A 66480-nucleotide genomic window follows, 5' to 3' on the forward strand; every position below is an offset into this window, starting at 1 on the left:
TCTGCAGGGGACGGTGGCGACACAATCCTCCCACCGGCAGCTTGTAAGCGAGCCCGAGGGTCCCAGAGGGCCACCGGGCCTCCCTCTTCCCGGCGCGGCCGCGGTTACCTGTCCTCACGGCCTGCATCTCCTGCACGTCCTCCTGCAGCTCCAGGCTGGCCTTGCGGAACACGCTGCTGCCCTGCTGGCCCATCTGCGCTGCCAGGAAGGGGCATTTGCTGGCAGCGCCCTGGCTCGGGGCCGGGTGTCCAGGGGGGAGCTGTGTGCCATCTGCAGCCGGCGGGGAGCCACCGGGAGCCAGCGGCGCCTCGGCCTTGGCAGTTTTGTCCTCTGTGGGGGGAACGGAAGAACTGAAGCCCCAGAACTGTTTGCTCACCTCACCAGCAAGCCACCTGCTCCTTCTCTGACGGCCCAGACAAACTTGGTGCCACTCTACCACCACCACCGCCACCGCCACCGCCACCGCCACCACCACCGCCGCCACCACCACCACCACCGCCACCTCACCAGCAAGTCACCTGCTCTTTCTCTGACGGCCCAGACAAACTTGGTGCCACTCTACCACCACCACCACCACCACCTCACCAGCAAGCCACCTGCTCCTTCTCTGACGGCCCAGACAAACTTGGTGCCACTCTACCACCACCACCACCACCACCTCACCAGCAAGCCACCTGCTCCTTCTCTGACGGCCCAGACAAACTTGGTGCCACTCTACCACCACCACCACCACCGCCACCACCACCGCCACCGCCAGGCACAAATCCACGGCCACCAGGTGCGGCTGGAGTGGCGGCCCTTCTGCCCCCGGGAAACGATTCCCTCCCACACTCGCTGCTCTCTGGGCTCAGACCCAAGGCTCTCGAGTTGGGCCGTTTCTAGTAAATCTGCCCCAAACACATGCAGCGTGCTTCTTGAGGTCACACTCTCAAAGTCCCTGGAAGTGTTCAAACAATTTTTTCTCTGCTAATATTTTCTTTAAAAAAAGTGTTTTTAGCCCTAACTGGTGTGGCTCAGTGGACAGAGTGTTGGCCTGCGGACTGAAAGGTCCCAGGTTTGGTTCCGGTCAAGGGCATGTACCTGGGTTGTGGGCACATCCCCAGTAGGGAATGTGCAGGAGGCAGCTGATTGATGATTCTCTCTCATTGATGTTTCTAACTATCCCTCTCCCTTCCTCTCCGGAAAAAATCAAGTATATATTTTTTTTTAAAAGTATTTTTATTTATTGATTTCAGAGAGGAAAGAAGAGGGAGAGAGAGAAACATCAATGATGAGAGAGTATCATTGATTGGCTTCCTCCTGCACACCCCCTACTGGGGACTGAGCCAACAACCAGGACACATGCCCTGACCGGGAATTGAGCCCTGACCTCCTGGTTCATAGATTGAGGCTCAACCACTGAACCACACTGGCCGGGCTTTGCTAATATTTTCCAAACAGATTCCTGCTGTTTCTTGATAGACACACAATTGATTTTCCTCTTAACAAAGGCGATCAGGCTACGAGTGAGGTCCTGAGGTCACTGCCTGCCAGAGCTCAAGTCCCGGCTGCGTCACAGCACACACCTCTACCTTCTCATCAAACTTCCCGACGTCACACCTGGGCTTCTGGTTACGACGACTCCCCTCTTCCCCTCAGCAAAGTCATCCGCCTTCCTTCTAGAAAAGTCTTTCTTCATCTCTGTGAAATATCCCTGTGAGTCACAGGCTAGCCTCTCTCACAGCCTCAGCAATGTGTCACAATACCCTTTTCACTGAAATCTTCCGTAAAGGAAAGTTTAAAAGGCTGCTTTGAAATTCGCTTCGCTCATTAGAGTCAGTGCAGGAAGCCTGGAAAACGAAGGGTTCTCATCAAACTGAACCTTTGGAGCCTGGTGGGTGTGGCTGGGTGGTTAGAGCGTCATCGCATTCAGGGCTCACACCCAGGCTGTGGGACTGATCCTTGGTCAGGGCATGTGTGGGAGGCAACTGATCGATGTCTTTCCCCGCCCTCTTTTCCTCCCTCCCTCCCTCCCTTCATCTCTCTGAAGCCAATTTAAAAACTTGATTAAAAAAAAAAAAGCAAAAGGCATAGTCACTAAGACATTTGGGTGTAATCTTGTCCCCTATGCACAGGTTTAAAAACGTTCTCCTCTTCAGTAGGTGCTTGTTTGCTCTGCTCTGCTCACTATGAACTTCTGCCTAAACTAGGAGTTTGTGGACGTCACTGTGATGGCTCAGGGCAGCCTATCCAGGGGGCAGGCCACAGGCCACATGCCCATTGCCCTCCTGCTGGGGACGGAGTGGCACCGAGGGCTCTGACAGCTTAGTGAAAAAATAACTCCTGAGCAGAGGCCAAGAGGAAAAGCAATCCTACAAAGGACGGAATCCTCCCCACTTAATGACACGCCCTCCACACGCCCACCCAGAACCCCGACAGCCTGGAGGCAGACTGGTGGGCATCAGAAATGCCCACCCCCTCCCGGCACAGCCGGGCCACACTGAGCCACCTCTGCCCGCTTCACCGAACACAGACATGTCTACATCGTGTACAAAGTAAAAACACGCGTGTTAGACAATCCTGCTTTAACAAACTAGGATTCCCCTCGCGTGTGGTTCCTGGAGCAGCTCACAGGCAGAAAGGGGACCGGCACTGGCAGGGGGCTGGGGCGGAGTTAGTGTTAATGGGACAGAGTTCCAGTTCTGCAAGATGGAAAGGCTCTGAAGACGGGGATTGCACAACAACGGGAATGCCCTCAGCGCCGCGGAACTGGGCACTTAAGATCGATGGATGATAAAAAAAACTTTCAACCTAAAATAATAATTTCTAAAATTTCCTAAAAACTGATCCAGATGCTACATTTTGTAACGTACATTTTACCACGACGACAAATAATATTTAAAAGCAAATTAGGAGAAAAAGAATCATAACTTCAGAAGCCAAAAAAAGCTTCCCCTCAATTTTGCTCTGAACCTAAAACAACTCTAAAAATAGTCTATTCACTTAAAAAAATGAAAAGCCAAAGGGCCAAATCTCTCATGACGGGATGCCCACTCTCCACGGAAATGCCCGAGACCTGCGCCCCCTCTGGAGACGGAAAACCCCCAGCGCCCACCTGGGAGGTTAGGGCGTCGCTGACGTGAGACAATCCCCCCGAGGAACTGAGCCCGGCACCCAGTGACCCCTGTGGACTGAACCCCACTGGGGGCTGACACTCACTCTGGCTGGCGGGCGGGGTTTCCTTGACCTGCTGGCAGTGCGCTGCTGACCCCGACAGGGCCCGGGGGGCCGGCGTGGCCCCCACTTCCATCATCTTGGGGCAGTTCTGGGCGTAGAACAGCAGCGACTTGCCCGCCTTCTGCAGGAAGGCCTGAGGCACACGGGACAGGAACGGGCAGCGGCGCACCACAGTCTCCATGGCGGTCCGTCCGGGAGGTGCACTGATCCTGCGGGGGGTTGAGTGACATGGACACTTGTTAATCGGGCAGACACCCCGGCAAGGTCACGGGGTTCGGGTGTCGCCATAACTCACAGCGAGGGGCCCGGGCGTGCTGAGAAGCCTCACTCCACGATGTCAGAACAGCGCGGAGACAGAGCCCACTAAGGAGGGGGGGCCCCTCTGCCCAGTCCCCCAAGGCAGCCCGGGCCCCAGCTCCACGGCGGCTCTCCCGAGTGGAGCAAACGCTGATGAACCCCAGGGGAGGGACAGGAGGGACGAGTGCGGAACAGGTTTGGGAGGCGGGCGGCTCCGGAGGAGGATGCAGAGCCCACGGGACACTTAGCACACACCCGGAGCAAGGAGGCCCGGGAAGGGGCCGTCCACCCGCCGGGGCAGCAAGGGCTCCTCCCGGCCTCCCAAGCCCTGGGCGGCCCCCAGCGGGGTCCTGGGCCCCGGGCGGGATGTCCGGGGAGCTGGGCACCGCGGACAGGGGCGCGCGGAGGGCGGCGGGCGGCGGGCGAGGGCGGCGGGCGGCGGGCGAGGGGGACGGGCGGCGGGCGAGGGCGGCGGGCGGCGGCGGGGCGCGGGGCCAGCGCGCGGTGCTGCCCCGGGGGCGGCGGCCAGTTGGCGGGAAGCCGGCGGCGGTCCTGGGCCAAAGGCCTGGGGCGCCCTGACCCCGGCGGCAGGTGAGGCGGTGGGGGAGGGGGCCGGGGCGGGGAGCGGGGCCGGGAGCGGGGCGGCGGGGAGCGGGGCGGCGCGGGGCCGGAGCGCGGACCGCACTCACCTGCGCCGGTCACGGTGCGGGCGGCGGGGCGGCGGGGCGGCGGGGCGGCGGCGCGGACAGCGGGCGGCGCGGGAGCGTGTCCTTGTCGGGCGGGGGCCGGCGCCGGCCTGATATAGGGCGGGAGCGAGCGCGCAGGCGCCGTGGGCCGCCCCGCGCAGGCGCGCTGCGCCCGGAGCCGGGCCGGGGCGGGGCGGGACCCGCGGGCGGGGCGCCGGCCCCCAGGATCCGGGTGGGCGGGGAGCAGCGGGGGAGGGCCCGGGGGCGGGAGGGTGGCTTCATCCCGCACACGCACACCTCACCCCCTACCCTACCCCGTGCGCTTCCCACCGCCCAGTCTGCGCTGCAGACCCACCTCCCCGGAGGGGCCGTGCGAGGGCAGAGAGGGCAGGGGGGGGGGGGGGGCGGGGCGGGAGACAAGGGTCTCTGGGGACAACTGGGACAGAGGAGGGAGGGGAAACGCGGGGTTCAGGACCAGAGTCTGGAGCAGAAAAAAGCCACGCCACCCAGCTGGCTTTCCAGATTGGCGGGAGGGCTTCCCGGAGGAGGTGGGGCTGGATTGCTCAAGGTTGCAGGGGTCCTTGGGGTGATGTGCAAAAGGGACCGGCTGGGGGGGCCTCGCAGTGGCAGGAGCAGAAGCGGAAGGAGGCCCCGCTGTGGCGCTTTCTGGGCCGAGATGAGGGAACTTAACCTGAAGCTGAGAAGGAACTGCACACTCCTCAGCCCTGAGACCTGGGGTAGGGGTGCGGAGTGGGGGTGGAAGCACAGGGCCTGACACATAATTAGGGTTTGACAAATACTAGGTTTTTAAAAATATATATTTTATTGATTTTTTTTTTCTTTACCAAGAGGGATAGAGAGTTAGAAACATTGATAAGAGAAAATCATCGATCAGCTGCCTCTTGCACACCTCCTACTGGGGATGTACCCGCAACCAAGGTACATGCCCTTGACGGGAATTGAACCCGGGACCCTCCAGTCTGCAGGCTGACACTCCATCCACTGAGCCAAACCAGTTTCGGCTCATATTAGTTATTTTTATTTTTCATTTGGGCTGTGCCAGGTCCCTTGCTGGCTACCCTGGGCACCAGCTGGGTGGCTCGGACTCCAGCCCAAAGCTGGCTCTGCGTCCTTTGAGTGTCCCGCAGACCACGCCTGCAGGAATGGCAGCCCAGCCACCTTGCTCCAAGCCCTACCCAGCTAAACTGAGGCGGGGCGGGGCTGGGCCTGTGCCAGCTCAGAGGGGCCCTCCACTCTCCAGAAAGGGCTCTGCAGGTTACTCAGTGCTCAGTGAGGCATTCACAAGAGGGCGAGAGCCAGAGCGACAGTGGCCACGCTGGGCCAGGTGCTCGTTTCCTCTCTCTGAGTCGCAGAGAAGGCCCCCAGGTCTGGAGTGACACTGGGACCAGTGCAGGGCCCAGGAAGAAGGCTTTGGCCTGGGAGTTCAAGGCCCAGCTCTGACCCCTCCTGCTGTGGGGCCCTGGGCAGTGCCCATCCGCTGGGGGGAGTCAAGGGGAAAGGTCAGCATTTGGGCTCAGGCCCAGCCAGTGTGGCTCAGTGGTTGAGCGTTGACCTATGGACAGGGGGTCAGAGTTCATTTCCCAGTCAAGGCAACTACTGGAGTTGCAAAGTTGACTCCCAGTGTGTGGCATGCAGGAGGCAGCCCATCAGTGATTTCTCTCTCATCATTGATATCTCTCTCTCTCTCTCTGAAATCAATACAAATATATTTTTAAGAAACAATTTAAAAAGATAAATTTGGACGCAGACCCAAGCACAGCTAGCAGTGAGTGCAGAATAAAGACGGTGTTGAATGCTTTGCCCACCTCTGGGCCTCACTTTCGCCATCTGGGCTGTGGGGTCATGACCCCTGTTCTGCCCCTGGGTCCCAGCCCCGGCTCTGGCCTGGGGCCACCACCACCCCTCCGGCTGGTTTCCTCGTCGTCAGGCTCTCCCAGCCCGGCACTGTGGCTGGCAGGAGGGTCAGGTGAAGTCCGATTTCACAGGCTCATTGTTTGAGCTTTAAACCAACCCTCCCGGAGTTTCCTGTTTGAGAGAGGGAGCAGTTGGGAAACAAAGGAATAGGATGTTGGAAACAAGTCCAGATGGAGGAGGAGGCTCTGTACCCAACACACTCTGAAGGAGGGGGATCCCCGCTGCCGGAAGCTTCCAGAAGGGTGTGCTGCCGGGAAGGGGGCTGTGTGGGGCTGGGAGGGGGTGGGTGAGGCCGGAGTGGGAAAGGCCCAGGCAGTCCCCATCCCCGGGGGGGCGGGGGGGTGACTCAGCCCCACAGCTGGCTGCAGGGGCCTCGGGGCCCGAAGGTCAAACTGGGGGTCCTGAAAGCCACAGAGCTTCCCGGGCCAGGGCTCACCCCCCCCCCCCACACACACACACACGGCACCGGGGGACAGCATACTCTCCGGCCACACCCCTTCGGTTCTGCCCCAGGAATCTGCGTTTTTGTTTTGTGTGTGTGTGTGTGTGTGTGTGTGTGTGTTTTAAATGTTTATTGATTTCAGAGAGGACGGGAGAGAGAGAGAGAAACATCCATGATGAGAGAGAATCATGGATCTGCTGCCTCCTGCACCCCCCACACTGGGGATGGAGCCCGCAGCCCGGGCCTGTGCCCTGACCGGGAATCGAACCGTGACCTCCTGGTTCACAGGTCGAGGCTCAGCCCTTGAGCCACAGTGGACTCTGTGTTTTAAGCAGGCCTCTCTCCTGCTAATGGGTGTGTGTGTGGTGGTGGTGGCGGGGTGTATCTTGGGGTTCCACTTGGCGAGCAGGACAGGCAAGCCGGGAGGGGATCCTGGCCAGGCCGCCTGGGCCTCTGGGATCGCAGGCAGCCACCCCGTGCCTCAAGCTTCAGTTTTTGCAAATGAGCCAGGGTGGTCCCTATTCCGGCAGAGTTGTGACCCCTCTGCCGGCTTCATTCAGGTATCTCTCACCTTCTCTCTCCTCCCTTTTCCCTTCCTTCCCTCGCCCCCCCCCCCCCCCACCCCTGCCTCCTCAGAGCCGCACTACAAACTCATCTATCACCCTGCCCTGGCGGGAGGGCCAAGCTGCTGGAGCAGTGCGAGGCCAGGCCCTTTCAGGGAGGACACTGAGCCGGCCCCCCTCCCCCCACCCCGGTCTGCGTCATCTGCCCCGTCCATGGGGCTCCTGCGCACAGCACCCCAGCCGGCGGGGAGGGGCAGATGTCCGCCCCCAGCCCGGATTCCATCCTCCCCTCAGGGACAGGAGTTATTTTTAGCCGGCCCGGCCCGGCCTGCAGGGTCAAGCAGCCGAGGGACCTTGGGCAAGCGCTGCTTTCCTCTGGGCCTCAGTTTCCACTTCTGTCTGCCACCTAAGAAACCCTGCACCTTCCCCTCGGAGACCCGGTGGACGTGGGGCCGCCCTGAAGACGGACAAACCTCCCTCCTAGGCTGGTGCTCCGTGTGGCTTTGGCCTTGGGCTAGCCCAGAGCCCCAGCTGCTACCAGACTGTGGTCATCAAGCAGGCAAAGCCTTCATTTCCTTCCTTTCTTTCTTTCTTTCTTTCTTTCTTTCTTTCTTTCTTTCTTTCTTTCTTTCTTTCCCTTCCTTTCTTTCCCTTCCTTCCTTTTTTTTTCTTTCTCTCTTATTGACTTCAGAGAAGAAGAGAGAGGGAGGGAGAGATTGGAATGTCAATGATAAGAGAGAATCATTCATCGGCTGCCTCCTGCACGCCTCCCTCTGATCCCGCGACCCCGGCCTGCGCCCTTGACGGAATGGAACCGGGACCTTCAGGCCGCAGGCCAGCACCATCCCCTGAGCCAAGTCGGTCAGGGTGCAAGGCCTGCATGTCTTCCCGGCCCTGGAGGCGGTGAGAGGCCTGCCCAGTGCCCCTTCTGCCCAGATGTGGGGGAGTGGGGACAGGGAGCGGGGACAGGAAGGGGTAGGGGGCGGGAGAGTGAGCAGGGCTCAGGGAGAACGGGAGAGAGCCAGCAGGGGTGACACCGCAGGGGCCGTGTGGCAGCCGGAGTCGCTCCGTTCAGAGGACTGGCCTGGCGCTGGGAGTACGCGCGCCCTCAGCTCGCGCGAAGCAGCGGCCAGGGTAACACATGGGACGAAAGCTCAGAGCGGTTACATGACTTACCCGAGGTCCCACAGCCAGCGCGTGGAGAGCATGGCCGGCCTTCGATGCCTTCTAGTCTAGTGTTCCCCTTACCCCCAGGGAGTGAGGAAGCCAGGAGAGGGGAGGCTGGGCTGCAGCCAGGGGTCAGGTCTCCGTGGAATCGGGGGTGGGTCCAGTGTGAGAAGGCAGAATCTTCTAAAAAAAGTAATTCTATAATAAAAGCCACTGCCTTACTGGATGCAGTTTTTGGTGTTTTTTTTTTATATGTATTTTATTGATTTCAGAGAGGAAGGGAGAGGGAGAGAGAAACATCAGTGATGAGAGAGAATCATGGATCGACTGCCTCCTGCACGCCCCCTACTGGGGATGGAGCCCGAAGCAACCTGGGCACATGCCCAGGAATTGAACCGTGACCTCCTAGTTCAGTGGTCGGCAAACCATGGCTCTCGAGCCACATGCGGCTCTTTGGCCCCTTGAGTGCGGCTCTTCCACAAAATACCACGGCCTCGGCGAGTCTATTTTGAAGAAGTGGCTTTAGAAGAAGTTTAAATTTTAAAAATGTGGCTCTCCAAAGAAATGTCAATCGTTCTACTGTTGATATTTGGCTCTGTGGACTAATGAGTTTGCCGACCACTGTCCTAGTTCATAGGCTGACACTCACCACTGAACCACACCGGCCGGGCCTGAATGCGGTTCTTATCTAGCTCTCACTGCTCCGAGGCAGCTCCGGAGGTTCTCCAAGGGGAGGCGGCTGTGTGGGTGCGTGACTAACATCTACCACCAGCAAAGGAGGTTTTCCTCGAGGAGGTGGTGGGCGACGTGCATTCAGCTGAAGGCCTCGAGCCAAACCGCCCCCAGGGAGGGACTCTGCCGACCGAGGTGCCAGCCCCCCAGCCCTGCAGCCTCCACAATCACGTGAGCCCGCCCCTAAAATAACTGGAAAAGTCGGTTCTGCCCGGCCGGCGCGGCTCAGGGGTTGAGCATCGGCCTAGGAACCAGGAGGTCAGGGTTCGATTCCCGGTCGGGGCCCAGGCCCGGGTTGTGGGCTCGATCCCCAGTGGGGACTTGCAGGAGGCAGCCGGCCCATGATTCTTTCCCATCATGGACGCTTCTATCTCTCTCTCCCTTCCTCTCTGAAATCATTAAAAACATATTAAATAAAGAAATCGGTGCAAAAAAAAAAAAAAGAAAGAAACCGGTTCTGTTTCTCCACAGAACCATGGGCTTGAGTGGGAGGCGGGAGGTGGGCGTGGGGACCCTGCGGCCTGGCTCTGAGTGTTAGCAGTGGCTGCTGACGCGGGTGCGGGTGGATGCGGGCACTGGGGTTCAAAGTGCCTGTCCGCGCTGATGCAGAGCCGGCGTGGGCACTCAAGCAGCCGGCCCTCCGCTCTCAGCGTCCTCTTGCCCGGCCACCCACCCCTGGCCCTTGTCCAGGCCCGCGGGCCCAGAAAGCCAAGGGGCCACGGGGCTCCTTCTCTCCAGGGTTCCCTCTGGGCCTGGAGGCCTGCAGCCGGGTGGGGGAGGGAGGCCAGACCGCGCTGGGGCCCCGCGGGGACCGGTTAACAGTTTCTTGTGCAAGACCGCGGCTTGTGACACGCCAGCGGCCCCGGCCCCGGCACCACGGCGGCCTTGAGAGCCCTTGTGACTGAAATCAGCCGCGGCTGATGGCTACATACCACCACCACCCCCCCCGGGGAGCGCTCACCACCCTCCCCCACCCGCCCTGCACACCCGGCAGGCTGACCCTGCAGCAGGAGGCCCTGGGCCAGGGGCCAGGGCAGCGGGGGGGCCTGGGGGCCTTGGGCTGAGGCCGGCCACAGCGGCCTGGCCTTCTGCCCACTTCTCAAGGAAAGCATCGCATCCTGATTTTTATGGGAGCACTTTGCATTCTCACTGTGTGTGTCTTTAATAAGGAAACCGTATTTGAATAGATATTTGTTTATGGTAAAAATGCAAATAGCATGTATGGCAGGGAAAGCAAAAGGTCCCCTGACCTGGCCCGTGTGGCTCAGCTGGTTGGGCGTCGTCCGTGCACCAAAAGGTGGCTGGTTCGATTCCCAGTCAGGGCACATGCCCAGGTCATGAGCTCGATCCCCAGTGGGGGGCGTGCAGGAGGCAGTCGATCAATGTTACGCTCTCACCTCCATGTTTCTCTCCTCTCTCTCTCTCCTTCCTTGTCTCTCTAAAAAATAAAGTATCCTATACATTAAAACCCTAATATGCAAATTGACTGAACGGCAGAACCACCGGTCGGTATGACACACACTGACCACCAGGGGGCAAACACTCACTGCAGGAGCTGCCCCCTGGTGGTCAGTGTGCTCCCTCAGGGGGAGTGCCAGAAGCCAGGCTGGCGAGCTCGGTGGCGGTGGCGGGAGCCTCTCCTGCCTCCGCTGCAGGTGACCAGTAAGGAGCGAGGGGTCCCGGACTGGGAGAGGGATGTCTGACTGCTGGCTTAGGCCCGATCCCCAAGCAGGCAGACGGACATCCCCTGAGGGGTCCGGACTGCAAGAGGGCGCAGGCTGGGCCGAGGGACCCCCACTCAAGTGCACTAATTTTGTGCACCAGGCTTCTAGTTCTTTAAATAAAATAAAGAAAGAAGTTCCTCTCATCTGGGTCTTTCCCAAGACAACAGGGCCCTTCCAGAAAGATCTCCCTCCTTCAGTCAGGAAGGGGGAGCTGACGCCCTCCAAGCCCTCGTGGGAGCCGCGGAGGCTGGGGTAGCTGGTGGGGACCCTGAGGGCAGCACAGGCAGCCGGCCGGCGGAGGAGCCCGGAGAGCCAGCCCAGACGGGGACCCCGTTCTGCGGTCTGGGATTGGGGGACAGCTCTGCAGCCTTGGGGCTCAGCCCCAGCCGAGGCCGACCCCGGGCTTCTGGCAGAGTGACTGCCAGACCCGGCCATGGGGGCCTGGGGTGGGGGGCGCGCAGCCCCGGCGCTTACCCAACCTCCCAGCCTCTGGCTCCCTGCAGCCGCGGGTTGTGACACCAGCTCAGCTTCCCCCCGGCTAACGGCCGCCGTCCCCCAGGCCCGTTCCTCTTTCCGGAGCCACACGCTCGGGGTCCGTTGGGACTCTGCCTTCGTGGCTCTGACCTGGGGGGCTGGTGGGTCAGCAGGGCTGCCGGCAGCTCACGGAGGAGCTCTGAGCGTTTGAGGAAGGAGGGGGCGAGGGCACAAAGGCGCAGGTGCGGGCGCCGTGAGGGAAAACGCGCAGGGGTGGATGCAGGCGGGGCGGGGGGAGGGGGATGTGGGGGGTTCTCAGGCCCCGCCGTGAGGCTGACTGTGGGCAGCTTATCGGCGTGGAAAGGGGAAGCAGACGGCTGGTCAGCACACAGCGCGCAGATGGGCCGGAATCGGAGCGAGGTCACTCACCAGGCGCCCGGCTGCTCGGGCACCCGTGGGAGCCTGCCCCAGGGCGGTCGGCGAGCGTCCACCTCCCAGGCACCCCGCCACCGCACCGCCTCCCTGTGCCAGCCTCTCCGGCGGCCGCACAGCCCCTCCACGCCTCCGTCTGTGCTCACCGGGCTGCCGGCTGTGACCCCGGCCTGGCCTGAGGACTGGGGGTGTCAGCACCCCACAGAGGCCCGGGCCACTGCGCTGGGGCGGGGCCTTCGGACAGACCCCAGGGCATGTGGCACGTCCCCCCCAGGCCCCAGATCCCTCCTCCCCGTCCTCGGTGCCTCCGGTGGGAGCCCACGGCAAGAGGACGGGGATGTGCTGTCTGGTGACGACATTCGGAACATAGTCCAGCCGCCGAGCCTCACAGACAGAAGCGGCTGGCAGCTCGATGGCACTCCAGGGTCAGACACAGGGCCGCACACCGGCTGTTCCGCATTCACACCTGGTCCCAGGCCCAGAGGCCCGGAGCCACTGCCGCCTCCTGTGCACAGCCCATGCCAGGCGACACTCGCTGCGGCCGGACAGGGACGGTCATGCTCGGAGTCACACCCACCTGCAGGGTCACCCCCAACCAGCTTCCCGGGATGGGGCCTCACAATCCCTCCCTCTGCCCCGCTCCCTGACACGGCCTGGGCTGTCCTGAGCGCCGACATCCCGCCCTCCGCCGCCTGCTCTGCGGCCATCCTGTCCCGGTGCCCGCTGACACTGCCCACTGGCCAGTGTGAAGCCGGAGCATTCCCCGGGCGTTGCGGTCACGCTGTGTGACTAACAGTCCCTGCTTCTCTCCGGGCTCAGTTTCCCCACCTGTTTAATGGGCATGCAGACCCGTGGCTCCAAGTGTTTGTTCTGGCACTTACGATGGGGACAGCGACACTCCTGAGGCCTCTCGGCACTTCCTGGGCCCCAGGTTCCTGGGCGCAGGGCCACCTGGCCCCCGAGGCTCTGGCTGGATGCCACTCGCTGACAAACAGGCCCTCAGCAAGATTTCCCGGGGGCACAGCCCAGCCCAGCCCAGCTCTGCCTGAGGCCTCCCCGGGGCCCGGGCCCGGAGCCGGGCCTGATGCCTGGCTGTCCGCAGGGCCAAAGGAGGGCTGTCCAGCTTGGAGGCCAGGCCGGCAGGACTGACCACCCATGCCTCCCAGCAACACCCTGGCCAGAAGAGCCTCAGCCTGAGGGCCCCTCAGGGGCCCCTCCCTCTCCCCTCTTGTTCCGGATCCCCCGCCTCCTGGGTCCCAGGGCGGTTCAGGAGCGAGCATGTCCCCCAGACCTCGGGAGAGATCGGGGGGTTCCCTGTCCAGCCAGGGGCGCCCGGGCTCCGTGCACCTCCCGGAGGGCAAGGAGGGTGGCGTGCTGCCAGGGGAACTTGGGGGTGGGGCAGGGCCGGGTGGGAAGAGGAAACCCGCTGAAGTGTGACCGCGGCCTTTGTCCTGCAGGATTAGCAGGAGATCTGAAAACACAGGCTCTGGTTGGGCAAGGGGAGGTTATACAATCAGCTGACGAGCAAAGGTGAGCCCGGGGCTGCTGGCACGCCTGGCAGAGCCTTTCACCGGCCCTGCGGTTCCAGTGTTTAGGGGTGCCTTTCCTTCCTTCCCTCCCTCCCTCCCTCCCTCCCTCCCTCTCTCTCTTCCTCCCTCCCTCCTCCCTTCCTCCCTCCCTCCCTTCCTTCCTTCCTTTCTCCCTCCCTCCCTCCCTCCCTTCCTGCTTTCCTCCCTTCTTTCCTTCCTTTCTTATTGATTTCAGAGAGGGAGGGAGAAGAAACGAGAGATAGAAACCTCAATGATGAGAGAGAATCATTAATTGGCTGCCTCCTGCACGCCCCCTGAAACCCGGGCCTGTGCCCTGACAGAATCAAACTGTGACCTCCTGGTCCGTAGGTCGATGCTCAACCACGGAGCCACGCTGGCTGGGGCTGGGCTGTGGCTGTGGCTGTGGCTGTGGCTGTGGCTGGGCTGGTGCTGGGGCTGGGGCTGGGGCTGGGGCTGGGGCTGTGGCTGGGCTGGGGCTGGGGATGCGAATGGGGATGGGGATGGGGCTGGGGCTGTGGCCGGGGCTGGGGCTGTGGCCGGGGCTGTGGCTGTGGCTGTGGCTGTGGCTGTGGCTGGGGCTGGGGATGCGAATGGGGATGGGGCTGGGGCTGTGGCTGGGGCTGGGGCTGGGCTGGGGCTGTGGCTGTGGCTGTGGCTGTGGCTGGGGCTGGGGATGCGAATGGGGATGGGGCTGGGCTGTAGCTGGGCTGTGGCTGGGGCTGTGGCTGTGGCTGGGGATGGGGATGGGGCTGGGGCTGGGCCAGGGGGTTTAAAGCAAACCTGCCTGGTGCTCCTCCTCTGCTCACCCCGCCCCCCTCCCCGCAGCTCCCTCTCGCTGGGCAGGAGCCTCAGGGGTCTGCAAGGCCCACCCGCTCAGAGCACCCCCAACACCCGCTCCTCTGTCCCTCACCCCCTCCCAGCAGATCGCACCCGGCCTTGCGTTGCTGTCCCTCTGCCCTGTGACGCCCCTGCCCCAGGTCCTGTGGGCAAGCCCGCCTCCTAGACCCTCTCTCCCTCCCCAGCCACCCTGCCAGCCCCGCTCTCCCAGGCCCTGGTCCAGGCCTCCCAGGCCAGGGCCACGCCATATTGCCCGCAGTGCTTGGCAAAGGTGGGGGAGGAGGTTTAGGGGTGCCATTACATGAACGGGGGGGCCTGCAGCCTGGGCCTCCCACCAGCAAGGCCTGAGCAGCGGGGGGCCCTCACACGGGGCCACGGAGTGGGGCTCTCTGGCCGGGTCTGGTGCCTGGGGCACAGGCTGGGGCAGTGGACAGAGTCCTGTGAGCAGCAGGCTCTGGCCCTGGCTCCCTGAGGCTTATCAGTGCCGACCTGTCCCTGTCCCTGTCCCTGTCCCTGTCCCTGTCCCGGCGCTCTGGATGCTGCTGACGCAAACGCAGAGGTCACAGTGGTGCAGGTGAGCTGGGTTCAGCCCGCTGCCTGTGTGACCCCATGAGCTCAGAGGGTGTCTGGTGGCAGGGCCTGGCCTCGGGGTGACGCCTCTGGGCACTCGGGGAAGGAGGGTGAGCCGGGCGTGTCTGACTGTCAGGGCCCAGGGGTTGGGGGAGGGTGGGAGATGGCAGACCCTCTCCGACCTCCTTCTCTGGAGGTAGGGGTGGCTGGCCGCATCTGTACTGGGGTTCCCGGGCCTGTCTGATTCTGGGTCCTGCTTCCCCCCACAGCGGCTGTGATGGCTGTACCCCTCCCCTCCGCCCATCTCGCCAAGGCTGTGGTCTGAGCAGCCTTGGGGTATCGGCGAATGTCCATGACGTCGGGGGCGACCTTGCTCAGCCTTCCCAAGGAGTTTTCTGATGCCACAGCTTTGACATTGGGGTCCTCCTGGCCGGGCGCTGCAGGGGCCCTGGGCCTCCCTCTGACAGCTCTGCCTGGCAGGTGGGCAGGCTGCAAGCTGGGCCCCTGGGTCATCTGTTCCAGGTTGGGGTTTGGCTTCCTGTGAACTCATATCTACACATATGTGCACATGTATGTGGGTACCGGCAGGAAAAGTCCGTCGCCCTGAGCTCCACAACCCCCCCACCTGCCCTCCTCCTCCTCCTCCTCCTCCTCCTTCTTCCTTTAAACATGTTTTTATTGATTCCAGAGAGGAAGGGAGAGGGAGAGATAGAAACATCAATGATGAGAGAATTACTGATGGGCTGCTTCCTGCACGGCCCCTCCTGAGGATGGAGCCCACAACCCCTTGCACACCCCTTGACCGGAATCGAACCTGGGACCTTTCAGTCCCCAAGCTGACACTCTATCCATTGAGCCAAACCGGTCCTGGCAATGTACATGCCCTGGACGGGAATCGAACCTGGGACCTTTCAGTCCGCAGACTGACGCTCTACCGCTAAGCCAAACCGGTTTTGGCTAGATGCTGGATTTTGTCCGATGCTTTTTCTGAGTCTATTGATAGGATCGTGTGATTGTGACCTTCATGTTGTTCGTGTGGGTCACTCCCCCAACAAGCAGACCAGTCCATCTGGGAGGGGTCTCTATGGCTCCCTCAGTCCCCCCGCCCTTCGAGATCGGTCTTCATGGCGCTGTCTGCCTTTGGCCTCACCGTCAAGCCTTCCTCCTGAGCCTCCTGCCTGGACCTGTGCCCCAGACACGCACGTTAGCCCTGTGGCCGGGGCCTCTGGCTGGCTGCTCCCTCCCCTCAGCCGACCTGTGCGCCCTGGTGCCGAAGGTCAGACCTCGCTGCGCCCTCCGACAAGCTTTTCCCGTGACTTTAACCCCCCGCTTCCCTCCAGCTGAGAGCAAGTCCTGTCCCTCACAGACCCCACTGCGACCTCTGGGCAGTCCTGTCGTGATTATCCCGGGAAATCTACTCATTTACTTGGCAAATGTGTCCGGTGCCTGCTCTGCCCGGGCCCTGTCCTGGGTGCAGCCGTGCGCTCGCCTCTGCTCCTCGGGGCTGGCATTCTCTCGGGAGAAGACAAGGAACCCACCAGCCCAGTGTGTCGGTGGCGATGTGTTGCTGGAGGAAAGAAAGCAGGGGCGGGGGAGGCGGTTGGCATTTTCAGAAGGGGTTCGGGGACAGGGTCCCCAGGAGGGGATGTTGGAACACAGTCCCGCGGGAAGCGCCGGCTGAGCGGAGTGGTCACCGGGACAATGGCCGGTGAAGAGGCCAGAGGGGTGTGGGCACCTTCTGTCCAGAGGACAGTGAGGACCCGCGTGGCTGCGACAGCGCGGGGTGGGGAGCAGAGGCAGAGGGTCTTCGGACCCGGGTGTGGGGTGCGGCTGAGGTCCAGCCTGGAGCCACGTGGAGCCTGGTGGCCCAGCATCAGCTCACGTGGATCCTCCTTCCCTGCCGGGAGGGAGGGTCGTCGGGACTGTTTTACATTCGAGGACGCGGAGGCTGTGGGGTGACTCCTGCAGGGCCTGGACTCCCCCCAGGTCTGCCGGAGCCCGCCGGCACCCGCGCTGCCCTGCGCTGCCCCCTGCAGGTGGTGCGGCTGAGAGCACCGCCGGGCTTTCCTGCAGGGGGCGCTGGGCCCCGTGGGCCGTGTCATCCCTGCCTTTCCTCCGGCTCTCTCGCCCCCACCCGTCTTGGCCCTGGGCAGGGGCTGTAGGAGTGAGGACAGGGCAGGAGCGCTCATGGCCAGGCGCTCATGGTCTGTGGCTTTTGTACAGACCGAGACCTCCCTGCCACCAGGGCATTGAAAGAAGCTGTCTTCCAGGCCCCCTCCCCATGGAGGTCCCTCCACATTGAGGTTCTTCCAACGTGACCCCCCGCCCCCCCAACGTAGAGGCCTTACTCAGAAATGGAGTCCAGTCTGATGGAGGAGGCATGGGGTGCGGGTGGGGTGCTCAAGCAAAAAGTGGAGGCACATTGCCAAAACCGATTTGGCTCAGTGGATAGAGCGTCAGCCTGGGGACTGAAAGGTCCCGGGTTCGATTCCGGTCAAGGGCATGTACCTCGGTTGTGGGCATATTACCAGTGGGGGGGTGCAGGAGGCAGCTGATCGATGATTCTCTCTCATCAATGTTTCTAACTCTCCATCCCTCTCTCTTCCTCTCTGTAAAAATCAATAAAATATATATATATTTTTAAAAAGTGGAGGCACCATCTCAAAAAACTAAAAATAGAACTCCCATTTGACCCAGTAATCCCACTTCTGGGACTATACCCCAAGAAATCAGAAAGCACATGTGCACCCCTATGTTCATAGCAGCACAATTTACCATTGCTAAGATTTGGAAACAGCCTAAGTGCCCATCAGCAAATGAGTGGATTAAAAAACTGTGGTACATCTACACAATGGAATACTACGCTGCTGTAAAAAAAAAAAAAAAAGAATTTTTACCATTTGCAACAGCAGGGATGGGCCTGGAGAGCATTATGCTAAGCGAAATAAGGCAGAGAAAGATAAATATCACCTGTTCGCACTCATTTGTGGAATATAATGAACAACATAAACTGATGAACAAAAATAGAATCAGAAGAAAAAAGATATTTTAGAACATGAGTAATCCCATTATTTGCAGATTTTTAATGCTTCCTACAACTTTTGTGATACTATACTAAGTACAGTTTTGGTAATATTTAAATATTTTTTAATTGATTTTTCACAGAGAGGAAGAGAGAGAGTTAGAAACATTAATGAGAATCATCGATCAGCTGCCTCCTGCACACCCCCTACTGGGGATGTGCCCGCAACCACCGTACATGCCCTTGACCGGAATCGAACCCGGGACTTTTCAGTCCGCAGGCCGATGCTCTATCCACTGAGCCAAACCGGTCCTGGCAGTTTTGGTAATATTTAAAATCTTTTTTCTTGAAACAGTTTATTGCATGTAATATTATTATATTTAAAATCACTTTTCTTGAAATATTAGTGTTTATTGCATGTAAATGGCAAATTATTTTATATATATTAAAAAAAAAAAAAAGGTGGAGGCACTGACGTGGGCAGGTTGTGCCAGTGGCAGGTCCTGGGCTGCCTGTGTGATGTCGGCAGAGTCGACCTCTGCATTTTTTTGGAGAATAAATGAGCAGGAGAGGGTGGGGTGGCCCCTGCCTCTCCCCTGACAGGCAAGGACAGAAGAGAGTGGGACAGAGAGAAGGGGCAGGGGGGCGGGGGTGATTTCCCAGTGCCTCTCCTTTGAGCAAGCCTGAAGAGCATCTTCCAGAAGGGTCTCCCCAAGTTCCGTTTTGCAGCTTACAAGCTCCAGAGATGAGGGCGCTCCATGGCCGGAACGTCATCCTTTGGACAGTGTGGAGCAACGTCAGGGTGTGAGTGACGCTATGCTTGTTTTACGGAGAGCGTCTTCGTATCTCAGTAAAACGAGCCTGAACGTTTCTAACGTAAAGGCACCAGTTCCATGCCGCATCGCAGTGAAGACTGGACCACACTGGCTCTGGTTCTTGTGTCTGGCCCCAGACCTTCCAGGTCCAAGGGAGACCTTCCACCCACCCACCCCCACCCCAAGTCCAGCTCCGTGCACGCACCGGTTTCTGAGCGGACTGAATCGGGCTCTGGTTTGCAGGCCCAGGAAACACCAGCTTAAGCCTCAGGTGTGGTCAGTCAGGGCCTGGCGTTGTCCTAATCAGTGATGGGACCTGGCAGAGTCAGCCTGCCAAGGGGCAGTGATGGAATGTGAGCAAAGGGGCTGCCAGGAGCCTGGCAAGCTATGGGGGGAGGAAGAGCAGCATGGAAGTTCCGAGAAGTTCAGTGCCGGAAAGTAACCACACAGATGGTCTGGTCATAAATCCCCAACTGGCAGGCGGTCACATCCCAGGCCAAAGCTTCCTGAGCAAATGTCAATTCTGACCTTAAGTGAGCCCGACCATTGTTTTTATGCATCTAGGATAATATACCTTTGAAATGGAGTTAATTTCTTTTTTAATTTTTTATTTGACTTTAGAGAAAGGGAAAGAAACATCAATTTGTTGTTGAGTTCTTTATGCATTTATTGGTTGCATATATATATATATATATATATATATACATATACACACATTAATTGAATTTTAGAGAGAGAAAGAGAAGCATCCATGTGCGAGGGGAACATGGGTCAACTGCCTCGTGCACGCCCCCTACAGGGGATTGAGCCCACAACGGGGGCATGTGCCCTGGGGCAATGGAACCAGCAACCTTTTGGTGCACAGGATGGCTCTCCAACCTATTGAGCTACCTGGTCAGGGCTTCAGAGTAATCTTCCTTTCCACACCCGTGGAAGGCACAACTGCAGGCACCAGAGCACAGGCCCACCCTCCCTGCCATCTCGTTGCCTGTACACCATCCCTCTTTACTGGGAAAGTGAGTTAACTCTCCTGTACCCACCCACGTAAAAGAAATATGCGCTTCGCCGAAACAGGTTTGGCTCAGTGGTAGAGCGTCGGTTTGCGGACTGAAGAGTCCCAGGTTCGATTCGGTTAAGGGCATGTACATTGGTTGTGGGCACATCCCCAGTGGGGGGTATGCAAGAGGCAGCTGGTCGATGTTTCTTTCTTTTCTTTTTTTTTTTTAAAATATATTTTATTGATTTTGTACAGAAAGGAAGTGAGAGAGATAGAGAGCTAGAAACATCAATGAGAGAGAGTCATCGATCAGCTGCCTCCTGCACACCCCCCACCGGGGACATGCCCGAAACCAAGGCACACGCCCCCGACCAGAATCGAACCCGGGACCCCTCAGTTCCCAAGCCGACGCTCTATCCATTGAGCCAAACTGGTCTTGGCCGATGTTTCTTTCTCATCGACGTTTCTAGCTCTCTCTCTCCATTCCTCTCTGTAAAAAATCAATAAAATATATTAAAAGAAGAAGAAGAGGTATGCGTTTCTCCATTTTCCTTTTTATCCAGTCCTGGAGATTTCCCCACTTTGCTTTCTGCCGCTTCTGTAATCTCCCTCCAGTGGAGTTCATGTAGCGTCTCCTTTGATCCTAATGTATAAATTAGCTGCGATACTGCCACTCTCCGAGCATTTTCTCAATCGCTGAGATTTTGCACGACCTGGAACTCTGTGGCTCAAATAAACTCATAGAAGTTTCCTATAGGCGGGGCATAGTTTCATCTATAATATTAGAGGTTTCCTGAAGATTGGGAAACATGCGGTCCAGGTCAGTTCCAGGTGGGGAAGATGCTGGGAGGTGCCTGGCTTTCCCACCGCAGAAAGCGGGCAGCAACGGCCTCTGGTGGCCAGGCCCCTGGATGCCTCCTCCCCGTGGAAGCATGTGATTAATTTACAAGGGGCTTCTCAGGGCTCAGGAGTCTGGAGAGGGCCAGGTGCACCCACTCCCTCCCATGACAAAGGGGAAACCGAGGCCCGCAGAGCGGAGGTCACTTCGTGTGAAGTCGCACACGAAACACGGGGAGCATTGAGGATGGAACCTGGGTCTCTCACTCCACGGATGAGATTCCAAGCGACAGGTGTGTTTGTTAAATCGGCATTTGTTTTCAGCGCGTTCGGAGGAGCGACCCATTGAAGGAATTCCCGAAAGGTGAAGAGCTGGCTCTTAAGAAGGAGCTGAGCGAACACCCAGCCAAGCGAGCGCTTTAAGAGGGTAAACAGACCAGAACTCACTTCCGGGATTCTTACCGCTAGCGCCCCGCCGGTTAATCACGGCTCTCAGTCTCGCCCGCAAGGCATCTTGGGAAACGTAGTCCCAGTTCCCTCCAGACGTCAGGTGGCGGCCGTCTTGGAACTGCATTTCCCAGAAAGCTGTGCTTGCCGGCTCGACCGGGCTACGGGCGGGTGGGGCGAACGCCCGGACCAGGGCTTTGGAAATTCCCTGGGAGGATGAGCGTCGGTGGCCAGAGGCCGTGGGCGGCGCCGTCCACAGGCCGCCTGGCCTGGCCAAGGTTGGAGCGGAGGCCGTGGAGCCGGCCCTACAGCTCTGCTTCCGGTAGGGGAGCAACTAGCCCAGGCGCCGCGTCTCCTTTAACCGCGGTGGGCGGGGCGAGGGGACGCGACCGGCGTTGCTATTGGCGGCGGTTGGGGGCGCGGAAACTGAACGCGCCGCAACGGCCGCGGCTGCCTCCTCGGGCTCCTGCGGCGCCTCGGGCGCCCGGGCCCCGCCATGGCCGCGCCCTGTGCGGTAAGTGCTTGCTGGCGGCCGCCGCCGGGCCTTAGTCTCCGCGCACGGCCCGTGGGGCCCTGGCCGGGGCCCTGGCTGCGGGGGACGGGGGCCTCCGGGCTCCGAGCCCGTCTCGGCGGCCCCGGTTCCCCGTCTGCAGGACGCGCAGGGTCGGGGCGCCTCCTGCGTGCCAGGCCCTGTGCGGGCGGCCGGCGAACGTCCCCGCGGAGGCCAGAGGGAGGGGTGGTTTTGAACTTGCAGGCCTCCCGGCTGGGCCAAGAGCCCGGGAGGCTGGGTGGCGGCCTGTTGGTCCCCGTAGGCACCTGGGGACTGACGTGAGCCGAGGACCCAGGCATTCTGGCCCCTAGTCTGCTCTTCCCGCAGGATTACCCCCCCCTTCGTTCCCAGTAAATGCAAACCACCTGGGGGCTGGGGGGGGGGGGGGGGGATGAACCACACTGTCCCTGGGGTTGGCGGAGAGGGTGTTGCGACATGTCCGGGTCCGCGGGTCAGGGGTGAACCTGAACTTGCTCTGCCCAGGGAGCCTAGAGGTGGGCACTGTCTTACTCTTGTTCTTCTCAGAGAGGACGGCAGGGCAGTTGCTCTGTTGGGGGCCCTCCCCCAGCTGCCACTCCCTCTGTTGTTGAAAGGAGTACGGGCAGGTGTGTTGGGGGCGGGCAGGTGTGTTGGGGGCGGAGCTGGGCTGGTCTGGTTACCGCTCTGTAGGGTGGCCTGGCCCTGCTGGGCTCCCCGGTGATGCTTGGGGTATGGGGAGGTGTTTGCAGCTGGCAGCGATCTCGGTGCTAAGCGGGAGCTGTCCTTGGATGCAGAGGCTCCCACGTGGGCCTGAGCCAAACTCCTGGTCGGACCATCCTCGTGGAGCAATGTCTGCCGGCTTCCTGAGCGGGCCCTGACCCGGGGCCTGGCGCTGGGTTGGGTAGAGATGGTGGCGATGCCGCCAGGACTCTCCTCTGAGCTCACAGGCCGTTGCGCAGTGGGATGGGTGCCTGAGGTGGGGGGCTGCTGAAAGGCACCGTTTTCTCTCTTTCGGTCTCAGAAAAGTAACTGAGATGTTATTCATGTACCATGTAATTCACCCTCCTAAAGTGGAAAACAGTGGTTTTTAGTGACTTCACAGTGTTTATTATGCAGCCGTCATCACTGTCTCATTCCAGAACTTTTTTGTCAACTCAGAAGCCCCCATACCCAGTAAGCAGTCACCCCCTTCCTGTTACACACACACACACACCCCCAGCTCCTGGCCCTCGCTGCCCTATTTTCTGTCTCTTCTGCACATTTTCTGTACATGGAGTCAGACAGAACGTGGCCTGTGAGTCTGGCTCTCTCACTGGGAATGTCCTCTGGGCTCACCCGTGTTGTAGCGTGTCGGTGCTCCGTGCCTCCTGGGCTGAGGTTCCGTCGCGGAGACAGGCCCCATTTTGTTGACCCACTCATCTGGAGGCTCTGGGCTTGTCCACTCTTTGCCCGTTAGACTGAAGCGCCCGGAACCTTGGTGTGCTGGTTTTTGTGTGAGCACGTTCCCAATTCTTTCAGGTGCTTACCTTGAATTGCTGGGTCATTTGATAAATAACTAATTTTTTGAGGAACTGCCAAACTGCTGCTTACAGGGGCTCATTTTTCTTGTTCTTTTTTTTTAAAGACTTAAGATTTTGTCTATTCTGGCTGTCTCACATTTTCATACGAATTTTAGATCCACTTGTCAAATTCTGTAACAAAACAAAAAAGCCACCTGCGGTTTCATCGGGTTCTGTTGAACGTGTAGAACAATTTGGGGGATTTTACACCTTAAAAATATCAGGTTTCCCAAGCGGTGGGCATGGGCTATCTTTCTGTTTACCTGGTTTTTCCCCCTAAGTTTCTTTCAATGGTATTTTTATTTTTATTATTATGTTCTTTCTTATATGTATCAAAACTCATACTGAGCAATGAGTTCTGGGTTGCAAAAGAGGCTTTATTTTTAGCACTTGTATGTAGTTTTTGTCCACAAATTACAAAAACAAACATAAGTGCTATTCAATGGTATTTTATAGTTTTCACTGGATACGTCTGATATTTTTGTTAAATTATTCCTATTTTACATCTTTAAAGTGTGTCATAAACAGAACTGTTACCTGACTTTCATATTGTTTCCTGTTGGTATACAAAATTACAATTGATTTTTATATATCGATTTTGTATTCTAAAACCTTACTGAACTTAATTGTTAGTTCTAATAGTCTTTTAGTGGGTTCCTTAGGTTCCTATCTACTAAAGAGGGAATATGCTAATTGACCATCACTGCCACAAAGATGGCTGCACCCACAGCTGAGGCCAAGTTCCCATAAGGAGCCTTAACGAGCAATCAGCAGGGACCTGAGGCCACCCTCCCCCGCCCCCTGGGGCTTAACTAGGGACCTCAGGCCGCACCCCTCACCCCAGCACTGGGCCAGGGGACCTGAGGCTATCCCCCTGCCCGGCAGAGCTTGACAAGGGTGGGACTGGCCAGGTCTGGATCTAGCCCAAATTGGGGGGGGGGGGGGGGGGCGGGCTGGCCGGCCGGCCGGGTCTGGGTCTCATTTTGAGGTGCATGTATGTGGGCAGGGACTTGACTCTGGGTGCCATGGTGAGCCCAGACTCTGACAGGAGGAAGGTTTTCATATACATTTTAATAATTTTCTTTCATCTCTGACACTTCTATTATAGAGAAAGGGCAAATGGCAATATTAAATTATTTCTTCTAATTAATCCCTTTCTAATGTGCAGGCATTTTGTGCACTGGGCCACTAATTTCTTTATATAGGGTCAAGCTGTGAGTATTGTAAACCACCCCCCCCCCGGCCCAGAAACCTCTTCCTCACCCAGCTGTCCCACATTTGACGTCTCCCCAGGAGGACCCCTCGCTGGAGAGGCACTTTAAGGGCCACCGAGATGCAGTTACCTGTGTGGACTTCAGTCTCAACACCAAGCACCTGGGTAAGGAGCCGTCCTGTCCTGGCACTAGCTTGTGCACTGAGAAGGCTGGTGTCCCCCGGAGGTGAGGCTGGGGAGCAGGGCACTGCGAGGACCCACGTGCTCCTCTGGACGCGCTCTGGCCAGCCCGCTCTCGGGTGCTGGGCTGCGAGGTGTGAGGCTCAGAGAGGTTGGGGGCCTTTGAGGGTGGGCCTGGGGTCTGTGGTTCCCCTTGGATGTGGCCTGTGGATCGGGCTCCTCCTCCTCCAGTCTCCACTGAGTGTGTCCTCGGTGATGTGGGCCGAGGAGCAGCCTGCAGAGGGAAGGGTGAGGAGCAGGCCCAGCACCCCCCTCTTAGCCCCCAGCGTGGCCGCTCGGGGTTCATACGCAGCGGGCGTTTGCTTGTTTCTATGGGTGAGATTCCCTCCTCACCTCAGGGTCCAGTCCCCTCTTGGAGGCTGCTGGCCTTGGAAACTAAGTCATTTTTGGTTCATGTGGGGCCTCCCATGGCTTCTGCGGGGCCAAAGGCTCTCAGTGCCCTCGGGGGGTGTCTGGGGACCTGCAGCCAGGGCTGGCTCCCATCGGCCTGCTTCCCAGGCCCTGGCAGCATTCACCAGGGGTGTGGCTGTTCCCGTGGGGCCAGGGGCGCTGCTGCTCTCCTGTCCCTGTCACCCCAAAGCCCTGCTGGGTCCGAGGCCCCAGAGTGAGGGTCACGGGCTCCCGCTCTCCCAGCCAGCGGCTCCATGGACTCGTGCCTCATGGTCTGGCACATGAAGCCCCAGTCCCGAGCCTACCGCTTCACTGGCCACAAGGACGCCGTCACCTCCGTGAACTTCTCCCCTTCCGGCCACCTGCTGGCCTCGGGCTCCCGCGACAAGACCGTCCGCCTCTGGGTGCCCAACGTGTGAGTCCCGGACTCTGGTCCTGTCTGCATCCGGGGCCCTGGGGAGCGCTGTCCCCGCCCGGACCCCTCTGGTCAGGGCTGGTCACTGCGGGACATCCCCCACTCCCCAGGGGGCGCTGTCGGGAGCTGAGGCCTCGGAGGAAGGGGGGCTGACCCTGGCCATTGTGAAGCGACACACTGGCTGCTGCTGCACGTGGGGATGTGGGGGGCATGGGGGATGTGGGGGGCGTGGGGGGCGTGGGGGATGTGGGGGGCGTGGGGGGCGTGGAGACTCAGGGAAGGGCTCCCAGGGGGAGGCCCTCCTGTTGCTGATTCTGGGCGCCTGTCCTCATAGCAAAGGTGAGTCCACTGTGTTCCGAGCCCACACAGCCACGGTGCGGAGCGTCCACTTCTGCAGCGACGGCCAGTCCCTCGTCACAGCCTCCGACGACAAGACCGTCAAGGTGTGGTCCACCCACCGCCAGAAGTTCCTGTTCTCCCTGAGCCAGCACATCAACTGGGTCCGCTGTGCCAAGTGAGCCGCCTGGGGGGGTGGGGGCGACACAGAGGGCCTGCCGGGCGCCGGCACCCTGACGGGGCAAGCTGGCCGCTCCCTGATCTTCCTGAGCCTCAGCTTCCTCATCTGGGAAATGGGAACGATAATACCGCTTCCATTAGGAGTTGTTGAATACTGAGTGATGGGTGACCAGTGAGTTACCCGGTTGTCATGGTGACTGACATCAGGGCTTAAACAGCCCAGGGCAAGACAACAGCGATAAGATGAATTCAGCACGGCCGCCCCGCCCTCTGACTCCGGGCAGTCCTGGGCGGGGCGTTGGGGAGGAGGGTGTCACTGTTTGCCTGAGGAGACTGAGGCTCAGAACCGGGCAGTATCTTGCCCCGGGCATAGGGTGGGTGTGTGCAGAGCTGGGTCCAGCCCCTCCTTGGCACCGAGGCCGCCTCCTTTCCTCCTGGTGCTGCTCGGGCGTGTCTTGCTCAGGTCTGTGGGATGGGGCCAGGCTTCTCGCTGGCCTTCCCCATGTGGGGAGCAGTGCTGAGGGGACGGGGTGACCCAGAGGACCTTTCGGAGGCCGTAACTGTGCCTGCTTCCAGCCACCTGTCAGATCTCTGACCCAGTGGAGGAGGTGGGGTGTGGGACACTGGGAACCATGGGAGTCGGAGGTCAGGGACTGGCTGTGTTCTGGGACCCCATGCAAGTTACATGCTCTCCAGGGCACCCGGTCCCTTGTGCTGGGAGGTCCCCGAGGCTCTGAGGTCCCGCCATCAGGTGCCCAGAACCCCCACGTTGTTGCTGCAGTTTGTGCGTTGCTGACCCACTGGGAGTCACAGACTCGGACCTGGAACATCACGGGCTTTAGGCCACCCTGACACTGACAGCGCCAGCAGTCCGCGCCCACATGGCTCCTCCCCCCTTCCCGCCAGGCGCGGGCCTGCCCATCTCGCAGAGGGCCAGCTGTGGCCCAGGGTCACTGGTCAGAGCAAGGCATGTAGCCGCTGGTTCCTGGGCCCAGGTAGCGCAGTGCAGGAGGGGGCTGTGGGAGGTGTGGCGCTGTGACAGCTCAGCCTGCGGTGTGACTTGCTTGTCTGACTCAGGTTCTCCCCCGACGGGCTGCTCATCGTGTCCGCCAGTGACGACAAGACTGTCAAGCTGTGGGACAAGACCAGCCGGGAGTGTGTGCACTCGTACTGCGAGCATGGCGGGTGAGTCCCTGCCGCCTCCGCCTGCCGAGCTTCCGGAAAGCGGGCCAGGCAGCCGGCTCTGCCACCCCCTGGCTCACTGTCCAGCCCCATCCCTACCAATGAGGGGGGAGCTTAACCCCAGGGCATGTAATTCTTGGGGCCCCACTTTTCACCCTCTGCTTCTCAGAACTGTGGTGTCTGTGAATGCAGTTGAACCCACACGCCCTATAAGCACGTGGGTGTGATCCCCGCGCGGTGGTGGCTTTGTGAGCAGCGGACGGTGGGGGCTCTTCCCATTGCCGTGTCATCGGGAGCAGGAGGGCCTGCAGCTCAGCGGACTCCCTGTTCTGGGTTCCTCTGCACCCGCGCTCCTGCCCTCCCAGTGAGCCCGCCTGAGAGCTGGCATGCTACCTCCGGGTGTCCCGCCCGGGTACATTGGGGGCCCAGGCCCTGCTGGCCCTCGCGTGGGCCTCAGCGGGCAGGCCTGCCTGCCTCCAGCCCTGGCGAGGGCGCCGTCTCTGCCTCGGAGCCCGAGCAGCGGCTGACCTTGGTCTGAGACTGCTCTCGGGCCTTGTGTTTAGGTGTGCTGGCCTTGCTCGGTCGTTGCTGGCACCGCTCCTCCTTGCTCAGAGACGGAGGGGGGAGCATTCTGGGGCAGCGTGAGAGAAGAGAGAGAGCACAGGCTCTGATGGCCCTGTCTCTCCAGCTTCGTCACCTACGTGGACTTCCACCCCAGCGGCACCTGCATTGCGGCCGCCGGCATGGACAACACGGTGAAGCTGTGGGACGTGCGGACCCACCGGCTGCTGCAGCACTACCAGCGTGAGTGGCCCCGCACCCCGGGCTGCGCCGCGCTGGCTCTGCCTCCCCGGGGGCTGTGGACAGCCCTGGCAGGGAGCAGCCCGGGCCGGCAGGATCAGGGCGGGAGCCTTGGCCAGGAGATGGACAAGCTCTTGTCCCGCTTTATGAGCGGCAGAGGCGCGTGCTCGCTGCAGGGCCGGGTGGGGAGGGCCCCTCTCCGGGCACCTCAGGCGCTGCCCGTGCCCCTGCCTCCCCGTGGTGGAGGCTCCGCCTCCAGGGCCACGCTGGCAGCCCTTGGCCTGCGAAGGGGACTAAGTTTAACGTTCATGGGCTCACTTCCAAGATTCATACCTGGACACGGGAAGGGCACGTATGAACAAGGTGTGAGCCTGGGGTTCAGAGCAACAAGCCCTTCCTAGTGGGTTCTCAGACGCTTGAGGACAGCACTTACTGGGGTAACCAAAGTGACAGGCCTCCAAGAGGGGGAGCGGGTGGCCTTGAAAGGCACGTGGAGGAGGGGCTCTGCACCCCCATCGTGTCCTGGCTTTGTGACTTGGGTGGGTCGTAACCCCTCTGAGTTTCCTGGGCAATGACAGGCTCTCGCAGGTGGTGCTGAGAGGATAGAGTTGGTCCGTGGAAGAGCTTGGAGAGTGCTGGCAGGAAGCGGGAGCCAGGGAAGTCCATGTCAGTGACCATGACAAGGGTGCTGCTGGTGCCAGGTCTGTCTGGAGTCAGGAGGCCGGCTCCCTGGTCAAGGCCTGCAGTACCTTGTGCGACCACCAGGTGGCAGGGCCAACCACAGGAACCCGTTTTCTCCGCTGAGCCCTGGGGTTTCTCACTGATGATGCCCCTTCCAGAGGCTTCTAGAACAGCAACTGCTAGAGCTGTCCTGGGGGTCTGCCCTCTACTTGGAGGCCACGCCCCTCCCCCATCAGGCTTAGAGGCCTTTCTTCTGCTCCAGGCCTGAACTGGACGTTGGGGAAGGTGGGCAGCACAGGAGCCCTGGCATCAGCCAGAAGGGCTTGGACAGGGAGCAGGGAGGTGCAAGGTTAGGAGCGCAGGCTGCCCCTGTCTGAGGGATGGCATTGGTGCCCTGGTTACAGGGCTCCTGAGGATGGCCATGCAGTGCTGGGAGTGTGGCCCACCTGATGGGTCGGGAGCCTGGTCTGCTGGTGGGCATCCATTGGGGAAGGAAGGCCTTGAATGCCAAGCTGTGGCCCAGTTCTAAAGATGCAGGCTGGCTGCAGCGCTGGACCGCCTCCCTGGAGTGAGGAATGGGAGGCACCTGAGGACCAGTGCCGAGAACTGCGCGGCAGGAAGCAGTGGGCCTGGGGGGCAGGCGGTGGGCTCTCCGTGCCCGATGTCCAAGTGGGGCTGAGCGTCAGCGGAGCAGGTCCCGCCGGGATGGGTTTGGAGCAGAGGTTGTAGCAGTGCCGTGGGGGGGAGGGGACAGCATGAAGAGGGTGAGGGCCCCTGAGTCTGGCTTCTGTCCATCTCGCGCTGGGCTCCTGGCACCAAGTTGATTCTAGTTGTTGCTGGCCCAGGCCCCTGAGGGCTCGGCCTGGCCTGGCGGGAAGCTTTAGCTAGGGCGCCCCGTGCCTGTCCCCAGGCCTCAGCCTCCCCCAGGCCGGCCACGGGTTTTACTGCAGCTGTGAGCCAGCTGCGCCCTGGCATGGCTCTGAGACCAAATGGGCTGGTCAGGCAGTGCAGTCTCCCCGCTCCGGCCAGCTCACGGCCCTCCCCCACCAGCCCTGCAGGGCATCCCGTGACATGCACGGACCCAGCAGCTGCCCTGGGAAGTCCTGTGTTTCTCCCCGAGCTCTGAGCGGGGCCACCCGGCCCAGCCTCGGGGCCCGGGGCCGCCCAGCCACGCTGATGGGTGCCCCTCCCCAGTGCACAGCGCCGCCGTGAACGCCCTCTCCTTCCACCCATCGGGAAACTACCTGGTCACGGCCTCCAGCGACTCGACCCTGAAGATCGTGGACCTGCTGGAGGGCCGGCTGCTCTACACGCTCCACGGGCACCAGGTGAGGGCTGTGCCGCGGAGTGAGGCCATCAGGCGGCAGTGTCTGGTCCCCTCGCTGCCTGGGGTAGGTGAGATGCAGGAACGGTTTGCCCATCAGACCTGCGCCCTCCATCGGAGGGACGGGCTCAGTGGGTAGGACGGCAGGCGGCATCAGCACGTGGTTGTCCGGCTCCTGGGCTGGTTGAATGCCGCCTGTCCCCTCAGCCCCTGGGCATATCGTGGTCCTGCTGGAGTGGAGCCCTGGAGCCACGGCCTTTCTCCAGGCTCTGCAGGCACTGCTGCCTGGGAGCCTCAAACAATGAGCAGGAGGGAGACCGCACATCTGTGGGAACTTGGCTCTGGACGGCTGTGCAGGGGCCCCTGGGCTCGGGGTGGCTGTTTGGGGGCGGCTGTGCGGGGGGTGATTGTGCAGGAACTCCTGGGCTCGGAGCGGCTGTTCGGGGGCGGCTGTGTGGGAACCCCTGGGCTATGTGGGGTGGCTGCACACCTGAGTGGGCTTTGCCGGGGCCTGCAGGTCTGCTTGCTGTGCCCCTAGGAGTCTGGCCCATTGGCTCTTCTCCCCCAGAGCAGAGTCCCGGAGGCCAGGCCAGGGATCCGAGGGCCCCGGGCCGGCTGGGTGCAGTGCCCTCTGAGCTCGGCAGTCCGCCTGTGCCGTCTGCCGGCCCCGCCAGAGAAGCAGGAGGAGAGGAGTCCCTGCTATTGCTGTACCAGGACAGACTGGGGGTCAGGGCTGCCAGGAGCCTCCCCGCAGCACCCTTCGCTGCAGCAGGGAAACCGGGAAGAAGGGCTCTCCCACCGCCCGCGCTGCCCTCAGCCTGTGCCCTCGGAGCCTGTGGCTGTGGCAGCGGGAGGCAATGCACTCGAAATAGAGGCTGATTTTTCTGTATTTTCTGCAGCATCTCAAGCTGCACTCATTTGGTGTGAGTCCCAGAGCTATTTGGGAGCGGGTGTGGGCGGGTGTGGGCGGGAGTGATCTGGTGTTTGTGGCTGTGCAGTGGTCGTGTCGCCGTGGAGTGGCTGAGTGGCATGGGGACCCTCACATGGTTCCACGCGTCCCAGCTGGCCCACCGTGCGGCAGGCAGCCACGGCTGAGCCCGGACCCTGCCCCGGGCTGCTGTCTGCGCTGGGAGCTGGGTGCAATCCCAGGCTCAGATCCACAATGTACTGCAGCTTGTGCATACGGGGCCTCGCGGGGCGGGGAAGTGGCCACAGGGGCCTGCCTGCGGAGGTGAGGCAGCCGTGCACTGGCATGGGTGTTGCAGGTTCAGTCCCTGGCCCTGGTCAGTCGGGGCAGGTGTGGGAGACAACCAGTCCATGTGGCTCTCTCACCTCTCTCTCTCCCTTTCTCTTCCTTTCTCTCCCCCTCCCCTTCCCTCTCTCTTCTCCGTCCTCCCTCGCTTTTACTTTCTCTAAAAATCAATGGAAAAAACACCTTCAGGTAAGGATTTAAAAAAATGGGGGAGAACAGCTCATTAGTTTCAACCTGAGTCACCCCGACGTCGGCCTGACCTCTCCCTGCCTGCAGCCCCTGGGGGAGGGCTGGCAGCGGATGTCCTGGCCACGGACAGCAGACAGCCTCGGCCACCCCGGGACACAGCAGCTCAGCAGACGCTGCCCCGGCCCAGATCGGTCACTGCCTCGGGCTGCTGTTCGCCTCGGGAAGTGGGGACGGTGCCAGCCCAGCGTGACTGCCAGGGTGGGCTGTCCTTCTCCTTCCAGCCCCGGACCTGCCTTCATCCTGGCAGAGGGCTCGGGATGGCGCTCATGCCTGGGATGGGGACCGAGGCCAAATGAGGCCATCAGCGCTCTGTCCGTGGCTGCGGACGCTCAGCTCCAGTTTCTTGCTGTCCCTGGAGTCCAGGGTGACCTTTGCGTGCTTTCTCGCTTGTCCACAGGGTCCGGCCACCACTGTCGCCTTCTCCAGGACGGGGGAGTACTTTGCTTCGGGCGGCTCCGACGAGCAGGTGTGTAAGGAGGGCCTGGATCTCCCCGGTACTGACCGAGGAGTGCTGACCGATGGGCCGGCTGTGGGGGTGCTGACCGATGGGCCGGCTGGGGGGGTGCTGACCGATGGGCCGGCTGGGGGGGTGCTGACCGATGGGCCGGCTGAGGGGGTGCTGACCAATGGACCGGCTGAGGGGGTGCTGACCGATGGACCGGCTGAGGGGTGCTGACCGACGATCTTGGCTGGGGGGCTCAGGGAGGCGGGGCCTGCATTCCTCGTGGCTTTCAGTGGCCACAGAGGCAGGAGCTGGGCAGGTGCTCGGACCCCGGGCCCTGGCCTCCCCAGAGCAGGTGCCAACCCCCAGGGCAGGGTCTCGGAACATTCACCGCTCACGCCAGCCTGGGACCTGGCTGCTGCCAGGGAGGAGCTAGACCAAAGCTCTAACCACTTCTTCCTCCTGAGCGTGTGTGAATGAGGTGACTGGAGGGCCCTTACTGCGAGCCGAGGTGCAGGCCGTGGGCGGAGCTCTGCCTCACGTGGTCCACACGACACTGTGGGCAGCCCTCTCGTCCCCCGCCCTGTGGTGAGGAAACAGTTTCAGCAGAACCGGGGTGCCCCGGAGCCCCCACATCTTCCTGGTGCCAATGCTGTGCCGAGCTGTGAGCCTCCCTGCAGCCCTGTGAGGGGGGAACTAGGACTGTGCCCCTTTCACAGATGAGGAAACTGAGGCACAGAGAGGTTGAGTCTCTTGCCTAGAGGTGGGTGGAACTGGGATCCTCACTCCTGTGGTCTGGGATGGAGCCCACACGTCCACCACTTCTCATGGCCGCAGGCAAGGCCACCGCTCTTGGAACCCCTGTTTTAGTGGGGAGACGTGACAGGTGAGGAAAAAGGACAGATGAGGCAGTGCCCCGTGCTCTGGAGGAAGTCGGGGCCTGGTGACAATTAGGCCAGAGGGCCTCTGAGCAGGAGGCGGTGCAGCGGCCGGCACAGCCCAGGCAGGGGCCAGCACCTGCCGGCCAGTGGTGGAGGGGGCAGGTCTCGGCGTTGAGCTGGGGTGTCTGTCAGGTGGGGCCACTGTTCTGCCTCGGGCCCAGGGCTGTGGGGGTGCTGTGGGCCCATCTTCTCCATGAAGGAGTGGTGAGGACGTCTCCCCTAATTCTGTCTGCTTGTCTCGCAGGTGATGGTCTGGAAGAGCAACTTCGATGTGGATGACGGAGACGCTGCCAAAGGGCAGAGGCCTCGGGCCGCGCTGGCCAGCTCCTCCCGGAACCTGGTAAGTGGCTGCTGGCGGGTGTGAGCCCGGCCGCCCGGTCCCAGTGAAGGGCATTGGGCTCGGAGACGGCGGGACTAGTAAGACCTTGTCACTTAGTGAATACTCTTCAGCCCTCGTGGTGAGGGCCGCAGGGCAGGCGGGCCGCTGGGGCCTGGGCCGGGTGGCCCACTGGGCAGGGTGTTGCCACGGCACCTACTCCTGCGGGGTGAGGCCCGAGGCACCAGGGGCCTGTCGGGCCAGGCCCCGTTCCTGGAGGGTGCAGGCTGCAGCCTCAGCTGGCTGTGGTTCTCACTTCCCTTTGTTAAACCGCAGAAAGGAAGTGCCTCAGCCTCCAGCCACCTCAGTGCCGCGGTGGTGAGAGGGATTCGTGTTCCAGTTCAAACAGTCAGTGACGATTGGGGGAATGGGTAACTGAACAAGGGTGCACTCAGCTTTGCTGACGCCCACACTGAAGCCGAGGCTGCGAGCCGGAGGGTCTCAGGCCCAGGGGCCGCAGGCCGGGAGCTCCCTCCGGCCCCGGAGGCAGCGTGGCCTCGCCCAGCCCGGAAGCTGGCTGACAACAGGAAGTGGCTTGTCCAAGGCCCCAGCGAGCCCAGGCTGCCCAGAATAGAACCAGGAAGCCGGGGCCATCCAACCTTTGGCTACAGGGACCCCCTCTTCCCCACGCTCCTGCCCTCCCCATCCAGCCTTCTCTCGGGAAGGCTGGCAGCACCAGGGGGAGGACCCGCACCCTCTTGGAGTTGTCAGGAGAGGGACATGGACAGGTGGCCTCTCGTCCTTCCGTCCTGGCTCAGGGATGGGGTGGGCACCCTTGCTTCCCAGAACTGTCGCTTCGGGTCACCTGGGAAGAGGCCTGTGGGCGGGAGCCAGCAGGACAGGGCAGGGTGGGCATCTCCATGGGGGCTCAAATGGAGGGAAGCATGTGGGCTCTGGGGTCTGACCCCACACCCGGCTCCGAATAGCACTCCAGGGCCTTGGCCCTGAAGCCAGAGTCACGCCCGGGCATTGAGGACTAGGAAGCCCATCGGGCCAGGGGCTGGGTCTTCAATTCCTGGGGGCAGACAGGGCGGGCAGCCCCATGAGCCCGAGACAGCCCCCTGCCCGGACCCCTGCCCGGGACCGGCTCTGAGGTGGTCAGCTCCTGCTGGAACAAAGGCCGCCCCAAGCCGCTGGGAACAGGCCTGTTCGCTGCGCAGCTGTTTCCAGCCTCGGGGGGACACAGCTTATTCTTAGGCGCTTTCCACGTGAAAAGCAAAGCCATTCCCAGCCTTCAGAGCGTGAACAACGGGACCCCTTCTCTCTCCTCTGGGCCGAGTTGTGGTGAGGGCTTTGCTGTGGTTGGGGAGCTGTCGGCCCGGGGGCTGCAGGGGAAGGGCTGAGGGTGGGCAGGAAGCTGGAGGCCGGAGCGAGGTGGGAGGGTTCGAGCGGGAGGCCTCCCGGAGGGTGTGAGCCCGCGAGCATCTGCAGCCGGGCCTGCCCCTGAGGCTGAGGACCACGGTGTCCTGGCTGACCTTGGACTTGGCACCTGCCCCTCGAGTCCCAGCTGCCACCGGCCTGACGCTGCCTCAGCCACGGAAGCGTTTTAAAGTCACTCCGAGGAGCAAAGACTCATCTGCTCTGATGTGTTCTCGCCTCCCTCCACACTTCTCCGAGCTGTTATGCAATCGGGAAGGAAGGCTGTGGGAGGGGGAGTGGAGAATTCTGGGTAACTCGGTAAAACCGAACACCCACTTAGTTCTTGGGGCTGGCTGTCCTCACCCTCTAGGGCCCAGGCCCTTTCTCCTCACCACACGGAGCCGGGCCTCCCTGCTGACGTCCCACCCAGTGGCACTGCCAGTGCCATTGGCCCCGGGCCTGGCACCTGGCGAGTGCTCAGCAAGCGCTAGCTATTTTTACAATGTTCCTTTTCCTTCCTGTCCCACTGAGAGCTGGATGACCCCTGCCCCCCGTCAGGGCGATTGTGTGCTCACACCCAAGGGGAGGCCCACAGGCCTCTGCCTCCCGCCCAGGGCCAGCCCTCGAGGGGGTGGTAACCCCGGACGTCTCCGGGCTGGGGCTCGGGACCTGTGCTCAGGCGGAGCCTCAGGGCAGGTGCCAAGGCTCAGGCGTCCCAGGGGCCCGCATTGAGGCGGGGGGAGCACAGATCGCTTCCTCAGGGAGCGTGGCAGACGTGGGCCCCTTGTGACAAGGGAGGCTCCTGGCTGGCGCTTGCTTTCCAGGGAGAGAAGTGGGTTTGAGGGAGCGCCTGGCAGGTGAGGGCGGTGGGTGTTGGGAGCGGGAATGAACCCCGATTCACACGTCTTGGAGGGGAGCCCTCCTTCCTCCCAATTCCTGGTCCCTGGGCTTCGCAGGCGGCTCAGGGCTCTTGGCAGCGGGTGCGTCGGAGGAAGCCACATGCGAGGGCTTTGGGGAGAGTGTTGGTGTCAGGGCCCAGGGCCCAGCTCCGCACATCGCCTGCCTGTGTCTCGGCAGTCTGCTCGCGGGGCAGCCCCTCTGGAGGCAGTTCCTCAGAAGCCTCCCTCTGTCGGCCGGGGCCCAGCACGTGTCTGGAGCAGGATGCTCAGCATGTCAGTTCAGGGACGTGCCCGTGGGCAGCGTGAGGCTAGAGGCGGCTTTGCCAAATGTCCTTTGGCATTTTGAAGATCCCTGGCTAAATGGAGGACTGTCTTGCCTGGTTTTGGGGGGGTGGCATGGCGTGGGGTGGTCTGAGCAGCGACCGGGATCTGCGTTTCTGGACGAGAAGTTTCCGTCCTGTTCGTTGTCAGTGGGGATAAGCCTTTGCAGCGTCTGTCTTCCAGATTGGATGGCAGCCTGGCCCATGTGGTGCAGGGTGTTGGTAATTCTCGTGTTTATGTTCTCATTGGTTACCATGGGGAAGTCAGAATAGACAGTTTCCATGGAGATTTTTCTTTGAGTGTCTGTGAAGGTGCAGACATGGCTGCGGGCTCACTGGACACCAGGTGCCCTCGGGCTTTCTCTGCTGCAGGGCCGGGGCCGCTCTGAACTCATGTGGATGCGGCAGGTCTGCCTCCTGTGCCTCAGCGTCCTCTCGGGGTCCCACTGTGGCCTCAGCTCTGCACCATTCGGGAGCCTTCTTTGTTATTATTAAAACAATAAGGATAGGTTTCTGAGCTAGCACAGGGGAGAGCAGCGTTCGGAGCCCGGCTCTGGCTGCAGCGCTCCACGCGTCCCGTCCCTCAGGGGAGCCGGAGGGTGTGCATTGGCCCAGATGTATCCTTTCCCCGAGCAAAGGCATTCCTCGTTGTATAGCGGCCGTGCTCTGTCACCGCCAACAAAATTACCAGTTCCTGAGGACCAGTGCCTGGTCCGTGGTCACATCTCCCACATGTGTGTGTCTGATAGGACGGCGGAGACCGAGAAACACCCTCCACACACACACACACACACACACACACACACAGGTCCTGCTGGTCAGAGGTGCGCTGTGGCGGCTGGGGAGCTTCAGGGCCCCCTCTGTCCTCTGGGACAGTGTGACTGAGCCCAGGAGCCCTTGTTCTAGCGAAGGTGTGCCCGCTGGTGGCCAGCTCCTGCCAGATGCCTGGCCGGAGGGGGGGGCAGCATCCGCTGGGCGCTGTTCCTCTTCGCTGCCTGCAGGGGGATGGAGAGGTGATGTAACCTGAGTTCACCCAGCCCCATGCTGCTGCATTTTCTAGGACAGGGCGCTGTGAGACCCGGGGATGCCCTCGGGCAGCGGGGAGAGGGGGCGCTAGGCTCTGCTCCTCTGCAGCCCGCAGCCCACACTTCTGCAGGGGAGGCAGGCCAGCGGGTTATCTGTCTTGGCAGGCTTTGTCGTCCTGAGATGCTGCATGAAATAGGAATTGCCAGGCCTGGGAGCAATGCCCGGCGCGGCCGGTGCCTCTCATCTCTCCATTGAGCTAAGTGCAGGAGAGTTTAAAATAGCCAGCCTTTGTTCCGGCTCTCAGAGACTCACGCAGCAGTGCCCTGAGCCGTCTGCAGCGGGATATAAATACACGCCGCTGTTCGGCGGCTGCCAGAGGTCCCTCTGCCGCTCCTCTTCGCAAGACGCGCCTCTGCGGGGCCGCGCACGTTCCCGCCCAGAGCCAAAGCCCCCGAGATGAACCACACGGGCGTGCCACCTGGCGTGGGGACATCCGCAGAGGTCATCGCCACACAGACCGGTCCTGTTCGCAGGAGCCGCCTCGGTGGTGTTCCTGTCAACCACACATGACCTCACCCCGCTTGTGAGGACACCAGACCCGAACGAAGGGACATCAGGCCATAGAGCGGGTCAGGACTCTCGCACAGCGCCAAGGCCACGGAGGACGAGGTCACGGAGGAAGTGACAGGTTGCAGCAGGCGACGGCGAGGCCACTGACACAGCCTGAGGGCCTGGTGGCTTCTGGGCCAGTGGCTCCAAGGACGTTGGCAGGAAAGCTGGGGCGTCCAGTGGGACCCTCGGTTTGACTGATGCCATTGACCCAGTTGATTTCCTGGGGTGACCTATATCCTGATGGCTATGTAAGATGTTAATCCGGGGAGACCTGCCCGGCCGGCGAGGCTCTGGCTGAGCGTCAGCCTATCAACCAGGAGGTCACGTTCGATTCCTGGTCAGGACACATGCCCAGTGGGTTCTGTGCAGGAGGCAGCCAATGGGTGATTCTCTCTCATCATTGATTCCTCTCTCCTCCCTCTCTGAAATCGATAAAAATATATTTAAAAAAATACTGGGGGGACCTGGGAGGAGAATAGATGACAATTCTTTACCACTTTTGCAACTTTTTTCTAAGCCTAACATTAGTTTAAAGCGGTCTAATTTTTTTTAAAAAAACCCTGCATCAACACGTGGGCTTGGTCAGAAGCCTGAGCTCCTGTGTGGTGGCCCAGGCTCCGTGTGGGAGCGAGGTGCTCAGCGCCAGCGGAGAGCCCTCGGGCGTGTGCGTGCGTGTGCGTGCGTGTGTGTGTGTGTGTGTGTGTGTGTGTGTGTAAAATGGCACTGGGAAGGGCCGCCCTCACCGGGCAGAGGGTGGTCACGGGAAGCACTGCCATCTGCACTCACAGCCAGCAGGCGGGCTCCGGGGGTTGTGGGCAAGTTGAAGGTTTTTTTTGTTTTGTTTTTTGAAAAGTTAAAGGTTTTAAGGACCAGAATTCCTCTTGAGTTCAGGGCTATGTTTAGAACCAGAAGTTTCTCTTGTTGGACTCCAGGCCGGAACCCTAATTACAGGGCAGACAAGGCTGTCCTGCATCCAGCCCATGGCCGCGTGGGGATCCAGCAGTGTGTGAGCGCGGACTGAGAAGAGGGTGCTGTTTTCCACGGAAGGTGGCGGCGAGGGCGCGCCCAGCGAGTGCCCTGCGCCTGCTGCTCGCCAGTGCCCAGGAGCGAGCAGGGAGGCGGCCAGGCAGGCGCCCTTATCTTCCATGAGGGCGATGGCCAGGCCAGGGGCTGGGGTGCCGATGGGAACAGCTGGCCTCCAGCCTCTGCACCCACACTTGGACTGAGGTCGAAAGACTCGGTTGAACAGTTCTCCTCCTGTGTGTTTGTGTGTGTGTGTGCGTGTGCGCTCGCGCGCGCACGTCCGTCTTCTGCTCCGCTTTGGGAAGGGTGAGTGCTTTGGTGTTCTGCGCGGGCAGTGGCCAGCTCTCCCTGCCTGTCGCCGAAGGAGGTGGCACCAGTGAGAGCCCAGATCTCGGGCCTGGGCCCCTCCCTGTCCTGCCCATGTTCCAGCTCAGGCCGCGGACCCGTGCCTGCTGCAGGGCAGGGCCCGGGGTGAGGGTTTAAGAGAAGAGCCTGGGGCAGGTGTTAGTTACCGCCCACCCACCAGCGGGGTGCTGTCGGGTCAGCTCCTGGCCTCCCCATGGGAACTCCAGTCGCTCCTGGCTGCTGGCCAGGTGTGTGCCCCCCTCGTGGCTGCGGCCTGATGTCCACAGACTGGACAGCCGCTGCTGGGACGCGCTGCCCGGACACCGGCTCCCCTGACGACTGGGAACCAAAGCTCTAAGGTGTGGTGCTGACTCTGCCTGGGGAGCTGAACCCCAGCCCGGGTGGACCTCATGGGCCGCCCTCGGGTCTGCAGCTGGGCCTTCCCACTGTGCTGGCGCTGAGAGCGATTGGCACGCGGGGTGCACAGCGGCGGCAGCTGGTGTCGTGGCCGGCAGGTCGTTGTCACTGCGGTTTTAAAAGCCAGTCGTGATAATATGTGAAGAGTAACATCCACGTGTGCAAAAGTGGCCACACAGGCATGTAGGCACCACACGTCGGCGTAGAGTGACCGTCCCAAAGTTCCCTCGTGCCTCCTGCAGCCACCCCGCCCCCTCCAGCCGCGGCAGCACCAGCTGTCACAGGCCGCACGTCGCCAGCCGCACACACAGGGACCGCGGTTCCACGTCCTCGCAGTCCGCTTCCTTCCGCTCAGTCCGGTTCCTCGCAGACTCGCCTGTGTTGTTACAGTACCAGCTCCACAGGTGTGTGCGTGTGTGCTTTTAGTCGTGACAGACGCCACCAGGCAAGGCGGCTCCTGCCCTTTGACATTCAGCAAGGCGCCGGTGCAGTTCCCGATAGGTGTCTCCCCACGCTGCCGCCATCTTAGCTCTGCTTGGTCGCTTGCTTGCTGAGCTCTTGGGGAAATGCCACCTTTCGGTGCTGAAGTGCCGATGCAGGGTTCGGTGCTGGAGTGCCGGTGTGGGGTCATGGGGTCATGGCCAGGCGGGGCTGCAGGCCCTTTGCCTGGGAGGGGTCATTGCACAGGAATGCCTCAGGGGGTGCTTGGCTGTCTGAAGTGTGTTTGCGGGGGGGCCTGGCTGTGCTCAGCCCTGTGCCCGGAAGGCATTGGGGGGCGGTGACCCAGAGTGTCAGACCCAGGGCAGCTGGGCCCATGGAAGCACGTCCCTCCCACAGGGGCGAATCCAAGAGGGATTGCAGGTTCCAAGACCAAACGGGTACCGACCGCTGTGTCCGCGGGGCGGTGGCTGGGGGCCACATGGGGACCGGCCTCAGTCTCCGGAAGCCACTTGCCGCAGTGGTGCTGGGGCTGAGGGAGGTGTCTTCTACATTCGGGGTCGGAAGGATCTTGGGCAGAAACCCAGCCCTGTCAGGGGCAGCCCAGGGCCTCTGCTCCCCCCAGGCTGTTCGAAGGGGCTCCCTCCTGTGGCCGTTCCTTCTGAACGAGCGGACTCGCTTCCTCCACTTGCCGTGGTGTCCCAGCCCTCTGCAGGGCGATCCTCGCTCAGTGTCCCTCCACACTCGGCCGGGACTGAGGCCCTCCTGTCCTCCTCAGCCAGACGTGGACTTCCGCCTGCCGGGCAGAGCCAGGAGCCAGGAGTCGGCGCAGAGCGTGCCGCCGCCGAGGGAGCCCGCCAGCTCGCCGCAGGCGCTGACCAGCACGCTGGAGCACATCGTGGGCCAGCTGGACGTCCTCACCCAGGTAGCCACGCCGCGGGGCCACATCGGCCTGGTCCGGCTGGCCCTCCCCTGTCCTCGGAGCCCCCGTGTGTGTGAGGGGCGTGGGCGTGGCTCGGCCTCCGTGTCCGTGGTGAGCTTTGAAGGAGGGCAGCCTGTGGGAGGTGCTGGCCTGTGCCTGGCTGGGGCTATGGCACTGACCACCCTCATCGCAGGACAGACGTGGGCCCACCCGTGAGCGTGCGTGGGTCCGCAGCTCCTCAGCCTGCAGGGCAGTAGCTTCGGTAAAGGACCCCCCCCACCCCCGCCAGCAGTGCGGGGGGCAGCGGGCATCTCATCCTGGGGAGCAGCGTCCTGGCCGAGCGAGCAGCTCGCCTGCAGCCTGGGGCCCTGAGCATGTCCAGGCCCCGAGCCAAGCCCACGTGGCCGGTGTGGGGAGCAAGGGTGGGGCGGACAGGCAAGCTTTAAAGGTCCTCAGCCCCTCCCCTTGGCTTCGGGTGCAGAGCCCCCTCTCGTTCAGCTCCAGTGGAGTGAGGGTGTGGGTGGGACGCAGAGGACCCTGGCTTCTGTGACAAACACGGCCACAGCCTCCCTGCCCTGGCCTGGAGCGAGGGAGGGAGCCCCTGCTCCCCTGGACCCACGGAGGGAAAGGCAGGAGGGAGAGGCTGACATCAGTGACGGACGGGTGGGCAGGCCTGCGGCTCATCGTCAGACATCTGTGCGCCTGAGAAGGCCCGTGCGGGAGGGGAGCAGGCCTGAGACTCGGGCATCGGAGGGGAGGGGAGGGGAGAGGAGGGGAGGGGAGCAGGCCTGAGACTCGGGCATAGGAGGGGAGGGGAGGGGAGGGGAGGGGAGCAGGCCTGAGACTCGGGCATAGGAGGGGAGGGGAGGGGAGGGGAGGGGAGGGGAGCAGGCCTGAGACTCGGGCATAGGAGGGGAGGGGAGGGGAGCAGGCCTGAGACTCAGGCATCGGAGGGGAGGGGAGGGGCCGGGCCGGGAGGTGGACTCCATGAGGACTTTGGAGGATAGACCTCAGACTTGGAAGTCTGAGAAGACGGTTAAAAATAGCTCCCTTGGAGCCAGAGGAGTAAAACGCTAAGAATGCTTCCTGTGGCTGTGTTTGGGGTGCGCGTGGAAGGTCGTTCCTGTTGGCATTGGGAAGGGTGGTCACTGAGGAGCCCGCTGGGGCGTTGGCGAGGATGGCCCCTTAGCTTCGAGACACCGTGACCCTGCCCCGGGGTCCTGGCCGGTCTCTGTTGGATGGGCTGCTCAGGCGAGCGCGCTGGTGGGAAGGCCCCAGGGCTCGGGCACTCGGCACTCAGCGTGCACCTATCCTGCAGGAGCTGGGCTGGGAGAGGCGGCCAGTGACGGCGGAGCAAGGAAGCCCGTCCCCTTGCTGCTGCCATCAGGCTGCTCAGGAAGCTGCCCGCGCACGCTGGCCTTTGCCCCGGGCTGAGACCGTGGTCTGGGCGGCTGGGCTGAGAGGCAGCCCGCCCTCCCGTGCGCGCACACGCACAGACACGCACAGACACGCACAGACACACACAGACACGCAGTGAGCGGGAGCGGGAGCCGCAGGAGCGGGCGGCGCTGGCCAGCAGCCTTTGTTTTGGTGGCTCACTGGACCCCCGGCAGAGAGCCCCTTTGATTGCATCTGTTTTCGATCTTTGGAATCCCCGTGAAGTAAACCGTGCTGAGGGAGATTAGTTCCACATTTCCCCTTTGTGCGCTGAAACAAGGGGAGCTTGGCCTTCTGGGAGGCACAGTCAGCCGGGTGCTGAGCCAGTGGCCGGCCCTGCTGCCTCTCTGGCCTGGCACCAGTGCCGGTGACTGTGCCCTCTCCTTGAGACCCAGGACACGGGCACCCTCTGTCCCCAGTAATCTGGCTCCTGCGTTGGGGGCTCGGAGGAGCACAATCACCCGCAGCCTGGGAATGATTAAAGGGAACTTTCCGTCACAGAAGCAGCCAGACCACCGCGTGCCCCGAGGATCCGGGGCCGACCACAGGCTGGCGTGTTCCGGCCTCATCACGCCCCATCGGGGCCCAGAGCTCCCAGGGGCCCAGCTCAGCCATGGCCCTCGTGAGGGTACGAGGTCCGGAGCCATGTGCAGCCACACGCGGCCCTGGCGCCTTCCAGGCAGTCTCAGTCCCCTCACTGTGCCCCAGCCCCGCAGGCGCTTGAGGGGGCAGTGGGCGGAGGGTGGCCCTGGGCCTCCATCGGCATCTGGGCCAGCGCCCTGTCCACCTGTGTCCACGTCCAAGGAGGCCAGGCGGGAACTTTGTCCGCAGAACCGGTGCAACCTAAGGGCCCTGCTTGGAGCGGGATGTGGGCGCGGAGAAGTCCCAAGATGGCGGGCCTAGGGGTCAGTGGGAGCCGAGAGCCAGGCTGTGCCCGCAGAAGCATTTGTAAGACCGTGGCCAGAGGTCTGAGAGACGGGACAGAGGGGCTGGCTGACCGTCATTCCTTCCTCCTTCCTCCAAACGTCCGTCTGGGGGAGAGCTCTGCCCTCAGCCAGCCCAGAAGGACCGGTCCTGTGGCCTCGCCAGCCTGGGGGCCTGGGAGCCAGTCTTGTCTGCTGCACGTGGCAGCACCTGAGGCGTGTGGGAGTGGGTGACGTCAGGGGGCCGGTGGGTGGCCCTGGCCCCTCCGGCTTTTGTGGAAGTGACGGCTCCAGTTTTCCCACGACATCAGCTCGTGGGCCACGCAGGAGGTGGGGGCCGTGGCCGTGGGAGGAGGAGCAGCTGCTGGAAGGACCTGGCTTGGAGGGAGGGCGCGCCCTTGGTCAGCGTGGAGGGGCCTGTTCCTCCCCCGGCTCCCGGCTGATAGTGGGGCCGGGCAGGCCCAGGCCCAGCTCCTTCCCCAGAGCTCACTCCGGCCTGCAGGACACCCTCCCGGCTCCGCCTGCTCTGACATAGAGGCATCCCCTTTCCTGTCCCTTTTTGGCTAGAGCCCTAGAGCTGCCTTCCCCCTTCCTGTGGCCACCGCATTCTCTTCCCTCTTCACCCATCCCGTCTCCTGGCATTTGTAAGGCTGTCATGTTCTGCTCTGCCCCAGGGCCTTTGCACCTGCTGTATTTTATTTGCAATGCATTTCCCTCAACTCATCTTGGAGTGTGTCTTTTTTTTTTTTTTTTTTTTTTTTTTTAATCATTTGATTTTTATTTTAAAAGCTTGGTATCTCAAACTTAATGAGATCTTGTGACCACTGGCCTCCAAGCCCCGTCATGGCCGAAGCTCTCCTTCCAGGGCTGCCAGCCAGGCGTCAGCCCGGAGCAGGAGGTCCTGCAGGGGCCCAGGCTCTCCTCGGAGCTCAGTCCCCCTGGGCCAGACTGACACCCTGCACCCAAACAGCCACACGTGCGAAGGGGGTGAGAAAGAGGCCTGAAAGGAAGTGGAAGTGAGAACTGAGAACGAGCTGCCAGAGTGAGGACAGACCTGCCTCCAGAGGAACAGGCCCAGCCCAGGGAGAGCGCCCAGCTCAGCTGGACAGGGTCAGGGTTAGGGCGGCATGAAGGGCCTGGGCCGCTCCCTCTTCCTACCGGGTCCTCCTCGGGACACACCTGACTGCCTCCGCAGGACAAGCTCCGCCTGCATTCCCGGAGCCCAGGGAGAATCCTGGCCATGGCCACGCCCCCGACCCCCTCACAGCTCAGCCCTGCACCCACGCCGGGAGTGGAGGCTCACCCTCGGCCACTTGGGGGCCAGCACACCCAGGCCCTGGCCCTCACGGGGCGTCCGAATTGGCCGATGTGGGCCATTGGTGGGTGTGGGGGACTGTGGGAGCGGGGCCCCCAGGACCCTGAGCCTGTCCTGGGCAGATTCTGGAAACCCCGTGCCCAGAGAGAAGAGCGAGAGGCTCCGAGCGGGTCTGCCGGACCTGCAGGCCTTGTGCTCCCCGCTCGGGGCCAGATGCTGGCGGCTGCCGAGGCCCGGCATGGGGCAGCGCCTTGGTCTCACCATGGCTCTTTGGGACTAAAAATAAACAATTATTTTTGTGCTGCACTCAGCCCTTCAGGTGTCAGAGGAGGCGTCCTACGCACCTTGAGCCGTGAGGGAGGCGCGCTGGCCCGGTAATGCTGCCCGAGGACAGGACCGGCTCCGCTGGGCGGGCGGGGGGTTGGCAGCCTCTCCCAGGAGGATTCCCCTGGGGGTCATGCTGGACACCCCTGGCTCGTGATCTCGGTTTGGGTCCCCTCGGCACCCCCCCCCCCCCCACGCTGTGGCCTGGCACCCTCTGCCTCCGCGTTTGGAAAGGGTCCCTGTGAACATTACGGGGAGGGCCGGGGGAGGAACGGCAGGCTGGCCTCCGCCGGGGCCCGGGGTCCCCCCGCCCAGGGTCTCCCCGCCGTGGCCCGGGGTCCCCCCGCCGGGGCCCGGGGTCCCCCCGCCGGGGCCCGGAGTCCGGGCTGCAGAAAAGCTGGATGCAGAGTGAGTTTGAAGCTTGGCTCACTGAGTGTCTCAGCAGCCAGTGGAAACTTAAGGAATGCTGGTTGGTCTGGACCAGCCAGGGGCTGTTTCCACCACCTTTTCCGAGATGCAGACCCTCCCGCGCCGGAGGAGTGACATCCCAGTCCAGCTCTGCCTCTCGGGCTGGGTCTGCTCAGCCCACGGCAGCACTTCTCGGGCCCCTGGGAGGGGGTGCGGGCCCCTGCAGGGGGAGGGGGTGCGGGCCCCTGCGGGGGGGAGGGGGTGCGGGCCCCTGCGGGGGGGAGGGGGTGCGGGCCCCTGCGGGGGAGGGTGCGGGCCCCTGCGGGGGGGAGGGGGTGCGAGCCCCTGCGGGGGGGGGTGCGGGCCCGTGTGGGGGGTGAGGGTGCGGGCCCCTGCGGGGGGGAGGGGGTGCGGGCCCCTGCGGGGGGGGAGGGGGTGCGGGCCCCTGGGGGGGGAGGGGGTGCGGGCCCCTGCGGGGGAGGGGGTGCGGGCCCCTGCGGGGGGGAGGGGGTGCGGGCCCCTGCGGGGGGGGGGGGGGGCGGGCCCCTGCGGGGGGGGGGGGGCGGGCCCCTGCGGGGGGGGGTGCGGGCCCCTGCGGGGGGGAGGGGGTGCGGGCCCCTGCAGGGGTGGAGTATGGGCGCTGGAGGGTTGACAGCAGCCGGAGCGGGACGCGCCCTCCCAGAGGCCTCGTACTTCGAAGCGTTACGCGAAGGTACTGGACGGAGGCCAGTGCCTCCCGGAGCCTCGGGGAAGGTGGCGAAACCTCTGGGGAAAGCCTCAGCCAAACAGGGAACATTCATAGAAGGTTGTTATTATCTGACCCGTTTCGATGCTGCCCACAGCAGACAGGCCGGCACGCTCAGGCGCCCCTAGTGGGGGCGCAGATGTCAGGGCCGGCCTGGGTCGGCTGAGCAGTGCTGGGGTGCGGTGTCAGGTGGGCCAGCCCCTCCGGGGAGCGCACCAGCGCCCAGACCCACTGTCCGGAGCCAGAGCGGGCCCATGAGTCTTATTTTTTAATTTCTAGAGAGAGAGGAAGGGAAAGATACATACAAACATGCATCGGTTGCCTCCTGCACGCCCTCCCCCCCCCCCCCTCGGGGATGGAGCCTGCAACCTGGGCGTGTGCCCTGACCGGGAGTTGAGTGGGTGATCTCCCGGTTCGTGGGTTGATGCTCAACCACTGAGCCACGCCAGCCAGGCCACATCTGCTGATTGGCCCACGAAGGACGTGCAGCCCAGCAGCTGCGGGCGGTGGAGGCCAGCCATCGTGCTGGGAGCACGGGCGCAGCCTCGGAAGCCGCCGTGGTGACAGGCGTTGTGGGCCGCGTGCTGTCCCCTCAGGCTCCAGGGCTGCCGTGAGCTCAGCCACCCTCCGTCGCCGAGGAGATAGGGCTCGGACATGAGAGTTGGTCTTCCCCAGGGGCCCGGCCTCAGTGGTCCCAGCCGGGGGTGTGGGGCCTTCGTTTGCGGGCGCCGTGCCCTCACCTTTGGATGAAGGTGGTTGCTGGTGTCCGGTGGTTCATGAGGAGGTGGCTCTGCCCCAGACTCCAGCCTAAACGCCAGGCCACCAGGACCAGGGATTCCTGACCTGGGTTGTCTGGTGGGGCTGTGGGACCTGCCCCCTCCTCCCTCGCGGGGTCTTGCCTGGCCCAGGACATCAGAGCACAGCATCCGGAGCCGGGAGGTGGGTGGGAGGGCAGGAGCTGTCCGAGCAGCCGCCTGAGATGCAGCCAGCCCCTGCGAGGGAAGAGCTGGCAGTTGGCCTTGGGCAGCGGCAGAGCTGGCTGCAGGTCCAGGGCAGCCCACCCTCTGAGCCTACCTGTTTGTTGCAGACGGTGTGCATCCTGGAGCAGCGGCTGACGCTGACAGAGGACAAGCTGAAGCAGTGTCTGGAGAACCAGCGGCTAATCATGCAGAGAGTGACACCGTGATCGGGGGTGCAATCAGGAGCTCGTTGATTCGGGGTGGCGGGCGGGTTTGTACTGTGGGACTCGGGTAAATAAACGGGGTTCAACTCGGCACGAATCAGGTCCGTCCCAAGCCCAGGGGTGTTGCCTCTGCCCGCCCTGGCGGCCCCGCCTAGCCATGACGCCCATCGGCGGCGCAGTGCACAGGCCTGAGGGACCGTGTCCGGCCCAGCGCAGGAGCCCCTGGGAGATGTTTGCTGCGTCGGAGCTGAGTCCTGAGGCCCCAAGCCACCTGCTCCCTCGCCTTCGGGCCATGTCCTCTGCCCCGGGCCGCTGTCCGCCTCAGCCTGGGCGGGACTCCTGGCGGGTGAGCCTGGATCTGACTCCGACCGATGCCCGTGCGGCCCTGGCTCAGTGGGTCCAGGAACAAGCACGCCAGCCTGTGGTGGCTTTGGTTTCTCCCTCTGTTCACAGGGCAAACAAATCTGAACATTAAACAGACTTCACAAGGTGGTCGTAGAAATGGCTCATTCTGAGGACGGCCTCCTCAGCCCGGCCCCGGGGCCCATTCGGCAAAAATGGCACCTGCTGGGTCCCCATGCCATCTCCTACCACTGGTCACTCCCCTCATGTCCCTCCGGCCACGCCAGGCCAATTCCAACCCCAGGGCCTCTGCTCCTGCCATTCGCACTGCCGGGAATGCTCTGACCAGTTCCTGCCTCGCCTTCCCGCGCCATCACACGGTGCGGGGAGATTTGCTTAGTTGGCACAAAGTTCTACGCTCAGGCTTCGTCCCTGCTGGCTCCAACACGGCCTGGGAGGGGCTGAGGTGGAGCTGAAGGCGGGGCCCAGCATCAGTCCTGTCAGCTGCAAGGCCACTCCAGGCTCAGAGAGGTCATGAGGCCAGAAAGCTGGGCTCCTGCGAGGGGGGCGCGTTGTACCCCACAAGGCCCTCAGGCTTCACTCCCTAACCGCCACTGAGCACCCACCCCACACCCCAGCCCAGCGCCCACAGCCTTTCCCTGGGGGGGCTTTAAGTGCCAGGCCAATCTGGGTGCCCACGTGCAGCCCCCCTGGACAGGGAGGATGGGGCCACCAACCCGAAAGCCAGACCTCCTGCCCACCAGCTGGTGGGGTGGCAGGCAGTGGCCTTCCTTGTAAATCCTGAGGGCTGGTAAGGGGAGTTTGGGGGGAGTCAGCCCTGGATGTGAATGAGCCAGTGTGGCTGCTGGCTGGCTGTGCAGGGCCCTCCTCATGCCACGCCCCCACCTCCCCACCCCTACCCTCATCCCCGCCTTCTGTAATCCTGCCCCTAATGGCCCAGAACCCAGCCAAGCGGGGCCAGGGATGGGGGGCTCCTCTGCCTAAAGGAGAGGCCTGGGCCTTCTAAGGGGTCTCCCCACACCAGGCGGCCACGGGGGCCTTCTGCAGGGACCTGGGGGTGAGGGGGGCGGAGTTCTAGGGATAAAGTCTTCCGGGCTCTTGCCTCCTCTGCCCTTTCCCTCCGTCGTCCTCTTCCTCCTCCAAAGCACATGTTTCCAATCCCGGCCCAGGCCCCTCTCCCCCTCCCAGCCCCTTCCCACTTCCTCTCGAGGCATCCGCTGCATGTGGAACTCATTAGGAGAGTGGGGGCTCCCAGCCCAGCTCGGGCCGGCTGTGGGGAGGGGCCCTGCCACAGCCCCCAAGCGGAGAGGGGGGTGGGTACGTCCGGCTCCTCTCGCCCCTCTCCGGCCGATCCCCCTGGCAGCTGGACCCCTTCGGAGAGCAGGTCTCAGGCTGTGCAGCCAGAGAAAGCTGTGGGGTTCTGAGCGGCCTCCCATCGGAAAACAGGGGCGTCCAGAGAAGAAAAACGGGTGTGAACAGCTCCCGGGCAGCATAAGGCCCCCTTTTCCCGAAGAACACGTCGAGGGCGTGGGCCGTGGCTGTGCTGGGCGCAGAGGCTGTGGGGAAGCCGATGCTGTGGTCACCAGTTAGGGAGACGCCAGGTGGACAGCCTGCAGGACTTGTCGGAGCCTTTAACGCACTCCGGTGCCGTGCGGCCGGGGCCACACATCTGACCACGCGAGCCTTTTCATCAGGCGTACCTGGCGGGCAGGGGTTCCACGGATCCCACTCTGGACATCGCGCAGGAAGGGCCCTGCGGAGGCGGGAGGCCTGGGTCAGCCTGGAGGGGAGGGCCCTGAGGTCAGAGGGGGGGACCGGATGGGGTGACAGCGAAGGGAGGCAAGGCCGGGCTGGGGAGGCCACGGCGTGGAGGGAGAACCCTGAGCCACGCAGGGCCCGGGGCTGATGTCCCCTCGCCCCTTCCTCGGGAGAGGGCAGGCGTGGGCACGGGCAGAGGCCCGGGGCTGTGAGCAGAGCCTGGCCCCACGGGAGGGACCTGCACAGGCAGGCCCGGTGCTGGGAGTGTCCCTGCGCCACCCCCACCACGACAGCCACAGATGGGCAGCCGCTCGGTCCCGTCTCCGTGTCCCTCCCTGTGGGGCAGCCTCTCCTTGGAGCCCACTCTGCCCACACTCCCTGCCTGCCCTCAGGCCCTCTCTCCACTGTCCAGGCTCAGAGGGCTGGGCCAGGGCACCTGCTCCGCCCAGGGATGGGCCCCTCACCTGGTGTGTTTCCTCCTGCCTCACAAACGTCTTCTATTTTTATTGTTAACATATTTGTATTCGTTTCAGAGAGGAAGGGAGAGGGGGAGAGAGAAACGTCAACGATGAGAGAGCTACCTCCTGCACGCCCCACACTGGATGGAGCCCACCACCCGGGCATATGCCCTGACCAGGAATCGAACCGTGACCTCCTGGTTCAGAGGTCGAAGCTGGACATCACGCATGCTCCAGAGGAGGAAACGGGGGCAGTGGTTAAGTCAGTATTAGCACCAAGTCTCTAGGGCAAGCTCCCCCATCTCCACCTCCGCCCCCACATCTCACCCAGCCCTGTCCCGCACAGCCCTCACTCGGTCATCCCAGGGTCACTTGGGACTGTCCCGCCATGCCCAGAGCAGGCCTGGCAAGTGGCAGACCAGGCCAAGGCCACCTGTCCCCGCAGTGCAGAGGGTGGGCCCTGAGCCCAGTGCCTAAGCCAAGGAGCCCCTTCCCCGCAGGCCCATGCAGACCCTGCCGTGGCCTGCACCCCGGGAGTTAGATGGGCGGAAGTATTGCCCCCTCTGGGGATGGAGAGACAGGCTCCTCCAGGGGCCCCCAATTCCACAGCAGGCAGCTGTGTCCCCAGCTCTGGGGGATCCAGCCCGCTCCCCAGCCTGAGCTCCTGGGCTGGGCCTGGAGGGGGGGGGGGCGGGCTGAGGTTCCCAGGAAGATTTCTAGGGAGGACTCTACCTCTGGCCAAACTGCCCTCTCCTCTCCTAACCCCTACAGCCTGGGCTCTGTGCTGCCCTGAGGCTCAGGCCAAGGGCCACCCCATCTGGAGATGGGGGTAGGGAGGGCTGAGAAGGTGGGCAGGGCAGTGCTATCCAATGATGGGAGACGGCAAAGCCAGGACTGGGGCCTCAGGCATAGCTGGCCCCTGGTCCCTGGCCTGACCCCTCCTCACTCCCAAGAGGCCTTTGTCCTGGCAGGAAGGGGGTCTCCCAGGTTGTGGCGTCCCTGTGGCAAGAATAGGGCTGGGTGGGGCCAGGCTGGAAGGAGAGTCCCCAGACTTCCCTGGTGCTGGAGCTGCCCGCCTGGGAACGGAGAGCCACACGCCAGGCAGGTCCTGGGCCGCTGGCACTGACCGCGAAACCGGGAAACCGGGGCGGGCGGGCCCTGAGGCCTCACCCAGCGGCCTCACCCCGGAACCAGGCACCCGCTCCCAGGACGGTCCCAGCCTCATCAGGCCGCATGGTTACCCTGAGTGTCGCCATCGATGCTCCGCACCTCCCAGGCCCGTTCCTGAAAAACAGGGCTGTGTGGGCCATGGTGAGGAGCAGACAGGCCTGGGCAGCAGGCAGACGCTAATGAGGCAATTAGGCCTGGCAGCTACAGGCCTACCTGCACCCGCACCGCCCTCGGCCGCCCCGGCAGGCCCGGCCCAGGCCCTGGCACATCCGCCCGCCAGGTGCGGGGGACTCCCAGCCTCACCAGTTGGACGGGCTGGGCTGGGGGAGCCGCTGGCCCTCCCGATCCCAGGCTGGTCCGGCAAAGCCCCTTGCCATTTCCCTGGCTGCCACGCCCTCCAGCCTCCCCCACCCCCACCCCATCCCCGCTTCAGTGACCTGGGACCCAGGCCCTTTGGGCGGGGGGGGGGGGGGGGGGGGGGGGCTCAGGAGGATCAGAAGCTTGGAACAGCAGGCCTGGGGGACCTGGGGCCAGATGGGCAGGCAGCTGAGGACCCCTGCTCCCCAAAGCCCAGCCCTCCGTCCTCAGAGTCCGTGTGGGCTCCTGGGGTGCTGCCCAGGCGGCCTGCTGCAGGGAGGGGGATGTAAGATCACCGGGCCTTCACCTGGGGCCTGAGGGCGGGAAACTGGACCCAGCTGCCCGGCTCCGGGGCTTCTCTGACCCTCCACAGCCTCAGTGCCAGGAAGTGGGGCTCCCGGCAGAGTCAGAACCCCCTCCTGGCCCAGCCCCTCCTCCAGGGGGCAGCGTGCAGGACTGGAACCCAGGCCTGAGCGGGAGGAGAGCCCTCGCTGAGCCGGAGACTCTGGCTGCGGACTGAGGGCGGTGGAGGCCTGGTGGGGCCTCTGGCCACAGCGTCTGTCTCACTGCAGGTCCTGCAGGACAGGCTAAGGCCCTCGGGGAATGCAAGTGGGGGTTTCTGAGCCACCTGCCTGCGGGGAGAGCCAGGGGCACCTTAACTCTCAGCACCGGGTGCAGAGCAGGGCCCAGGAGGCCGGAGCCCTGGGGGCGGGGGGTGGGCAGGTTGAAAGGCCGTCAGGGGAACAGGCTGGAGAGGAGGGTCTGAGAGGAGGGGCCTCGGTGTGCAGAGGCCCTGAAGAGAGCGGGCAGGACAACGGAGGGGCTGGGCAGTGACCGGTCAGAGGAGGCCCGAGGTGGGGAGGGGGCAGGGCCAGACCAAGGGCCATGCCGGCCACCGGAGGGACTGTGCTGGGACCCACGTGAGGCTTGGGGCAGGGGAGGGCCGGGTCCCATTTGGCTTCTTCCTGGTCCCTCCGGCTGCTGTGAGTGCGCACTGTGAGGAGCGGGCAGGGAGCGGAGAAGAGGCTGGCGAGAGGGTCCAGGAGAGGGAAGGGGCCTGGGCTGCAGGGACTAGGGTAGGGGTGTCGAACTCAATCAGAGAAGGGGCCAAAATCTAAAATCCAGCCTAAATCGCGGGCCGAATGGTTTACTGAACAGTCATAAACTGTCATTGTGATGGAAACGCAGCGGAGTGCAGTGATGACAGCGCGGTGCGGGCCACATTGCAAGGCCTGGCGGGACGGATTTGGCCCGCGGGCCTTGTGTTTGACACATGTGGACTAGAGCGAGGAGGGTTCGCACGTGGGCCCCGGAAGGACCGGCCAGGGACATGGGAGGCCTTTGGCAGACAGCACCGAAGCTGGGCACGCCCAACCCTCTCCCTATGCACGGGTGGCTGCCGCCTCCAGGCGTCCCCTGCAGGGGTGGCCCAGACATGGGAGAGCCAGGCCTCCTCCCGCAGGGGCCACAGCGAGAGCCAGCACCTGGGTATCGGTCTGGGGCTCAGCCCCCTGCCACAGCTTGACTTACAACCAGGGGGCCTCAGTTTCCCCGTCTTTCAAACGTGTGGACAGCCCTCCCAGAGCTGGGGCCCAGGAGCGTGACGGACAGTCAGGTGTGTGCCTGCCCAGGCCGCCCAGGGCCTGTGGTGGGAAGTTCAGAGCTGGGAACCCCGGTGGGCGGGCGCATCACCCTCCCGCAGGCCTCCGCCCACTCGCCGTGTTTATGTTTCCTTCCCATCACCTGGGCCACCAGCGTGACTCAGCCCGGCCCAGTGGGTGAGTGAGTAACCCGCCTGGGCCGGAGCCAGGCCCTGGGGCTAGGCAATTTCCCTTCCTGGCCTCAGCGTTCCCATCTGTAGAGCAGAGGGCCGCTCGCCACCTCCTCGGGGAAACTGGGGTGAAGGCAGGGCGGAGGAGGTGGGCGCTGGGCACAGGGCGTGGCCTTGGCGCCAGGACAGAAACCAGGCTGCTTGACATCAGTCCCGAGCCAGCACCGTGCACAGCCAGCAAGACTCACCTGCCTGGCGCCCAGCCCCGCAGGCCCGGCCCCGGCCCACTTGGGGAGCCTGTCCTGACAGGAGCTTGAAGTGGAGGGAGGGTGGGGCTCGAGGCAGCCGGTGCCCCACCCCAGCCCCCTGCAGACCTAACTGCCCTTAAGTAGGTAGAGAGGCTGGCCCAGGGGCCCTCAGGGAGGGGGGGGGGGCAGTGTGCCGTGGGGCCCCTGAGCTGCCGCTGATGTCAGAGGTGGGGCCAGGGAAGGAGGAAGTGGAGGCCCGGTGCTGAGTCTGGGGGCAGGTCAGGGTGAAGTGAGCTGGGGGTGGGGACTGAGAGGCCTTGGTTGGTCTGGCTATGAATGGAGGCCTTAGCACGTGGGTCTGAAATCGCTTGTCTACCACGGTCAATCGACTGGTCATGCCTGCTTAGAAGGGGTTTGAAGCCGGTAGATGGCTCAGCAAGAGAGCAAGTGCTGGGATGGACTGATAATGTCTGCAGGGACAAAGCTTTGCAGAGTGGTGGCTGGGTGTGTGGCCGGGAGAGTGGCCTTGGCCTTGGGGGAACCCACGTGGGGAGGTTGGCCCAGGGCCTGGGGTCCCTGCTGGCGAGGAGCTGGGAGAGGGAGCAGTGCTGTTGGTCTGTCTCGCTCGGGCCCACACGCAGTCCCGCACACTCCCGGCCCAGGGCTGGGGCTTGGGACGGGTCTGCGCACTTGGAGGGGGCTGTCTTCATTCTTCCCCTTTGCCTTCTCCAGGGCCCGGGGGGAGCATGCCCCTGGCTGTAATGGTGGGTGATTGATGTGAGCTGGGACTGCACCCCATGCACGTCTGCGTGCCTTAGTGACCCGGAGCTGTGTCGCCAAGAACAGTCTAAGCATCTCAGGAGCAGACGCTGCTTTTCCCACGGGCGTCCACCATCTCTCAGAGACGGGCACCACGTTGTGAATGGCACACACTGGAGGCGGAGCAGGAAAAAGAGGAGGGAAGGAGGAGGGAGAGGAGAGGAGAAGGCCGGTCAGCCCTCGCCCTCCCTTCCTCAGAGGCCAGTACTCATTTAGGGCTCGAGGCACCAGCCTGCCGCAGGGGAGGGCCTGGCCCCCAGGGGAACAGGGATGCCGCTGGGATGGCGGAAGGAGGAGTGGGCCTGTGGGCAGGCACCGCTCCGGGGCTGCCGGAGAGGAGGGCCCGCCCCTGAGGGCAGGAACGGCCAGTCCTGAGAAGGAGGCCTGTCCCCCGCACAGGTTCCCGCTCCCAGCGTCCTGAGGGAGGCTCCGGCGGCAGAGCAAGTCTGACCCTGGGCAGGCTCCTGCTGGGCTCTGGGCCTTGTATATCAGAGGGTTGCGGGTCCCCCCACCCCTGCCCCACACACCCAGGGGCAACCCTCTGACCCATCCTATGCGCTTGTCCCACTGTTCGAGGCTGGAGGCTGGGCTTTCGCTCAGGAACCTGTGATGGGGGCCCTGGGCCCCACCAGTGGCCATTGCCGTGTTCATCCTCCTCCACGCCTGTGCTTCCACTGCCGCCCCTCCCACATGCTCTCCGGCACCATCAAACCCTGCCTCCCTACATCTGCCCCGGGGCTCTCCCAGCTCCCCCCAGTCCCTCCTCCAGGGGTCTGTTCCCACCGGCGGAGTGCAGAGGGGGAGAGGGGAGCCAAGGCAGGCAATGTGAGGGTGGTTCTCCCTCGTGCACGGGGCCAGGGACTGAGGGGTGCAGGAGAGGTCATTTCAGTTGTGCCCCCACTAGTGAGAGCACTGGCCAGTCCCTCCGGTACTGCTGCAGGGCAGTTCCTCCTCCCTGAACGGTGCTCTGGCCAGCAGGTCCCTCCCGCCCCCAGGTCCTCAGAACGCCTCTTTGAGTACTGCCTTCGTCCCTGACCACCAGCGCCTGCCCTGGCCCGGGAGAAGCAGCTCGCAGACAGAGGTGTGCACACACTGGCTGGGTGCTGTCCTGGCCAGCGCCCTTCTACAGCCGGGAAACCCAGGCCCAGAGAGGTGGCAACCGCACTCCGGGCAGCAAGGGGCAGGGCAGAATCTGGGTCCAGCCTCTCAGGCCCTGGAAGCTCTTCCCACAGGTCCTAGGACCCCAGGGAGGTGGTCCACCCAGCAGCCCAGCACAGCCCCGGACGATGGAGCCTCTCTGACTGTCATGCTGTGGGTGCCTGGGGCTGACAGAGGAGAGGCCCCTGCTTCCATGGGAGACAGCCCGGTGGCCCGGGAGGAAGCCCTCCGGTCTACATCCTCCGCAGGGGGATTACTCCAGGGCCACTCTCTTTGCGCCTCCGGGTCAGCGGAAAGCTCAACCCCTCTGGGCTACGGAGGCAAATCTCAGGTCTCAGCCCCCAACAGACAGCCCGACTCCCTCCAGCTCCAGGCGGAGGCCTGGTGGCTGTGAGCCCATTGGCCTCGGACAGAGCGGGAGGGGTGAGCCAAAGGAGATGGGGGCGCTTTGCAGGAAGGGGACGGTAGACAGACCGCGGGGCCGGGCCGCGAGCTCCCTACGGGCAGAGGAGCCCGACTCCGAAGGAAAAGCGCGGCGGCCCCTACGCACGCGCTCCGCTCGCATCGAGCCGCTTTGTTCCAGCGCTACCTGCGGCCCCATTCACCGCCTCCGCCCCGCCCCGCCCGCCGGCCAACGGGCGGCCCGCTCCCGCAGGCCCCGCCCACTTCCCGCGCTGGGCGGAACCCGCAGCGGGCCCCACCCCCTCCCACCACGTTCTCTCTCGGCCGCGATTGGCCATCTGCGCGACGCGCTCCCGCCCACCACGAAAGCTGATTGGTGCATTGGGAAGGGGGGGAGTAGGGAAAGAGCCGAATATAAAGGAGCGATGCCCCGCCCACCCGCCCCAGTGCAAAAGTCACGTGGCGCTCCGCTCGGCGCCTGTCACCACTCCGCCTAGAAAGCTTTCTTAAAGGGCTCGCTCCTCCTAGGACCGGTCCTTTCAGGATCTCCCCACCCTGCCCGCCGAGGCGGCGCGGCCCTGAGCCGTCCTGCACCGCCTGCTGTCGGGGTGCAGACTCCCGGCCAGGCCGGCTGGGGTGAGACCTCGCTCAGGTCTCGGAGCCTGTGGCCGTCTCAGGGACCGCGCAGTCACCAAAACGGTGGCTGCCTAAGCACACTCACTGCCTGGCACGTAGTAGGCGGTCAGTTTCCTCGTAGAGTGAACTCACTGAGAGGATGAACGAGTGGGATTGACAGACAGGAGGAGGGGATCGGCTCAGCGTGACCGCCCCACCCCCGGGCGTGGAGAGGGGGCGCCAGACGCAGGACGCTCCAAGGCAGCCCTTCACCATAGGGTTGGGAGCGCGGGTACAGAGGACCCCGGAGGGCGTCTTGGCAGGGCCCTCTAGGCGGGTCGGAGCGGGTTCCGGGCGGCGGCGCCGTCAGGGGAGGGCCTGGGCGCCCCGGCCGCGTGCGCGCCCGCGGACCCCTCGGGAAGGGGCGGCGGAGGCGCGGCGCCTTTAAGTCCAGGCGCCGCCTGTGGCCCCGCCCCCTGGAGGACGCCCGGGCGCGCGGCCGCCGGAGCCGCCGTTTAATTGGGGCTGTCAGGCCGCGGCGCGCGCGGAGGGCCGGACGGACGGAGGCCGGGAGGCCGCGAGGCCGGGGCGGAGGGCGCGCAGCGAGGCGGGAGCCGGCGCCGGGAGACGCGGCTGGGGCCCGCGCGGCCGGGGCGCCGTCCCTGGGCAGGGCTGCCCGGCCCCGGCCCCGGGCCACCCGCGCGCCCCATGAAAAACCAGGTCCGCGGCCCCCCGGCGCGGGCGCACATGTCGGCCTCGGGGACGGCGGCGGCGGCGGCTGGGGGCACCGGGGCGGGGTCGGAGCCCGGGGCGGGATCCGGCGCGGGCACCGGGAGCGGCGCGGCCACGGGAGCGGGGACCATGCCGAGCAAGAGCGCCGAGTGGCTGCAGGAGGAGCTGGAGGCGCGCGGCGGCGCGTCCCTGCTGCTGCTCGACTGCCGGCCGCACGAGCTCTTCGAGTCGTCGCACATCGAGACGGCCATCAACCTGGCCATCCCGGGCCTCATGCTGCGCCGCCTGCGCAAGGGCAACCTGCCCATCCGCTCCATCATCCCGAACCACGCCGACAAGGAGCGCTTCGCCACGCGCTGCAAGGCGGCCACCGTGCTGCTCTACGACGAGGCCACGGCCGAGTGGCAGCCGGAGCCCGGCGCGCCCGCCTCGGTGCTCGGCCTGCTCCTGCAGAAGCTGCGCGACGACGGCTGCCAGGCCTACTACCTCCAAGGTGAGGCGGCGGGGCCCCGCCGGGCTGGGGGGCCCCGCGGCCCCAGCCGACGCGGCGCTCCTCTCCCGGCGCGCTGCCTGCCCCCGGGCGCCACGTCGCCCCCGGCCCGCACCGCCCCTCCCGGAGCCGGGCCCCGAAGGTTTAGCCTGGGGTGTGTGTGTGGGGGGATTGGGGCGCCTCCGCACCCCTCTCTGGGTCCGATTCCAGAGGACGGAACAAACTTTCCCCGCTGGGCTTCCCTTTAACTGTTGTTGGCGCCGTAGCAGCGCCCAACTTCCAGCGGAGCCCCCGGCGGAGGGAGGGACCCGTCCTGGGCCCCGCAAAGGCGAGAGGCACCGGGTTCCGCTCCTCCGGCCGGAATGCCTGTCCCTGGAAGGCCAGGGTCGCGACAGGAGCCGGGGGCACCGCCGCCGCCCCCGGGCGCAGGGCCGTGGGGTCCCAGCCTCCCCGCATAGCCGGCTGCTGGGGATCCCGCCTTGGAGGCCCCTGGGGGGCGGGGGCTGTGAGCGGCGCTCCTCGCCCGGCCTTAGTTGGCGGGGCCCCCAGACCGGGCTGTGCCCCGGAGCTTGAGAAGAGGGAGAGCCCTGGGGTGGGGGGGGGCTCGAGTGGCTGCAGCCGGTGTTTCCAATTAACATTCCAAAATGGCCTCTCGCTGGCAGCGGGGCGGGAGGGAGGGAGGGAGGGGAGGTCTGCGGCGGGTGCCTAGCGGCAGGCGCTCCCCACCTCTCCTCCCTGCGAAGCCCCTGGTGCCCCCCCTGGACCAAGGCTGGCGGGGGGGGGTGGGGGGGGTTTGTCTTCTGTTCTGAGGGAGGGTTTGGAGCTGGAGCTGGGCCTCTTATGGATCTGCCCCCGAGGGGGAGATGACCGCCAATGCAGACCGGCGGGGGTGGGGGCAGGCTCTGCCTCCCAATCCATCCAGAGCTCGGGCCTCTGCTGCTAACCAGGACACAGCTCGGCCTCTGCAGTCTCCTCTGAAAGCGGCATGCGGACCTGCTGGTGCTGCCTGCCTTCCCTTCCACTTAGCGTTCCTGGGCACCCAGGCCAGGTGCGCAGAGGAGGGAGGAGCCGGGCCTGTGCTCCGGCCCTAATGCTCGTGGTGAGGCTGGTCCCTGACGCCTAATGAGGAAGGGTTTGCGGCTCAGGCATGTTCCTTCACCTCCTGGGCCTCAGTTTCCTCATCTGTGAAGTGGGTCACAGCACAGTGTGGGGAACACAGGAGAAGGTACACGTGTGACTTGTGGGCACAGCCCGTGTTGGCTGTTGTGATGGTGCTTGACACGGGGACAGGGGCACGGGCAGCCTCTCACCCAGGCCCTGTCCTGCCCCGGCCACAGGTGGTTTCAACAAGTTCCAGACAGAGTACTCGGAGCACTGCGAGACCAACGTGGACAGCTCGTCCTCGCCCAGCAGCTCGCCGCCCACCTCCGTGCTGGGCCTGGGCGGCCTGCGCATCAGCTCCGACTGCTCCGACGGGGAGTCGGACCGGGAGCTGCCCAGCAGTGCCACCGAGTCAGACGGCAGCCCCGTGCCGTCCAGCCAGCCGGCCTTCCCCGTCCAGATCCTGCCCTACCTCTACCTCGGCTGCGCCAAGGACTCCACCAACCTGGACGTGCTCGGCAAGTACGGCATCAAGTACATCCTCAACGTCACGCCCAACCTGCCCAACGCCTTCGAGCACGGAGGCGAGTTCACCTACAAGCAGATCCCCATCTCCGACCACTGGAGCCAGAACCTCTCCCAGTTCTTCCCCGAGGCCATCAGCTTCATCGGTAGGTGCTGCGCGCTCTGGGCGGGGAGGGGGGCCGCGCAGCCGGATGCGCACAGGACTCTGGGTACCTCTGGGCCTGCCGAGGCCTGTGTGTGCCCTGCATGTGCCAGCCTGTGCCCATGGGTGTACCCGTGCCCGCTGTGAGTCACCGAGGCCCCCAGTCTGAGCAGTCCCTGGGCCCCGGGCCCCACGGGCCCGCCTGGCCTTCCCGGCGGCTCTGTGAGCTGAAGGAGCCGGAACATCTCAGCTCGCAGACCTCCCACGGGCCTCGCTGGCTCTGCTCACGCCCTGGCACACGTGTCTGAGGCTGGGGCTGTCACGGTGCCACCTGAGTGAGCTCATGGGGGTCTGGAGCCAGAGGCCTACCCACACAGGCAGCTGCTGGAATGTGGGGACCCCGAGCGCCTTGGTGGGGCCCCAGATGCTCCCCGCGCGCTCGTTTGGAGTAAATGGAGTGAAGAGAGAACGTGGTGGAGGCTGAGGAAGGCGCCCCCAGAGCAGCGTGTTCTGCTGTTCGGCTCGGGGCCTCCTACAGCCCAGCCTCAGCTGACTTCGTCTCCAAGAGCCGCCTTATCTCTGACCCCATCCTACTTCCTCCTCGGCCAGCTGGGGGCTGCGTCCGGGGCGGGGCTCACCCTGGGAGTGGGGAAGGGACCAGTGAATGGGGACCCGGCTTCTCCGGGGCTGTGCCCAGAGCCTGTGCCGCCTCCGGTGGCAGGGAGGGTGCCAGGCAGTCTCCTGCTGGCGGCCGTGTCCTGTGAGGGCGTTTGGGTGTCAGCTGGGCTGGGCTGGCTTTAATAACAGGAAGTGGGAGGCTTCCCCGCCTCATCCGCTTACTGGGAACCAAAACTAGGTGCCTGGCTGGGAGGAAGGAAGGAAGCGGAGGCCTAGGGGCGGGGCTGGGGCTGCCGGGAGGACCCCTCCCCCGCTGTGTGCTGCCTCAGCGTCTGCGCTGGCCCCCGCCCCAGTGAGGGAGGGGAGTGGGGGACCCGGTTCCGGGCTGAGTCTGGCTTGTGGAGGCCTTTCTCCTTCCTGAAAGCCCCAGTGTCTGGGGGGGGGGGGGAGGCAGCACAGGGTGTAATGGGGACAGTTATTCCCCATTTGACGAGGAGGAAATGGAGGCCCAGGCGCAGGATCCAGCACCAGCCCCCACTGCGCAGCCACACCCCAGGCTAAAAATAAAGCGCAGAAGTGGTTTCGCTTTGGATCCCCCCGGAGTGGGTTGGGGGCCAGGCGAGGCCATATCCTGGTGTTGTCACCACCGGAGGCCCATCTCTACCTGCCGTCTGCCCCCAGCCTCAAGGTCAGACCACAGCTCCCCGGGAAGCCAGGCGCCTGGCTTCCCCTGCTGGACTCGTCTGGATTAAGCACCTACTGAATGCTTAGCCCCGGGGGAGGGGAGGAAGCTCTGCCAGGCCACAGGCTGTGGGCACCGGGAGAGGGGCGGTCTGTGACCCCCAGATCATCGTGTAGGAGTGCACTGACTGAGCACCAACTGTATGCCTGGTGCCCAGTGAGCTCACAGGCAGGGGAGTGGGAGCCTTGAGGGCCTAGGGCTGCCTCTTGTTAACCTGTGAACTTGGCACAGCTGTGGCGGGGGACAGGGGCAGCTGCCCTGGGTGTGGGGGGGGGGGGTCACAGGGGAGGGGCCAGTGGCCCACCTGTGTTTGTTGAGCTCCTTCTCTCCGAGGCAGAGGAGCTGAGAGTGGGGTGGGGTGGGGGCGGGGGAGCAGACCTGGTTGGTTGTGGGAGGGTAGTAAGGGGTCCATTTCAGCAAACCCCACTGTGAGGCCCTCCTCCCTCCCTGGCGAGCCAGAGCCAGTTGCGGGGCCAGGGCCCCTGGTCCCTTTCTGAGGGGTGCCCGGGGGAGTGGGTCACGGGCTGGCCATAGCTGGTGCTGCGACGTGGGAGGAGCCTCTGTGGCCGGGGGCTTGTCACTCTGTCCCTGTGTCTGTCCCGCAGCTGTCAGTCAGCTCACTGGCCCTGGGTGCCTTGACCGAGAGGGTGCTGGTGACGCTGGCAGCAGGGGGACCAGCAGGATGGCCGTCCACAGCCCTGTCTGGGCCTCTCTTGTAAGAGCCCGGCTCTCGGGCCTGCTCTGAGGACGAGCAGCTGAGCTGGCGCCCAGGGGCCTGAGCTGGCGCCTGGCAGAGCCCTCCCCGTCCCCGCGGTCCCGCCATGTGGGGAGGCGGCAGCAGCCACCCCTGCGCCACCCGGGGTGCCCGCCCTCCCACTCCTCGGGGGCGCCCTGACCCCGCTGTGTGTTTCAGACGAGGCGCGCTCCAAGAAGTGTGGTGTCCTGGTGCACTGCCTGGCGGGCATCAGCCGCTCGGTGACGGTCACGGTGGCCTACCTGATGCAGAAGATGAACCTGTCGCTCAACGACGCCTATGACTTCGTCAAGAGGAAAAAGTCCAACATCTCACCCAACTTCAACTTCATGGGGCAGCTGCTGGACTTCGAGCGGACGCTGGGGCTGAGCAGCCCGCGCGACAACCGCACGCCCAGCGAGCAGCTGTACTTCTCCACGCCCGCCAACCACAGCCTGTTCCCCCTCCACACCCTGGAGTCCACGTGAGGCCGGCCGAGGGCGGGCGCCGGGGCCGGGCATCGCCTGTGCCCGCAGGCCAGGCCGACGGGCGCCGAGCGCTCCCCATCGGGGGCGGACTCCGGGGGGCCCGGCCTCGGACTCAGGGCTGCGGAGCCAGACGGGCCCGGCCCGTCCGCAGGACACTTCCTACGAACGCCCAGCCAGTGGGCGGTTTTTAAAGACACAGGGACCCAGTTTACTTTTTACTTTGGCAGGTAAAGCCAAGCCCCGGGCGCCAAGGCCACCTCTTCTTGACTTTTCTTTTTTAATGAAAAGTGTTATTTTCAGGCCACATGCAGCAGTGGATTGTATAAACCAGTATTTCATCCCTTTCTTGATTCTGCGAGAGAGAGAGAGAGAGAGAGAGAGAGAGAGAGAGAGAGAGAGAGAGAGAGAGGTGTTCTCCGTTTTGTTTTTGTTTCCAAATTGCCGTTATTGACTTTTTATTTTCTTTTTTTAATGGGAAAGACGAACCCCGCGTTGACCTTGACCGAATGCATTTTGCACATGCGTGAAGCCTGTTTCTGCAGCGGGCCCTCCTGCAAGGGGGACCCTGTCACACCCACGTCCCCCAGCCCGGCCCGCCCCCAGGCCCTGCGCTGGTCTGTGACAGCTGCCGGTGCGCAGACTAACCGCAAAGGGAGCTGGGAGAAGGGCGGGAAGGGGTCCACAGGATGGGACATAAGCAGCAGCATTAGCCCTCTGGGCTCAGCCCCTGAGGGCCTGGGCCGGGCCTTTCTCTACACACCCACTACTCTGTCTCTTTTTCTGTTTGTTGGTAACAGTGAGGCCCAGTGGCCGGGGGGACCTCAGGCGGTGTGCCCCGCTCTGCCTCCAGGTGTCAGTCCCCCTCCCCCCGGCTGTTGCTCTGGGTCAGCTGCCACTCCCAGCCCTTTGTCCAGTGAGGCCTGCTCAGCGCTCACCTTGCCCATGCCTTCTGCGACCAGGAACCTTGTCCCCATCCCATTTCCGTCCCGACAGGCGCAGAGGGGCGGGGGAGGGTGGACAGTGAAAGGGGTGGAGGGTTCTGTCCACCCCCAGTCTCCACAGAACAAAGCCACGGATTCCATTCGCCTCCGGTTCTGTTCCTTCTCCAGCCTCAGTTCCACCGGGAGTCGGGACCGCGGGGGGCCAGGCGGGGAGCGGGCGGCCGCGCCCATGGCCCCTCTGCCCACGCATCTTACCTCGGGGTTGTTTTCAGGGATTCTTCACGGCAGCCACAGTCGAGAAATTGACAAAAAGGTTCCATGCTGTACATGGTTCTCTTTCTCTCTCTTTTACTTTTAAAAAGAAAAACCCAGAAAGATGCATCAGTTTGTGTAAGTTGAGAGTATGCCAAGAAGGGCCAGTTTTGCTTTATGACCTTATGAAGGAAAATTTGTGACCCTGCATATATGTACACACACACACACATCCCGGCCAGCGACGGGACTTTGTTTATATTGCAAATAAATATTATTTTTTCTTTAAAATGAACCGTGGTGTCTCAGGGACCAGGGGCCACAGGCCAGCATCCCAGCGCCTGTCCTGTGTGCAGTGGCAGCTGGGCTCCGTCGGAGGCGCCCACCGCAGGACTGCCACGCCTCGGGAGAAGCGGGGGGTGGGCAGTCCACGGCCCAGGCACTGCAGGCCGGGCATCGGCTTTTGCTGATTGGCTGACTGGGGAGGAGGCTTGGGGCGTCTGCCTGCTGGGACGTTGTCCGGGCTGCCCAGGGCCCTGTGGGAGGAATGGGGTGCACACTGATGACCCTCCCCACCCCTGCAGCTCCAGGCACAGTGGGTCAGGAAACCTGCCAGGGACCGGGCACCTGAGGTCCCTCAGCTCCGAGCCTGTTCCCATCTCTGTTGAGGGGGCCCAGTCGCCCAGACACCCATATCCCTTTCCTGTTCAGCCTGGACCTGCGGGGGGAGTTGGCCATCCAGCCAGGCCCTCGGGCTCAGGGGCAGCCCTGCAGGGAGCCGGGAAGGGCCGGCAGAAGGATGGTGCCGGGCCCGGGGAGTGAGGCCCAGTGGTGACAGCCCAGTGGTCTCAGACGGGGAGATGGGGCTTCAGAGGGGCCTTTATCTCCATCTCTAACTGGACTGAGTGGCCATGTCAGGGACAAGGAGGCTTGGGCGCAGACTCAGTTTCCCCTTCTCTGCCTCTCACATGACTTGACCCCTTCCTCCAGGTGACCTCTCCCAGGGGTCACTCCAGGCTCGTGCCCTCCCTGCCCCCTCTGCCTGGAGGGACCCTGACAGCTGTCACACTGACAAGCCTACGGTGCAGACTAGGGGTGGCTCTGAGCAGAGGGGCCTGGCCTCGTCTGGCTGTGTGGCCGCCAGCTGCCACCCCTCACTTGGAATGTGGGCACTGCTGTGCGGCCAGCAGGCGGGGGGGCGGGTTTGTATCCTTGGCAAAGGGGTGGCTGCTGCTTAGCTCCTGCACTTCCTCTGGGCCCTGGTGCTTCTGTGCCAGGGGCGGGCGAGGGGGGGGGAGCCTGGGCAGGCAGTGACTGGGCCTTTGTTCGCTCTCACTGCCCTCGGCCAGCGCTGGGGAAACCTGCGGTGCCCGCCTGGGGGCTGGGCCCTCGAAGGCTGAGTAAGTTCCTGGCAGTGCCAGCGTGCCCAAGCACAGGATGAGGGAGGCAGCCTCAGGGGGAGGCCCTCCCAGGCTGAGTGGCTCTCTGACCCTCAGTGTCCTCATCAGCACTGCGCCTGCCTGGGGACGGGGTCCAGGTCCTGGCTGGCTCTACTGTGACCTTGGGGCCTCCCTGGGTGACCTTGGGCTGGGCCATGCTTCCTCTGCGTTCACCCTGAGTCCAGGTCCTCGCTTCGTGGTCCCTGTGTTCGGACTCACGGTCCCCTCGGCACTCGACATCCCTCTGCTCCTGCCCCCCCCCCCCCCCGGCCCCCTGTGCAGCCCCGGCCGCCTCTGGCTGAGCCCTGGGTGCCTGGGTCCCCCCGCTCCCGGACACCAGCTCTCTGGGGCGGAGCTGGCTTTGTCTCTGTGTCCTCAGTGCCATCTCTCCTCCTGACCTTCCTGACCCTTTGCCTCCCTCTGCTGCTTCTCCATCTCAGCCCAGTTCCCAGCGCCCCTCCCCCGGCTCAGACACCTCTCGGCATTCCCACGGAGGAGGCCCGGAGCCACCCACCGGCTCACACATTCATCCCACAGCCATTTCCGGTGCCGCTGGGCGTCCGGGGAGTGGGAACGTGCCGGGGGCTCAGTGACGTCAGGCTGGGCGCGGATAATGGGGCCCCACTGTCCTCTGACAGATGAATCAGGTGCAGCGGCGGCGGTGACTAAGGCAGACACAGGCACGGGCTTGCACATGCGGTCTGACCACACCACAACAGACGTGAGCACTTCCTCAGGGGTGGGTCTGCCGGGCGGGGGGAGGGGGGCACCCTCAGGAGAGCCGCCGCCCCCACAGCCCCTCCCAGCGAGCAGACAGCCGTTCTTCCTCATGGATGGGCAAGAAGGGGCAGGATGCATGCCGTGTGGCCCAGCCCCTTCCCTGCTGCTGCCCCCCCGCCCCGGCCGCAGCAGCTGCCCTCGGTCAGGGTGGATGTGGCCACCACATCAGCCCCCTCACCCGGTCTCTCAGAAGCCAGAGGCCTGGCGGGAAGCAGGTGCGCCGGAGGGCGGTGCCCATGTGAACTCCCACACCCAGGAGCTGGGTTGCTGGGGGGAGCGAGGGGGGGGGGGTCTGACCTTTGACACGTTTCCCCACGGGTTCTGGGCACAGCCTCTCTCTGGCACAGCCCTCTCACCTCTTCGCAGAGGCCCTGGGACCGCTCCCTCTGGCTGCAGGTCCCCGGAGGCCCCTTGGGCTGGGGTCTTTGCTGGCCCTCAGCACCCTGGTCTGGGACTCCGGGTGGAGTGTTTTTTCATTTCGGGGCCTCGTGCCCAGAGGTGGCATTTTCGAGGCAAAGGCCTGGGCTCCAAAGGAAAGCGGGGCCTGGTGCTCACGCGGGCTGTGCGTGGCCGCCTGCCGGGCTCGTTGCTGACCTGAGCGGTCCAGGGAGGTTGGGCGACTTTGGCCTCCACCCTCTGACTGCTCCCAAGCCTGACCCCAGCTGGGCTCCCGCCCCTGGAAGCAGCATGCGAGGGCGGGATCAGCCCCTTTCCCGAAGGGATGGGCGCCGCCCAGGTGGGATAGGGCTTGGGAGGAGGTGCTGAGGCAGGGCTGCCCTGGCGTGTGCCGGCTGCAGGGGCCAGACTCAGGGAGCAGGTATGGGCCTGGGGGCTCCTCAGAGCAGGGGCATCGCGGTGAAGAACTTCCTGCTGCTCCCCCGGGCCCAGAGGAGAGCTGTCTCAGAGAGCCCCCCGCCCCAGCCTGTCCTCTCTTGCAAATCTCTGCATCACCCGCACCTCCTGCACCCCCACTTCCTCTCTCCGGCTCACATGCTTCCTCCAGGAAGCCTTCCCAGACTCTTCCCCCATCGGGCGCACCGGTGCCTGCTCTGGCTCCCCTGGCCCTCTGTGCAGCCCCATCCCCGGGAGGCCTGGCTGGCCAGGGTGCTGGGTCCGGCTGGGACCTGGGCACCTCTGAACGCCAGGCCTGTGGCCTGTGCGCATGGCGTGTGCCGCGCGCACGGGTGCTGGTCCTGCACCTGCTCAGAGCTCCAGGGGGAGGCTGGCACCGCTCTGCCCACGGACTGGGCCTCCCGCCTCTGCGCCCACCGTGGTCGCTGCCGCCCCCTTTGGCTGCAGAGGAGGGCTGGCAGCTCCTGCTTCTAAGGCCCGCCTCTGCCTCAGCTGAGTGGCGGGGTCTGGAGGCCACGCTAATTGATTAATTAAGCCCTCTCGGTTAATTAGCTCCATCCCTCTGGGGGGAAAGGCTCTCTCTGAGCCAGCTCTCCTCTGGGCGGGGGGAGGGCTAATTGGCCTGGGTCAGCGGAGCCCGATGCCAGGTGCGGGGGCAGCGGGGAGGGGGGCGGGAGAGCAGTGTGGGCACTGAAGCCGTGCAGGCCGCCGGCCGGGCAGGGGGGCCCCAGCTCGGGCCGGGACAGGCCACTCCTGGGGACCCTGCCCAGCCGCTGGCTCTCCCCGGAGCCCGGAGGGGGCGGGAGCCGGGCCGATGGAACAGGCCACGGTGCAGGCAGCGGCCACACCGGGCAGGGAGACTCCAGACCTGAGGCCTGGAAGGGCTGCAGGAGAGCTTGCTGGACAGGGAAGCAGGGCCGCTGGAGCCGAGGAGGCGCCCAGTCAGGTTTGGGTTTGGTAAAGGCGGGGGGGGGGGG

At 63.6% G+C, this 66480-nt stretch overlaps 4 protein-coding genes and 1 non-coding gene across 10 annotated transcripts in view; 3 read left to right on the forward strand and 2 right to left on the reverse strand.

The window, feature by feature from the left end:
* The window catches only part of ALAS1 (5'-aminolevulinate synthase 1), an 11198-nt gene extending 6944 nt beyond the window's left edge, over positions 1-4254 (reverse strand). The window contains exons 1-3 of the mRNA XM_045579518.1: positions 4203-4254; positions 3199-3425; positions 109-330 (exon numbers count right to left, since the gene is read on the reverse strand). Coding sequence (XP_045435474.1) covers positions 109-330; positions 3199-3397 — 421 coding nt within the window. The 5' untranslated portion in view covers positions 3398-3425; positions 4203-4254. The remainder of the gene's footprint in view (positions 1-108; positions 331-3198; positions 3426-4202) is intronic.
* A 16678-nt stretch (positions 4255-20932) lies between these two features.
* POC1A (POC1 centriolar protein A) lies at positions 20933-47035 on the forward strand. 5 transcript variants are annotated; one of them, XM_036432146.2, is made up of 11 exons: positions 20933-21065; positions 24125-24209; positions 24918-25089; positions 25424-25603; positions 26683-26790; positions 27476-27591; positions 29464-29597; positions 31492-31560; positions 32722-32817; positions 40071-40217; positions 46454-47035. In XM_036432146.2, the coding sequence occupies exons 3-11, from the start codon at positions 24929-24931 to the stop codon at positions 46550-46552; spliced, it is 1110 nt and encodes a 369-aa protein (XP_036288039.1). In that variant the 5' UTR covers positions 20933-21065; positions 24125-24209; positions 24918-24928; the 3' UTR covers positions 46553-47035. The 5 variants fall into 5 exon arrangements, with proteins under 5 accessions (XP_036288039.1, XP_045435475.1, XP_045435476.1 ...); XM_036432143.2 differs by lacking the exon at positions 20933-21065 and adding an exon at positions 21103-21257; XM_045579519.1 differs by lacking the exons at positions 20933-21065; positions 40071-40217 and adding an exon at positions 21102-21257.
* Positions 23144-23268, reverse strand: LOC118715811. Its single transcript, XR_004986964.1, has one exon. It is a non-coding gene; the product is annotated as a small nucleolar RNA SNORA40 (small nucleolar RNA).
* Positions 47036-55909: 8874 nt separating the features above from the next.
* DUSP7 (dual specificity phosphatase 7) overlaps positions 55910-66480 on the forward strand; it is a 23789-nt gene continuing 13218 nt past the window's right edge. The window contains exons 1-3 of one of the 2 annotated variants that reach the window (XM_036432155.2): positions 55910-56893; positions 58228-58662; positions 60932-61243. In XM_036432155.2, the coding sequence (XP_036288048.1) occupies positions 56377-56893; positions 58228-58662; positions 60932-61239 (1260 nt within the window). In that variant the 5' untranslated portion in view covers positions 55910-56376 and the 3' untranslated portion in view covers positions 61240-61243. Of the gene's footprint in view, positions 56894-58227; positions 58663-60931; positions 61521-66480 lie in introns of those variants that run through there. The other variant, XM_045579521.1, reaches the window with a different exon arrangement.
* Positions 61485-62723, forward strand: LOC123652079. The gene is made up of 2 exons (XM_045579522.1): positions 61485-61595; positions 61634-62723. The coding sequence occupies exons 1-2, from the start codon at positions 61520-61522 to the stop codon at positions 62536-62538; spliced, it is 981 nt and encodes a 326-aa protein (XP_045435478.1). The 5' UTR covers positions 61485-61519; the 3' UTR covers positions 62539-62723.

Source organism: Pipistrellus kuhlii, unplaced genomic scaffold, assembly GCF_014108245.1.
Source record: "Pipistrellus kuhlii isolate mPipKuh1 unplaced genomic scaffold, mPipKuh1.p scaffold_m20_p_11, whole genome shotgun sequence".
In the NCBI taxonomy this organism is placed as follows: Eukaryota; Metazoa; Chordata; class Mammalia; order Chiroptera; family Vespertilionidae; genus Pipistrellus; species Pipistrellus kuhlii.

What these genes read in the sequence shown, in the direction of transcription:
- POC1A (XM_036432143.2), top strand. An exon ending in TCTCAACACCAAGCACCTGG is followed by an intron (nt 24,210 to 24,917) that starts GTAAGGAGCCGT and finishes CCGCTCTCCCAG; the next exon opens with CCAGCGGCTCCATGGACTCG. An exon ending in TCGTACTGCGAGCATGGCGG is followed by an intron (nt 26,791 to 27,475) that starts GTGAGTCCCTGC and finishes CTGTCTCTCCAG; the next exon opens with CTTCGTCACCTACGTGGACT.
- LOC123652079 (XM_045579522.1), top strand. Translation starts at nt 61,520, where the DNA reads ATGAAAAGTGTTATTTTCAGGCCACATGCAGCAGTGGATTGTATAAAC. An exon ending in CATCCCTTTCTTGATTCTGC is followed by an intron (nt 61,596 to 61,633) that starts GAGAGAGAGAGA and finishes GAGAGAGAGAGA; the next exon opens with GAGAGAGAGAGAGAGGTGTT.